The sequence below is a fragment of the Salmo salar genome, chromosome 09 (assembly GCF_965601325.2).
Source record: "Salmo salar chromosome 09, fSalSal1, whole genome shotgun sequence".
In the NCBI taxonomy this organism is placed as follows: Eukaryota; Metazoa; Chordata; class Actinopteri; order Salmoniformes; family Salmonidae; genus Salmo; species Salmo salar.
Genome location: NC_138299.1, coordinates 129,176,061 through 129,248,149, shown reverse-complemented (window position 1 = coordinate 129,248,149; position 72,089 = coordinate 129,176,061). Strand labels below are relative to the sequence as shown.

At 41.9% G+C, this 72,089-nt stretch overlaps 1 protein-coding gene across 2 annotated transcripts; it reads right to left on the bottom strand.

Moving 5' to 3' along the window:
- Positions 1 to 33,290: 33,290 nt before the first annotated feature.
- Positions 33,291 to 67,208, bottom strand: snx19b (sorting nexin 19b). 2 transcript variants are annotated; one of them, XM_014213767.3, is made up of 12 exons: positions 66,871 to 67,206; positions 64,623 to 66,338; positions 64,209 to 64,347; positions 63,988 to 64,088; positions 61,773 to 61,892; positions 61,044 to 61,150; positions 56,874 to 56,967; positions 56,583 to 56,754; positions 54,587 to 54,716; positions 37,955 to 38,139; positions 36,972 to 37,059; positions 33,291 to 36,206 (listed from the first exon to the last, which is right to left on the bottom strand). In XM_014213767.3, the coding sequence occupies exons 2-12, from the start codon at positions 66,306 to 66,308 to the stop codon at positions 36,083 to 36,085; spliced, it is 2,946 nt and encodes a 981-aa protein (XP_014069242.1). In that variant the 5' UTR covers positions 66,309 to 66,338; positions 66,871 to 67,206; the 3' UTR covers positions 33,291 to 36,082. The 2 variants fall into 2 exon arrangements, with proteins under 2 accessions (XP_014069242.1, XP_014069243.1); XM_014213768.3 differs by lacking the exons at positions 33,291 to 36,206; positions 36,972 to 37,059; positions 37,955 to 38,139; positions 54,587 to 54,716 and adding an exon at positions 54,997 to 55,612 and having other exon boundaries at positions 66,871 to 67,208.
- Positions 67,209 to 72,089: the final 4,881 nt, after the last annotated feature.

Below are 72,089 nucleotides of genomic sequence, written 5' to 3'. Positions count from 1 at the left end.
GGGTCCAGATTGTCTAGCCCGGCTGATTTGTAGGGGTCCAGATTTTGCAGCTCTTTCAGAACATCAGCTGACTGGATTTGGGAGAAGGAGAAATGGGGAAGGGTTGGGCGAGTAGCTGTGGGGGGTGCAGTGCTGTTGACCACGGTAGGGGTAGCCAGGTGGAAAGCATGGCCAGCCGTAGAAAAATGCTTATTGAAATTCTCAATTATAGTGGATTTATCGGAGGTGACAGAGTTTCCTATCCTCAGTGCAGCGGGCAGCTGGGAGGAGGTGTTCTTATTCTCCATGGACTTTACAGTGTCCCAGAACTTTTTTGTGTTTGTGTTGCAAGAAGCAAATTTCTGCTTGAAAAAGCTAGCCTTGGCTTTTCTAACTGCCTGTGTATATTGGTTTCTAACTTCCCTGAAAAGTTGCATATCAAGGGGGCTGTTCGATGCCAATGCAAAACGCCACAGGATGTTTTTGTGTTGGTTAAGGGCAGTCAGGTCTCTAGAGAACCATGGGTTATATCTGTTCCTGGTTCTAAATTTCTTGAATGGGGCATGCTTATTTAAGATGGCGAGGAAGGCATTTAAAAAAAATAACCAGGCATCTTCTACTGACGGGATGAGGTCAATATCCTTCCAGGATACCCGGGCCAGGTCGATTAGAAAGGCTTGCTTGCTGAAATGTTTCAGGGAGCGTTTGACAGTGATGAGTAGAGGTCGTTTGACCGCTGACCCATTATGGATGCAGGCAATGTGGCAGTAATCGCTGAGATCTTGGTTGAAAACAGCAGAGGTGTATTTAGAGGGCAAGTTGGTTAGGATGATATCTATGAGGGTGCCCATGTTTACGGATTTTGGGGTGGTACCTGGTAGGTTCATTGATAATTTGTGTGAGAATGAGAGCATCAAGCTTAGATTGTAGGATGGCTGGGGTGTTAAGCATGTTCCAGTTTAGGTGACCTAGCAGCACGAGCTCTGAAGATAGATGGGGGGCAATCAGTTCACATATGGTGTCCAGAGCACAGCTGGGGGCAGAGGGTGGTCTATAGCAGGCGGCAACAGTGAGAGCATGTTTTTAGAGAGATGGATTTTTAAAAGTAGAAGTTCAAATTGTTTGGGTACAGACCTGGATAGTAGGACAGAACTCTGCAGGCTGCAGTAGATTGCAACACCGCCCCCTTTGGCCTTTCTATCTTGTCTGAAAATGTTGTAGTTCGGGATGAAGATTTCAGAGTTTTTGGTGGACTTCCTAAGCCAGGATTCAGACACGGCTAGGACATCCGGGTTGGCAGAGTGTGCTAAAGCAGTGAATAAAACAAACTTGGGGAGAAGGCTTCTAATGTTAACATGCATGAAACCAAGGCTATTACGGTTACAGAAGTCATCAAAAGAGAGCGCCTGGGGAATAGGAGTGGAGCTAGGCACTGCAGGGCCTGGATTGACCTCTACATTGCCAGAGGAACAGAGGAGGAGCAGGATAAGGGTACGGCTAAAAGCTATGAGAATTGGTCGTCTATTACGTCCAGAATAGAGAGTAAAAGGAGCAGGTTTCTGGGGGCGATAAAATAGCTTCAAGGTATAATGTACAGACAAAGGTATGGTAGGATGTGAATACAGTGGAGGTAAACCTAGGCATTGAGTGATGATGATTACACATCACTCTCTTGTTTAATAACATGTGCCACTCATTCTGACAACCCATTAATCCGTAAAGCAGCACACTGTCGTAAACCATAACAACGTACAGTACGACAAACAGCACGTCGTACCATACATAACAGTATGGTAGTAGGTGCCAGGCGCACTGGTTTGAGTGTGTCAAGAACTGAAACGTTGCTGTGTTTTTCACACTCAACAGTTTCCCATGTGTATCAAGAATGGTCCATCACCCAAAGGACATCCAGCCAACTTGACACAACTGTGGGAAGCATTGGAGTCAACATGGGCCAGCATCCCTGTAGAATGCTTTCAATACCTTGTAGAGTCCATCCCCCAACGAATTGAGGCTGTTCTGAGGGCAAAAAGGGGTGCAACTCAATATTAGGAAGGTGTTCCGAATGTTTTGTACACTCAGTGTATGTGGGCCTTTTTTACGAGGTAAAACTGTATGGTTACCATTCCAAAAGTCCCCAAAATAATCTCCTGCCAGCACTATGAGTCAATGGAACACTCATTGCATAACGGGGTTGTGAAAGTGAATCCCATATGATGGCATGTGTAAATCGAATTATGATTTCAATGTCATCACCGCTAAGAGTATGTAAAGATGTGCTCACCTCTAACCCTGACAAGCACATGGGCTAAGTTATGAGAGAGTAGGATACATTGAAGCTATTGTGACGGAGGTGTTTAAAGGTAACTTAAATCTTTTCAATGTTAACAAAGGGTGTCCTTTTGAATAGCATTAAGACAGTGTCTTTCAGTTTTACTCCAAGGGTTAATTGGGGTGATAGGGCGCACAAATCAAAGTATTTATGATTTGTAAAAATTTTACTAAATGTATTGTATCATTCAAAACAAGTTTGTAAGGTTTCATGTGCTGAAGTCACAGAAATGTCTATACAGTAATATACCGCAGTTCCTTGCTCATGGACTACATGCAGAGTTATTCAGATGGTCCACTTCTTTTCCCATAATAGATGTTTGTTCCACATCTCCCCTCAGGTTCGCCCCTCCTATAGTATGTCTCCTGGGTGGACCTGGAGGTGCCTGAGTGTCTGTCTGCCAGACGCACTGAAGAGGAATTTCAGACATCTTTTCTAGAACAGCTTAAAGTGAACTATTCGTCAAGAAGGGGGTGGATTTTGGCAAAATGAGTGTTAACCACCAGATAGATATCAGGATCTGTGATGCAGCCTAATATGGATGCTGTTTACATGTAGGTCCTCAAGCCGTCATTGTGTAATTGAGCACAGTGGGTGATATTCTGGGAAAAACCACAACTGTTTCCTCTCGTAAGTAGGAGCTCATTGTTCATTTATTGCCGCATATTGTTTAGATGGATGTCAACATATTACATAATTTGCGTTTTCTGAGGACTTTTTTTTGGATTATTGAAACAATTGAACATGTTGCATCCATCAGATTTGTACGTTCACTGCTGAAATTAGGAATTTAAAGAAAAAAACACTCAGACCGTCAAACTTCACTAAATAATATGACAATGTTTTGGTCCTCTCAAGGATTGAAAGAGAGTGTCACACCCTTATCTGTTTCACCTGTCTTTCTGATTGTCTCCACCCCCCTCCAGGTGTCGCCCATATTCCCCATTATCCCCTGTGTATTTATACCTGTGTTCTATGTCTGTCTGTTGCCAGTTTGTATTTTTGTCAAGTCAACCAGCAGTTTTGTCTCAGCTCCTGCTTTTCCCAGTCTTTCTTTTTCTCACCCTCCTGGGTTTGATCCTTGCCTGCCCTGACTCTGAGCCCGCCTGCCTGAGCCTGCCTGCCGACCTGTACCTTTGCCCCACCTCTGGATTATTGACCTCTGCCTACCCTGAGCCTGCCTGCCGTCTGGTACCGTTGCCCCACCTCTGGTTTACTGACCCCTGCTTTGACCTGTCTATTGCCTGCCCCTGTTAGATTATTAAACCATTGCTAATATGACGTTGTCTGCATCTGGGTCTTACTGTCATACCTGATAGAGAGCCACAGTAGATTAGCTACTTACTTAGATTGGCCCCCAAAAAATCCAGAGGCACCATTATCAGGCCTCAGAAATTGCAACAATAAGAGTTGTGGGAATCTTTTTTCATCAGATGTTGCCTCTGGTTCTATGTTGATAGCTTACTGTTTTGTTCAAGTGTTCATGCACCAAGTCAAAGTCATATCCCGCTTGTGTGAAGACACACCAGCAAACCCCAAAGCTGAAACAGACATCCTTCATAGCTGAAGTGTCCACTTTATTATATTTTCATGTCTGATATTAATGGACAACAGAACCATACCAGGAATGTGTCCCGGTGGCCCCTGATTTCTTTATGGTAAATGATGTCACGTCATGTGATAAACCTAGCAGATGCTGCTGCCTTTTCAAACCATTAAAACCCTCCGCTTTGCAGCTGTTCAAAGTATCAAATCTCAGAAAATATTGCCATTTTCTCACCATTTCTCAAACACATTGAAGACAAGTATAATTAAATAATGTGTTTATATGCACTTGAGACTAAGTAAATAATTGAGTGCATTAAAAAATAACAAGTTGTTCAACTTTGAGTTATCAAATCAAAGTTTATTTGTCACGTGCGCCGAATACAACAGTGAAATGCTTACTTACAGGCCCTAACGAACAGTGTGATTTTTAAGTAACAAATAGGTATTAGGTGAATAATGCATAAGTAAAGAAATAAAAACAACAGTAAAAAAAGACAGTGAATAATAACAGTATCGAGGCTATATACAGTAGCGAGGCTATATACAGCCACCGGTTAGTCGGGATAATTGAGGTAGTATGTACAGTTGAAGTCGGAAGTTTACATTCACTTAGGTTGGAGTCATTAAAACTAGTTTTTCAACCACTCCACAAATTTCTAGTTAACAAACTATAGTTTTGGCAAGTCGGTTAGGACATCTACTTTGTGCATGACACAAGTAATTTTTCCACCAATTGTTTACGGACAGATTATTTCACTTATAATTCACTGTATCACAATTTCAGTTAGTCAGAAGTTTGCATACACTAAGTTGACTGTGCCTTTAAACAGCTTGGGAAATTCCAGAAAATTATGTCATGGCTTTAGAAGCTTGTGATAGGCTAATTGACATAATTTGAGTCCATTGGAGGTGTACCTGTGGATGTATTTCAAGGCCTACCTTCAAACTCACTGCCTCTTTGCTTGACATCATGGGAAAATCAAAAGAAATCAGCCAAGACCTCAGAAAAAAATTGTAGACCTCCACAAGTCTGGTTCATCCTTGGGAGCAATTTCCAAACGCCTGAAGGTATCACGTTCATCTGTGCAAACAATAGTATGCAAGTATAAACACCATGGGACCACGCAGCCGTCATACCGCTCAGGAAGGAGACGCGTTCTGTCTCCTAGAGGTGAATGTACTTTGGTGCGAAAAGTGCAAATCAATCCCAGAAGCACAGCAAAGGACCTTGTGAAGATGCTGGAAGAAACAGGTACAAAAGTATCTATATCCACAGTAAAACGAGTCCTATATCGATATAACCTGAAAGGCCACTCGGCAAGGAAGAAGCCAGTGCTCCAAAACCGGCATAACAAAGCCAGACTACGGTTTGCAGCTGCACATGGGGACAAAGATTGTACTTTTTGGAGAAATGTCCTCTGGTCTGATGAAACAAAAACAGAACTGTTTGGCCATAATGACCATCATTATGTTTGGAGGAAAAAGGGGGAGGCTTGCAAGCTGAAGAACACCATCCCAACCGTGAAGCACAGGGGTGACAGCATCATGTTGTGGGGGTGCTTTGCTGCAGGAGGGACTAGCGCACTAAACAAAATAGATGGTATCATGAGGATGGAAGATTTTGTGGATATATTGAAGCAACATCTCAAGACATCAGTCAGGAAGTTAAAGCTTGGTCTCAAATGGGTCTTCCGAATGGACAATGACCCCAAGCATACTTCCAAGTTGTGGCAAAATAGCTTAAGGACCACAAAGTCAAGGTATTGGAGTGGCATCACAAAGCCCTGACCTCAATCCCATAGAAAATGAGTGGGCAGAACTGAAAAAGTGTGTGCGAGCAAGGAGGCCTACAAACCTGACTCAGTTACACCAGCTCTCTCAGGAAGAATCGGCCAAAATTCACCCAATTTATTGTGGGAAGCTTGTGGAAGGCTACCTGAAACGTTTGACCCAAGTTAAACAATTTAAAGGCAATGCTACCAAATACTAATTGTGTGTATGTAAACTTCCCACTGGGAAAGTGATGAAAGAAATAAAAGCTGAAATAAATCTCTATTATTATTCTTACATTTCACATTCTTAAAACAAAGTGGTGATCCTAACTGACCTAAAACAGGGAATTGTTACTAGGATTAAGTGTCAGGAATGATGAAAAACTGAGTTTAAATGTATTTGACTAAGGTGTATGTAAACTTCCAACTTCAACTGTAGGTATGGTTAAAGTGACTATGCATATGTGATCAACAGAGAGTAGCAGCAGTGTAAAAGAGGGGTTGGGGGGGTTGGGGGGGGGACAATGCAAATCGTCCGGGTAGCCATTTGATTACTTGTTCAGGAGTCTTATGGCTTGGGGGTAAAAGCTGTTGAGAAGCCTTTTGGTCTGAGATTTGGCATTCCGGTACCGCTTGCCATGCGATAGTATAGAGAACATTCTATGACTGGGGTGGCTGATGTACAGTATGCAGTGGATCCTAATGTGTGGTTGAATTGTGTTTTTTTAATTGTCAAATCAATCAAATCAATACAAATTTGATGGTATCAAACAATGTTTCAGTGTGTATCACATAAATGAAATGTGCCAACCATTGTGTAAGTGATTATTCAACATATGCCATCATTTATTTTACTGCTTATATGCAAAAGTGTTCTCGTTTTGACTTTTCAAAATACAAAAATGTTCACTTTGTCAGTCTTAAACTATTCGAGAGTGCAAAAAAAATATATACGATCTTGGTACCTAGACCCAATACGTCAAGACTAAAGCATTGCTATTGACGTATGGAATAGGCTCCTTCAAAATACAGCATGTGTTGAAACATGACCAAGCATCGTGCAGTGAGTTGTTTGTCCGTGTCTGTAAAATTATGTGTTGGCGTCAGTCAAACTGCCGAAAATTGTCAAGCCATTTGTCTTAGAGCATAACATGTCATTTCACGTGCATCCTGTATAGCTACATATCTCAGTCTAAGAATTTGAGATTGATTACATTTACCCAACCCCATCCCGCACCACTCACATTAAGCATCTCCAATCCAAAATGAAATATAGAATTGGCTTCCTATTTAGCAAACAAAGCATCCTTCACTCATGCTGCCAAACATACCCTCGTAAAACTGACTTTCCCACCGATCCTTGACTTCGGCAATGTCATTTACAAAATAGCCTCCAAAACTCTACTCAGCAAATTGGATGCAGTCTATCACAGTGCCCCATATACTACCCACCACTGCGACCTGTATGCTCTCGTTGGCTGGCCCTCGCTTCATATTCGTAGCCAAACCCACTGGATCCAGGTCATCTACAAGTCTTTGCTAGGTAAAGCCCCCCCTTATCTCAGCTCACTGGTCCCCATAGCAGCACCCACCCGTAGCACACGCTCCAGCAGGTATATTTCACTGGTCACCCCCAAAGCCAATTCCTCCTTTGGCCGCCTTTCCTTCCAGTTCTCTGCTGCCAATGACTGGAACGAATTGCAAAAATCACTGAAGCTGGAGACTCATATCTCCCTCTCTAACTTTAAGTATACGCTGTCAGAGCAGCTTACAGATCATTGCACCTGTACATAGCCCATCTGTAAATAGCCCACCCAACTACCTCATCCCCATATCCCCAATTCTTTGGCTCCTTTGCACCACAGTATCTCTACTTGCACATTTATCTTCTGCACATCTATCACTCCAGTGTTTAATTGCTAAATTGTAATTATTTTGCCACTATGGCCTATTTATTGCCTTACCTCCCTAATCTTACCTCATTTGCACACACTGTATATAGACTTTTTTATTGTTATTGACTGTACGTTTGTTTATTCCATGTGTAACTCTGTGTTGTTGTTTGGGTCGCACTGCTTTGCTTTATCTTGGCCAGGTCGCAGTTGTAAATGAGAACTTGTTCTCAACTGGCCTACCTGGTTAAATAAAGGTGAAATATAGATATATATTTTTTAAGTTGTTATTCAAATCCCAGATTGCCCCTCAAACAGCCGACATAAATTATCAAAATATTCTGATATCTATGTTTATTAAGTGGCTTTTGATGAAGTCAGTATAGTATGTGGATTTATCCATGCATATTATCAAGGTAAGGATGAAAATCTGTTCCACTTTATTTGTAAAACATATGAGAGTCACATTTATCAGTTCATTCATTATTAATAGCTTAAAGCTGTATTTTTTTGAATGTTACATGCATTTTAAATAGCCACTCTAATTTAATAAAGTATCAAATCAAATTTCAAAATGTATTTTTATATAGCCCTTCGTACATCAGCTGATATTCTCAAAGTGCTGTACAGAAACCCAGCCTAAAACCCCAAACAGCAAGCAAAGCATGTGAAAGAAGCACGGTGGCTAGGAAAAACTCCCTAGGAAAAACTCCCTAGAAAGGCCAAAAACCTAGGAAGAAACCTAGAGAGGAACCAGGCTATGAGGGGTGGCCAGTCCTCTTCTGGCTGTGCAGGGTGGATATTATAACAGAACATGGTCAAAATGTTAAAATGTTAAAATGTTCATAAATGACCAGCATGGTCAAATAATAATAATCATAGTAGTTGTCGAGGGTGCAACAAGCACGTCCGGTGAACAGGTCAGGGTTCCATAGCCGCAGGCAGAACAGTTGAAACTGGAGCAGCGGCACGGCCAGGTGGACTGGGGACAGCAAGGAGTCATCATATCAGGTAGTCCTGAGGCATGGTCCTAGGGCTCAGGTCCTCCGAGAGAAAGACAGAAAGAGAGAAAGAGAGAATTAGAGAGAGCATATTTAAATACACACAGGACACCGGATAAGACAAGAGAAATACTCCAGATGTAACAGACTGACCCTAGCCCACCGACACATAAACTACTGCAGCATAAATACTGGAGGCTGAGACAGGAGGGATCAGAAGACACTGTGGCCCCATCCGATGATACCCCCGGACAGGGCCAAACAGGCAGGATATAACCCCACCCACTTTGCCAAAGCACAGCCCCCACACCACTAGAGGGATGTCTCCAACCACCAACTTACCGTCCTAAGACAAGGCCGAGTATAGCCCACAACGATCTCCGCCATGGCACAACCCAAGGGGGGGGGGGGGGCGCCAACCCAGACAGGAAGTCCACGTCAGTGACTCAACCCACTCAAGTGACGCACCCCTCCCATGGACGGCATGGAAGAACACCAGTAGGCCAGTGACTCAGCCTCTGTAAAAGGGTTAGAGGCAGAGAATCCCAGTGGAAAGAGGGGAACCGGCAAGGCAGAGACAGCAAGGGCGGTTCGTTGCTCCAGCCTTTCCGTTCACCTTCACACTCCTGGGCCAGACTATACTTAATCATAGGACCTACTGAAGAGATAAGTCTTCAGTAAAGACTTAAAGGTTGAGACTGAGTCTGCGTCTCTCACATTGGTAGGCAGACCATTCCATAAAAATGGAGCTCTATAGGAGAAAGCCCTACCTCCAGCCGTTTGCTTAGAAATTCTAGGGACAATTAGGAGGCCTGCGTCTTGTGACCGTAGCGTACGTGTAGGTATGTACGGCAGGACCAAATCGGAAAGATAGGTAGGAGCAAGCCCATGTAATGCTTTGTAGGTTAGCAGTAAAACCTTGAAATCAGCCCTTGCCTTAACAGGAAGCCAGTGTAGGGAGGCTAACACTGGAGTAATATGATCAAATTTTTTGGTTCTAGTCAGGATTCTAGCAGCCGTATTTAGCACTAACTGAAGTTTATTTAGTGCTTTATCCGGGTAGCCGGAAAGTAGAGCCGGAAAGTACCAATGAGACATTATACCCTTGGGTAACTTTTAGAATTAACTAAATAGTCTTATTTGACAGTAAAGCTAATGTCCATGACAAAGTTTTGTCTGTAAATACCATGCTATTTTAGACCCTGTCAAGATCATATTGTCAGATTTATAGACGGAATGTTTGGATTTCGACCAAAGGCCTTTTTCCAACTACTCACGCCCTTGCTCATATGAAGAACAAGGCTTCAAAATGTTATTGGCCATTTGCACTCTCTTGAATAACAACTATGTTATTCACAAATGTATTCATTGCTGAACAAATCCACAGATAAGTCAATGAGAAAATATATTCTCATGTAAGGTTCAATAATCGGTAGTCTTTTAGTTACTCCACAAGTTATTCTTAGAAATAAATTGCGTTGAACATCCAAAAGAAAGAGCCACAATAGCCCGTATTTACAAAAAAATGCTCAAACCCAACATGGCTACATTTCTTTGAACTGAAAGAAATACATTCTCCTGAAAACAGATGACCATGTATGTTAAGAATTCATGCCCAAAGTTTTTTTTTTTCACTCTTCACATTTTTGGAGAGGTCTCTCAGACCTGAGCACCCTCTTGTTTTGTCAACTGATAAGGATCAGTCAAAAGCAGCGGACCTGCCTCCCTCTCTCCAACATAATAGGCTCTATGGAATGAGAGGTCAGAGAGCCACTGGGTGACTTTAAAACAGTGGGAAAATCAGCTGATATCAGCAAATATCACATTGGTTCCACTCAAGGTTTTGTTAGTGTATGGAGAAGGAATTTGGAGCTTGGGGTCTCACAATAACTTCATGAGCTACAACTTATTTGTTAAAGTTGTCATAAGCATGTCTGCTTCACAAATCAGCTACACAAAGCAAAGTCCTGCTACATACAGGATGATATGTAATGTCATTACATATGGTAGTTTGCCAAATCTGGCATAGCCCCATTGCCACCCATTGCATTTGCTTGTGAATGATTTCTCAAGCATCTAAATAGGTCTTATAAAGGGATTAGGAAGGCTTCCCTAAGCCTCAAAAGTTGTAATTTGTGTTTTTTTTAAAACATTTACAGTAGATAGCTAGTTTTTCAAAAAAGTAAACCGCTGACCTATGTTATCAGACTATATTCAGTGCCTGTCATTGGTGATTCCACGTTAGTATAAAACTTTCATTCAGTTTCTCCAACCTTCAACCTCCTGAAGAAATTGGATGAAATTCCAGGGTCTGTGAAAACAATTTCGGAGTGTCATGGCCCTCAATGACCCCAATGAACATGTGTTTTCACAAGAGAGAGAAAAAGTATCTCCATTTACATGATTGGGGTGTGGTATTTCTGGGTAACTGTCCAGAAACCATATCGTAAGCGTGCAAAAACATCATTAAGACAAGACATCCATCTTCATCTAAATTATAGTGTGTACCACTAGCAGACATTCATTGACCGTCCCTGGAGGCTCCCTTGACTTTTCCTCCTGATACTCACTGCACCATCTGCTACTCCTGAAGGAACATATTTTAAGGGTTTGTGATCATTTCCCCAGGAGCCTCAAAGCCTACCAATTATCAAGAAAATAGTGTTCTCATTGTCTCACCTTCATCAGAGCTAAGCACCACACACCCGAGTAACAAACATGAAACAACTGGCTTGAACAATGCCGAGAAAATGAATTTGAATAAGCTTATCTTCTCTATAAGCTTAAAGGCTGGAGCTATGGGATGCCTGTTTAGGGCGGACCTATTTCCCCTACAGTGTGTTGTCAATGTCATGGCTAATTACCATTCTAGAGGTTGGGGTTGGACACTTCTGCTGACAGTGGATGTCTTCAGTGGAAACTGTGGAGAATTCAGTTAGTGTCTTCAGAGGGGAAACTGTAGAGAATTCAGTTAGTGTCTTCAGAGGGAAACTGTAGAGAATTCAGTTAGTGTCTTCAGAGGGAAAGCTGGTGGGAGAATTCAGTTAGTGTCTTCAGAGGGGAAACTGTGGAGAATTCAGTTAGTAGGATCAGCTGCCTTGCACACACAGGCTTTTTTACTCACAGCTTTCAGGGTAGAAGCTTGACATGTTACTACTGGACATTTATAAATGGAAATTTAACGTAGTTTGCACTCTTGAGCAAATTGTTTTCGGTTTTGGCCATTTTCGCAGTTGTTGCTGAGGTGACGAAATGGAAGTAAAAGATGTTGTTGTTTATACTTTTAACAATAATGAAAATATATTACAGAGTAGATGAAATGACCTCACATATCTCTCCCTCTTTTCATTTTGAAAAATAAACAGCCACCCACCAACCTTGTCTGAATCTTTTGGAAATGATCTCACCCTTGTGGCAATTTTTTTGTAAGTCACTAAAACCAAAACCTCTGTCACTTGATACTTTATGAAATAACTTAGAATGTTTTTCATAGATGTTCATAGTGGGGTTAATACGCATCTGGGTGTGGTAATGCAACAGTCATATCATGATGTCATCCGGGACAAATTTACTGGAGAAAAAAATATATATTCAGAATTGTATTCCGATGTCTAATGTGCCAACAGCCTATTAATGTCTATAATGCGTTGCCAATTTAACAACAGCGTGCAGTTGAGTAAGAAGAGCACTGTTGAAGAATTGTTGCAAGAAGTGTAAGCTGAGCTGGTATGCTCTGTTGAGAAAATACCAATTGTACTGTTTGTTGTCATTTCTGCCATTCTAAGTGTCCCCACTGGGCACAGACGTCAACTCAACGTCTATTCCACGTTGGTTCAACGTCATTTCTTTGAAATGATGTGGAAACAGCATTGATTTCAACCAGTGTGTGCTCAGTGGGTCTCCTCAAGGGTCATGTAAAAGCATGGTAAGTAAGAGCAATTTCAGGATGTTTGCTGAAGCGGTTTTCTTTGGAGAGCTGTTTGTGGCTGACGTGATAAATGAAGGTAATGCAGAAACATATTGTCATGGGGTGATTGACAAATGAGGACATGGTCACTAGCTGTGCACTAACCCCTTGTAACTGCCAACACATAATATTTATTAATAGTTCAACGGGGGGGGGGGGATCTTTCATCGGGGGAACCCCTCCTCTGTGAACGTGATGGATGGAGAGGAACATGTACAACACATCAAGAATAAACATGGACATTAATCACTTGATGTCAAGGGAACGTATGGCTGAACCAAACTCACTCTTCCAGTTCTGTCTGGGACAACAAATTAATGCATGTGAGCATTTGTTTATTGAAACCAGTCATGGCTGGTAAGTTAATGGGAGGACATGTGGGAAACAAGGACAATTTTTGACAATGTTTTTGATGGTTTTTAATGTTTGAAAAATGCAGTGGTGTAAAGTACTTAAGTAAAAATACTTTAAAGTACTACTTAAGTAGTTTTTAGGGTGTCTGTACTTTACTATTTATATTTTTACCAACTTTTACTTTTACTTCACTACATTCCTTCGTCTACATTCCTAAATAATGAACGTTTTACTCCATACATTTTCCCTGACACACAAAAGTACTCGTTACATTTTGACAATTCACACACTTATCAAGAGAACATCCCTGGTCATCCCCTGCCTCTGATCTGGCGGACTCACTAAACACAAATGCTTTGTTTGTAAATTATGTCTGAGTGTTGGCGTGTCCCCCTGGCTATCCAACAATAAAAAATAAACCAAAAATGGTGCCGTCTGGTTTATACTTTTAATACTTAATTACATTTTAGAAATTTCATTTACTTTTGATACTTAAGTATATTTAAAACCAAATACTGTTAGACTTTTACTGAAGTAGGATTTTACTGGGTGACTTTTACTTGAATCATTTTCTATTAAGGTATATTTACTTTTACTCAAGTATGACAATTGAATACTTTTCCACCACTGGAAAAATATTTGAGGAGGACCGTCTCCCTATTTTTCCCAGGCGGAGCCTTCACTAAATGAAACACATAAAATGTGTGCTTTGTTTCCTAATCAGTTAAGTGAAAAATCTAATTAAGAGAAAGTTAAACAAATAAAACCTAGCTAAATAAATATATTTTGCACATGGCATCCACGCTTTGTCCACACGTAAAATATCGGCACAGAGGGAGAAGGCGTGGAAGACTGTAGAGAAATACAAGCCTTTCTCTGTATATCAACACCCACAATTAAAAAGTCATATCAAATCCGGGAGAACACAGTACATAGCTTCATCATGCTGTGATGCATATTTGAGAGGAAATGTCACTCAATCAAAAAATTGCACCAGACACATCATTGTGATGTCTTTAGAATTAGCCAAGGAAAATGACTCACACATGAACTGATCAAACATACAAAAGAACGATGCCAAGCACTTTGCAGTGTTTGCATCAACAACAGAGACATCAGATCCACTGGAGACGAGGTCCCTGCAGTATTAAGGAATCTGAGTTGAGCTGTGGACTGTGGTGTAAACGTGATGGGCTGGTGTAAACAGTCCCCATGTGGTTCTGCAGCTGTGCAAACCAATCGCGCTACCATCTGTCCGACACAGACAATCCCATGATGTCATCGCAAGTGAGGTCACTGCTGTCACTGAGCAGAGTGACCGGGAGTAGCGTGCTGTCAGTCAGGAGTGGACACAGGTGCGGGGACATGCTCAATGCTCCAGCCCAGCCGCCTCACTGCAGTCTTTACCGACCGGCCAAAAGCAACAGCTCACGGCTGGTTGGGTTTTACTCTCCGTCAGACGTCCCCCCACCCACCGCTTTCCACAAAAAAAGCCAACATTTCCCCTTTCTGTGTCCCAGGTGAACAAATATCTGCACACAGGATTTAGTGGAAATTCGATTACCCTGAAACAGTGGAGGAAAGAGAATGTCTCGTAGGGTCATGAGGTCAAAGGCTCTTGTTCGCCCAATCATCACAAAGCGGTGTCATTATTATCATTCCATTAGTTATTCTCAGATGTTCCCAGTGGAACGTGACATCAAAAATACATAATTGTGTTTGTAAACTGGTAAATAAGACATTACAGCTAGATCACTTCTTTTTTCATGACGACATCAAGTCTTGTTTTGGTTGTTACAGTTGAAGTCGGAAGTTTACATGCCATCCAGGACCTCAATATCAGGCAGCGTCAGAGGAAGGCCTGAAAAATTGCCAAAGAATCCAGCCACCCAAGTCATAGACTGTTCACTTTGTTACCGACTGTCAAACGGCATCGGAGCATCGGCTCTCGGACCAACAGCTTCTACCTCCAAGCCATAAGTGTAAATAGCCAGACTGCTAAATAGTAAATTTATCGTCCCCAAACTATCTGCACTGACTCTACACACACTCACTAGACTATATATACACACCATATACACACTCACTAGACTATATATACACACCATATACACACACTCCGTAGACTATATACACACACCATATACACACACTCACTAGACTACATAGGTGGTCAGACCGGATATAAAGACGTATTTTTCTGGTCGCTAAAAAGATGTTAACAAAACTTCCTTTCACAACTAATATACAACGTGGCCTGGACTTCTTATTAATGAAGTCATTGCAACCAGTTTAGCCCGCTAGGGTTAAAGTATTTATATTTTCTAAATGTGGAGGGCAATATTCCTGTAACGGGTGTCGTAATGATCAGACCAAAACGCAATGGGAACGTGTATACTCATCTTCTTTAATTGGTTAAAAGAAGGAAAAACAAACACGTATACAAACACAACGACCGCCCCTAACAGTCCTGTCAGGTGCACAGACACTAAACAAGGAAGTAACTACCCACAAATCCCATAGAAAAAAACACCCCTCTTAAATAAGACCTTCAATTAGAAGCAACGAGGAGCAGCTGCTTCCAATTGAAGGTCAACCCCATTAACTAAACATAGACATAGAAAGACTAGAACTAACATAGAAATAAACTAACAAGAACATAGCCCAAAAACCCCGGAACACTCTAAACACCCCTCTTACATAATAACATAACCCAACAAACCCAAAACCACATAAAACAAACACCCCCTGCCACGTCCTGACCAAACTACAATAACAAATAACCCCTTTACTGGTCAGAACGTGACAATTCCTCAGCGGCTTTGCATTCCAGTATGTCTCTCCCATACAAAATAAGTTGCTTCTCCTACGTAGTGATCACATCTTGTGTCGTTTCCAATAAGCCAAGGGCTAAAGGAGACCTTGAGCAATCCGCCCCAGGCATCAGTGACTTACAAAGAAACTGGCAGCTTAAGACCTTTGCACACTTCCCGCTGCATGCTCCCACAGCAAAGCATGCAGAGCCACAGCCAGAGTCTGATCAGTCAGGGAGGAAACGTGACTGACTACTGAATAATCTCACTAACTGTACATGCATCTGAAAAGCTGCTTTCTGAAGCCCAACAGGTACAGCAGATATTAATAGTCAAATCAGTGATCTGGTTGGAGGTTGGTTTGGAAGGCAGTTAGCAGAGAATGACCAAAAAGGCTGATGTCAACATTTAAGGTATATATTTTATTAAGATAACCTGATTACTACTACCAATATTCAATGTTATGTGATGTACTGTAGCTACATTTCTATGAGCTGGGAGATTATTTACATTTACCCTCCTATATAAGAGTGTTGATAAGCAGCTATGAAGCCACATAAAGTACTATCAAGCAGCAGAGAGAGAGAGAGAGAGAGAGAGAGAGAGAATTATTGAACTACAGTATACTGAACTAGTACTATAGAAAACCGTACAATGAAAACATGTATGAGACACACACATTGCTTAGACGTGTCCACTGTGATATTCCCTCATACATTGAAATGATCCATGCTTTACTACATGTCCTGCTTTGTGTACCTCTCTTCTGATTGGAAATCAATATCATAATAACTGACCTGACCTTAAGTCCTTAACCCTTAAGTCCTCTGGGGACACTGACCAAATATACCAGCATTTTCCCACCATGCAGCTGAGGGCCCTGAGCAGGCGCAGCTGATTAACAAATCCTACTCTCTTAAGAAACGTTATGAGAGGGAAAAACTCTTTTCCCACTGAGAACATTTGCCTTTGGTCCATTTGGCTTGAATCCAGGAGGAATAGAGAGCTCGGCTCAGCTGGGTTGGACCCGATCAGTCGTCTAACCTCCTGGCTCAACCAAAGAGGAAACTATACTTTCCATCACAAGCTGAAGAGCTAGCAGTAAAAGTGAATTAGACAAGCTTTACCTAAGGACTTTATTATACCATGACAAGTGTAACGTAAATGAGAAATGTTGAGCACACCACATATTTCAATTGAAATAGAGCTATGGAGTGTAATTCTAGTGTTAAAGCTTATGTCATGTGTCATGTAGCATGGTCAGATCTAGAACCCCATTTCAGAAGTATACTGTATGTGCTAAGATGTTGTTGAAAATGATTTAGCATTTCATTATAAACAAACGTGTATGCGGAATTGGTTGAATTCTGAGGTACTCAACAAATCCTCAACGAAAGAACGGTATAAATACTGTTCGTGGACCCTAAATGTCTTGGTTAAGAGGGTGGTCTAGACTGCTTATCTCTGTGGTCTGTTTTTAAAACCCTCTGTGGTTTAAAAGATATCTCTAGATCTCTGGAGAAGGCCATGGCCACTCAAATAAAATGCTGATAGTTGCTGTAAGAAAAGACTGATAAAAGGGGAAACCTTTTAGCTCAGCGCCATGCACCAGAGTCTGCGTAAGAGAGCATTGCTAACTATCGAGAACATGTATTACACTCTCATGAACACAAAATGGCATGGCACATACAATGATTAGAGGCAATCTGAAATTGATACATCATTTTTTTTTTACTTAAATGAATGACATGTACCCACTGATTCTTGAAGAGTATAACTTATAAATGCCTCACGAGCTTAGATCAACTGTCGTACCCATCAGAACCCAAAATATAAACTTGTATAACTCCGATGTTTGTAAACAAAGTAAATGTAAACAAACATTATATACTGTAGCCTCAAAACATGGTTAAAACTATCATTTTTATATCATGGATGGTCACTGCTTACATCCATAGCTCTGTTTGTGGTTACACTTCTCCAGCCCCATCCCTCTGCTTTTTACCGAAACGGGGCGGAGACGCTTTGTTATTGTTTCAACTGCTGATTGAGGCTTTAAGGTGAGCAATTTGGCATGAGTATCAATATGGCAGTATAATGTTATTTGACCCGTTTATGGCAAATGGAATTAAGATAATGTACTTTTTGTCTATGTTGAGCATTGCCATATCTACAATCTATTGCCCAGCTGTCACAGCTGCATTTTAGCTGATGCCTATGGTCTCTGACTCCTGTCAGACCATAGTTTAGTTATGAATGCGTATACATGTTGTAAGTAGCATCTTCATTTCCTATTCCATCCACCAATGGTAATACAGCAGCAGTCATCCTGATACAGGAAAAGTCCATGATATGACTTTTGACTCAATATCCTCTCCTTATTATGTAGGAAAGAGTTTGGGAGGAAGAGCATGCTTCCTAAAGCTACGGCAGCTACAGTATGTGATGTTGATGGTGAAGTAGCTTGTGGGAGCCTTGTAGCATTAGGTCAACTGACTTGGTGGAGAAGTTAGAGCATCACCTCATCAGATTGGGCAGCCAAAGGATCCAGTTTGTCTTGGCCCTGTATAGTCACAATTCAGCTGCCAAGGAAAAACACTGCAAATATGGGCTGGATGACACAACAGAGTTACATGTCATGAATATTGGAGTAAATCAGCACACAATGGACAGATGCAGGCCAAAATGCTGGAAACATGCTAGAAATACAGGATTCAAGCTTTTTGAAGAATCTTTATTAGCTCCCCCAAGCTAATAACTAGGCGTTTGGCTTTGAGGGCTAAAAAAGACCATGGTTCGAACCCCAGTCAGTCATATAAGGACACACTAATTGACCTATTGAGTGAATATTCCAATAATATTTCATTCCTTTTCATATTGACATTTCTTTGTGATTACTAAGACTACAAAAAAAGCTTTAGCCATATTGTCTGATGAATATAGAGGATTTTGAATGGTTCTTTGAATGTTTTATTCTACGGGAGTGACAAGAAAAACAGCATCTGTGACCTTACAAACAACTGTCTAATCAGTCTGCTACCCTGTCATTCATCAAGTGTAACAAGAGTTGAACTCTTTCTCTAAATACTTACCTCATTCCCTGCGTTGCTGGCCCCATTATGAAGGACAGCAAGATCATTTCGAGTTTTTTTATCTAACCTTTATTTAACTAGGCAAGTCAGTTAAGAAAAAAATCGTATTTACAATGACGGCCAAACCCGGACGACGCTGGGCCAATTGTGCGCCGCCCTATGGGACTCCCAATCACGGCCGGATGTGGTACAGCCTGGATATATTGGCCATATACCACACCCCCTCGGGCCTTATTGCTTAAATATATATTTTTTTCTCCATCTTATTGAAGCCTTGTTTGATTTATATCCTCACCTGATAAATGACATGCTACTGTATAGTGTCAGGCAATACAGTGTGTGATGATGGTGACCCACTCCATGTGTATGTGTTGTGTAGGTGTCTAACCCTGATGGGGACCTACGTCACACTCTGCTCAACTCCTCAGTGCTGGAGCATCCCAGAGCTCTGGTCCTCATGCCAGGAGAGAGGTAGCACAGTCTAGTAACCTTGAATAACCACCATACATTTTTCAATAAAATACATTTCGAACGCTTTTGGCTTACCAAAAAGGCAAAAGGCCTCCTGCGGGGACGGGGCCTGGGATTAAAAAAATAAATACAATATAAATACAGGACAAAACATACATCACAACAAGAGAGAGACACAACACTACATAAAGAGAGACCTAAGACAACAACATAACAGCAAAACATGACAACACTGTTAACACAGTAAATGGATCAGCTGTACTGTCTATGACACGAGCTGTCACCATTACAATCGCTCAAGCACACGTACTTTATCTACTGTAAACTGTACATGATTAGTGGTCATTCAACAGCTTTTCAGCTCTCCTCCAACTCAAACAAGCACCTCAAATCAGACCATCAATGATATTGATTCATTTTGCTATCGTTTTCTTTTTTGCTCCTTTTTCCCCCTCACACTGTGACGGTCCTCCCACTCTGTCTGCCGTATTTTCTCTCTTTGCTCGTTTCCTTATTAGGATGCCGGTGGGCGGAGTTGGGAGGGTCGGGTGTGTCCCAGGATAAATGGACGTCTTCCACCGTCATTGGGGAGACTCTCTCCATGCAGACACCTTGTTGTTTTTGGTTGTTTGCTTTGGCACCCTTCAACACCCTGCATTATTACATTTATGCATGCAAGCACTCACTTACACTACTGATTACACACACCATTGTTAATTCATTTATTTAATAAATATATATTTTGATACTCCTTGTCTCCCTTTTGTTGCGAACTCTGAGCCGGTTCGTAACAAGTGGGGGCTCATCCGGGATCTTGAACTTGTGTTTGGGAGAAAACGTGGAGTTATGTTCAATTCTGTAGGTGCTTTGTTTGTATATTTTGTTAGTTTGAGTTTGGTGCCCAGTACTGGTTGCCTTGGTTTGTTTTGGTTTGTGTGCTGTGTTGGAGAGAGTACATTGGTTAGTTTCCAGGCCCCTGCCCAGCCTGGAAACTCTTGTTCTACTCGCTGTTGGGACATCGGTCTGAGGAGGTGAGTACAATCAGCTGTGTACCTCAGTGGGAGATTTGGATAGGGTAGTGAACCTTACTACCCGGAGCTATAGTGTTTTTCCCCTGATAGGCTTAGCGACGTGTCTCATTTTTGGAATATGTTGAGCATGGTTAATGTTTGTTATTTTTGTGTGGTGTCTGTGGACTGAGCAGTTGTCTCGGGGGCACATCCGTGGCTTGGTGGAATCTACCAGCGTGCTGGGGGGTTACTTCCTTGCCAGTGGGCTACAGTGAATAATTACCCACCGCTAATCCGCATGAAGACTAGGGTTGAGTTATTGTAGGTTTTGGGGAAGCTCCATTTCTCATCTATTTTCTGTGGTGCCCGGTGTGATTGTATTTTCTCTTGTTGTGGTCTGGTGTGCTCAGCAGAGGGTTTGAGTGAGATTATTTTTTACTAATTACTTGTGACTATGCACCGTTGGAGTGACTATGAACCGTTGGAGTGACTATGAACCGTTGGAGTGACTATGAACCGTTGGAGGGACAATGAACCGTTGGAGTGACTATGAACCGTTGGAGTGACTATGAACCGTTGGAGTGACTATGAACCGTTGGAGTGACTATGAACCGTTGGAGGGACTATGAACCGTTGGAGGGACTATGAACCATTGGGAGATGTTCTTTTCGTTGGAGCTGGTAGTTGACGGTCTCTCGTGTGCCCTGTTCCTGAGTGTTATGTGACTGACCATTGTTTGGTTTTGTCATGTTCTAACTTTCCTGTCTGTTCCCTCCTGGTTTTACACTACTGATTACACACACCACTGGTAATTACTTTATTTAATAAATATATATTTTGATACTCCTTGTCTCCACGTTGTCTCCCTTTTGTTGCAAACTCTGAGCCAGTTCGTAACAACACGTCTCAAAATTAGCAGAACTGTTCACATGACTGCCACTGTTGATGTGTCTAATGTGCCTGTGAAGGGATCGGTTCACTTTCCCACCGAAAACTGTCTCTGTGTCTCATTGCCTCACTGGCCAACAATGTGATATGCAGGAGCTGATGGAGCTGCATCTGTTTAGGCCACTCAGGAATAGGAGGGTAGAGATCAAATTGTCCTTGTCACATGCGCCGAATACAACAGGTGTAGACTTTACCGTGAAATGCTTGCTTAAGAGCCCTTCCCAACAATGCAGAGTTTTAAAAAATCAGACAAAATAAAATAGTAGCACAAAAGGAATAAAATACACAAGAAGGAAACTATATACAGGGAGTACCAGATCAATGTGGAGCTATATACAGGGAGTACCAGATCAATGTGGAGCTATATACAGGGAGTACCAAATCAAATCAAATGTATTTATATAGCCCTTCGTACATCAGCTGATATCTCAGAGTGCTGTACAGAAACCCAGCCTAAAACACCAAACAGCAAGCAATGCATGTGAAAGAAGCACGGTGGCTAGGAAAAACTCCCTAGGAAAAACTCCCTAGAAAGGCCAAAAACCTAGGAAGAAACCTAGAGAGGAACCAGGCTATGAGGGGTGGCCAGTCCTCTTCTGGCTGTGCCGGGTGGATATGATAACAGAACATGGTCAAGATGTTAAAATGTTCATAAATGACCAGCATGGTCAAATAATAATAATCATAGTAGTTGTCGAGGGTGCAACAAGCACCTCCGGTGAACAGGTCAGGGTTCCATAGCCGCAGGCAGAACAGTTGAAACTGGAGCAGCATCACGGCCAGGTGGACTGGGGACAGCAAGGAGTCATCATGCCAGGTAGTCCTGAGGCATGGTCCTAGGGCTCAGGTCCTCCGAGAGAAAGAAAGAAAGAGAGAAAGAGAGAATTAGAGAGAGCATATTTAAATTCACACAGGACACCGGATAAGACAAGAGAAATACTCCAGATGTAACAGACTGACCCTAGCCCCCCGACACATAAACTACTGCAGCATAAATACTGGAGGCTGAGACAGGAGGGATCAGAAGACACTGTGGCCCCATCCGATGATACCCCCGGACAGGGCCAAACAGGCAGGATATAACACCACCCACTTTGCCAAAGCACAGCCCCCAGCCCCCAGTACCAGTACCAGATCAATGTGCAGAGGTACAAAGTATTTGAGGTAGATATGTACATGAAGGCAGGGTAAAGTGACTAGGCATCAGGATATATAATAAGAGTAAAATAAAGAACAGAGTAGCAGCAGCATATGATGAGTGTGTATGCGTGTGCTTATGTAGTGACTGTGAGTTTTGAGTGAGAGTGTAAGTGTGTGAGTGGATTAATGTGTATATAGTGTGTACATATAGTTGTGTGAGTGTGCATCGAGTCAGTGCAAGACAGGGCCAATGAAAATAGTCTGGGTAACCATTTAATGAACTATTTAGCACTTATATGCCTATTTAGCAGTCTTATGGCTTGGGGGTAGAATCTGTCTCTGAGCTTGTTGGTCCAGGAGACGATGCTCTGGTACCATTTGCAGGACTGAAGCAGAGTGAACATTCTATGGCTTGGGTGGCTGAAGCCTTTGGCAATTTTTCGGGCCTTCCTCTGACACAGCCTAATATCGAGGTCCTGGATGGCAGGAAGCTCGTACCCAGTGATGTACTGAGCTCTCACCACCTGCTGTAGAGCTTGGCATTTGAGGGCAGTGCGTTTGCCACACCGTTTGCCACACTGCTCCACAACACCCCCCTCAATGTGGATGGGGTGTGCTCTCCTATAGCCCACGATCAGCTCCTTGGTCTTTCTGACGTTGAGGGAGAGGTTGTTGACCTGGCACCACACTGCCAAGTCTCTGACCTCCTCCCTGTAGGCTGACTCATCGCCGTCGGCCTGCCACATCATGCCATCAGCAAACTTGATGATGGTGTTGGAGTCGTTAGTGGCCACGCAGTTGTGGGTGAACAGGGAGTACAGGAGGGTACTAAGCACACACCCATGAGGGGCCCCCTTGTTGAGGGTCAGCGTGGCGGAGGTGTTTTTGCCTACCCTCACCACCTGGGGCCGGCCCATCAGAAAGTCCAGGATCCAGTTGCAGAGGGAGGGTTTCAGTCCCAGGCTCCCTAGCTTGGTGATGAACTTGGAGGGGACTATGGTGTTGAATGCTGAGCTGTAGTCTATGAACAGCATTCTCACATAGTTATTTCCCCTCTCGTCCGGGTGGGAGAGGTCAGTGTGAAGTGCAATTGAGATTGTGTCATCTGTGGATCTGTTGGGGCAGTATGCGAATTGGAGTGGGTCTATGATGATGTCTGGGATGATGGTGTTGATGTCTGTCATGACCAGCCTCTCAAAGCACTTCATAATTACAGATGTGAGTGCTACAGGACGATAGTCATTTAGGGAGGTTACCTTGGAGCTCTTGGGAACAGGGACAATGGCTTGAAAGATTTGGGGATTATAGACTGGGGCAAGGAGAGATTGAAAATGTCAGTGAAGACACTTGCCAGCTGGTCTAAGCATGTTCAGAGAACCTTCTCTGGTATTCTCTCTCCTGGTGTTCCGAGAGAAGGAGAGAGAAAGAGAGAGGAGAGAGGAGAGAGAAGGGAGGAAGAGGACACACACCAACACCCACAGTAGATGGAGAGACTCCCATCTGGATAGACAACTGGACAAGAAACACAGACATCAGACATCCATCAGAACAGGGAGACAACTACACTTTATGACATCAGAGGGCTAGTATGGCTTGTTGAGCAAACTTCCCCATGTAGGTGTGCCAGAGAAGATAAGACATTATTCAGTTATCACTGAAACCTTTGCCCCGCCTCTTACTGTATATTCCCCCATAGAGAATATCACTGGCTTTTGACTGCTGAAACACAAGCTGGTATTAATGATGTATGGTACAACTTCCAAGCTGTTCAATATTGTGTTATTCCTGAAGTCTGTATTCCTATGTTTATCTATGATCATGATGATAGTACAACTACAAGTATCGTCAGGAGTGCAGTGAGTGTAATAACACTGTCAAGGTATGCAGTTCGTAACGGCTTTGCTCATATTGTCTGCAGTACTGCTTTGGGTAACTGTCAGCTACGTATTTCTCCAGCAAATAAAAGAGGGAAAGAAGGACAGATGAGGTTTCTGTTCAGGTTTTGTTTTCAGTTATTGGATGGGAAACAATCCAAGGGGAAGAGAAAAACAAAAAAATGTATTATGCATAGTCACATACTTGGAAAACGTTATGTGGAGAATCAGATTTAAACTGAAATATGAATCCCTCCCCGTTATGGATCCAGAGACATATAACAGATATTACGTTAGACAACTGTCTTCATTCAACCTGAGGTCCAAACTGTTGGGGGAGAGAATGGAGTACTGCCCAGAATGGGTGGTCGGTCCATAGAAATAGATTACCCATTGGTCGAGACACAGTCTGAGGGGCTTTGTCCCTTCTAGTAATTATTTTCTAAGGGTCTGTTGCTCAACTGTCTCGACCAATGATGTATATAAACCCTAGATTGCTGATCCTATGTATTGGCCACTGAGACGCTTTGAAGCAGTTGTCCATAGGAATGAATGGAATTCTAAAGTATTTCAATTAAATGTTTCAAGGACAAAATTACATGTATTCATTATTATGTTTAGCTCACATAATATAATTTAAAGTATGCATTAAGGTGTCTGTAATAGAATAAATGTGGTGAAATGAATATAGACATTAATAAATGCATTTCTATAGACTCCAAAATGTTTTTTAACAACAGTGGGGTGTGCCAAGATGGAGGCTTCAACACAGCACCCCAAACAGTCATCTAGTATATACATAAACCATTGGTCTCAACTCAATCTAACTTTAACATTTTAAATAAGGACCCAATACTTCCAATTATTTTCTGTGATTGAAACTCCAAGGCCAGCTGAGCCTGTCCTGACCTGTCTGTTAGAGAAGGATGATTGAAAAAGACAGCTGCTGCCACTGAGAGACAAGAGAGTGTTATTAATCGGGAATTCAACAAACACATAGCAGACTCCTGAGAAGCAGCAACTCCACTCTTGCAGATGGTCTTGTCAGTGGTACAACTATATCCATACAGTGATGTACCCTTTTGACAGTGATGTACCCTTTCGAAGTGGAGATCATTTAGCCTGGTCCCAGATATGTTTCTGCTGTCTTGCCAGCTCCTGGCATGATCAATGGCAAGACAGCACAAACAGATCTGGGACCAGTCTAGGTATCATTTTGGGGGTAAATGATGAACGATGCTTCGGGTGAATGGATAAGGGTTAGTTTGTATGATGATATGGGAATTAGAGTGGATTTCAATGCAGCAGGTCAGGTTTGATCAGACCATCTGTCACCAGAAGAGAGGCAGATGCAATACATGACTGTGCCTCGCTAGAGCTTTTGAACTGCCAGAACCAAATATTTCCCATTTTATTTCATCAATTCATCACTGCTGCCAAAAAGTGGCAGCATGCAATTTAATTTAATGTATTTTTTTACTCCATCTGAGGGGGAAGATTTCTACCTTCTACAGAGTAAAATGTATGAACTTCTATATGAAGTGTTTTTCCCCCTTATCATGCAACTCAGAACCAAGTAGCAATTGTACAAAATGCCACTGACTTATAAAGCAAATCTTTGCTATTCTTCCATAACAACTCTGAACCAAGCACAGAAACATAGGATATAGCGTCTGCCTGAAGACATGCCAATAGGATTTCACTTGTGCAATAAACTCTTAACATGACAGCACTGTGCAGTATCTGCTCTTTGTCGTCAATTGGCAGTTCCCAGTTAACGCTCTGCTCAATCTCCCTTTAAATGGCCCTATGTAAATCTTTCCTGAGATCAAGCTGCAGCCTGATAGGATCAAACAAGGTTCAGGCTTTGATCATTGACCAATCAGGAGCACCATAAAGTCAGTTGCCATCTAAGAAGTCTGATAACCATCAGACTATAAAAGAGAACAACCTATATCCAAATAAATCCTGTTTTCTTTCGTTTGGCTCTGGAGTCACAGTCATTTGGGGTCACGGTAATGGCACCAGTCATTCATGAGTTAACCCCTTCTTTGCCATCTATTACCCATGCACTGGTAGCTTTTCTTGGGGAGGAGCTGCACAGTGGAGCAGAGGTAACTCCATTTTGTGAAATGGATGTCAATTTTGAATCAGTGTGTGATCATTAATGTCTCCATTTTTTTTATCCTAAAAGGTCCCTTACGAGCAATAAAGAGATGGACCAGAGATGAAATGTATGAGTCTTCTCTAAGACAAATGAACTTGAATTGAGATGGTCATTTGAGGAGTATGATAAACAGAGGAAATCTTATCATTATCTGCCCAACATTCCTATCATGGCTGATGCATTTCTCTTTAATTGACCAAAGAGCAACAACTGAGACATCATGAGGAGTTAAATTAACCTGGTATCATAAATCAACAATTCACTTACCTTGATTTAAGTGTTAGTACAAAGGCACAATAGTATAGGCAGGTACAATTGGATAATACCCTGAATGGAAGTTGTCACCCAAATATGCAAACATCAGGCAATACTGTGTCAGTTCTGTATTCAATTTGATCTATGAAATTGTATCACATGTAAAGTTATGTTGTGTTATATCTCCAGTTAGCAATAGTGAACACTAAACTTGTAAGTTAGAGGACACATTCTTCCAACACAAGGAAACTACCTCCGATGATGACAGCCAAAAACAAATAACAGCAATAATGAAGACCCACAGATACCTACCTGCACGAGCAGTCACGGAATCCTGACACTGTAGTCTTCCACTGTTGTGCTGCACATGAAGTTAGCACTGATTGTGGGTTTCTGAAATGTCTTGACTATTGCATAATTATTTGAATTTTTATTGGCTGCCATGTTAGATTTCCTATTTACTTGAGCAAACAACCCATTGGGCACACACCGGTTGAATCAACTTTGTTTCCATGTCATTTCAATTAAATTACTTTGAACCAAGGTGGAATAGACATTGAATTTATGTCTGTGCCCAGTGGGAAGCAACTTTATCAAAGAGTAAACTGTTGATTTCATGTGAAAGAAAGCAAAGTCTTACAATCTGAGTATAGCTGCACACTGCCCCAAAAAGGCTCTCATGTGTAAAGTGCAACCACAAATACAAAGATGGATGAAATGAGTCAGATACTTAGCTTTTCAGGAGAGCAGTAGGTTTGTGTTTCAGCATAGTATGATCATCAGCAAATACCAAGTTCTGTGATCTGTTTGGGCTTTTCTCAAACATTCATTGCATTCTATGCACCTGTTAGATTTGGCAGCAATAGTGATGGGTTCCATACCAGACCACCACTGTTCAGCCAAACCTAATGACTGAAACTAAATTACCATCTAATGATCTGTTATGAAGGAATACTGAAATTGCTACGGGCATTTTCAATATCGCAGGCATTAGCCCTCTCATTTTTTTTTGCCGCGATCAAAACAAATATTGTCCATTCGAAAAGACAGGTGCAGTCAATTATGGGAAGAGAAGAGATTTTGGTCGCAGCTGTGAGTGAGAGCATTTTCTCAGTCTGTGATTTCCGGCCGCATTGCGACACAGTCAAACTGATATTTACATCTGAATCCTCTGAATGAAACGACTGTATTCCTCCCATCTCTCGGCGTCAAATAAAGTACAACATACAGAGTACAGTGATGCTTAGCTGACTGCACATGCAGGAACTAGAAAGTACTCAATTATTTGTAGGCCCAAGGAGGGTAACACTGCTTTCTGAATGGATTATGAGTAAAACATTCTAAAAGGAGGTAACTGACTGACTGATAGAAGAGATGAGAAGATACGTTAACAGGTGGATCCTAATGTTTTATCTTTTATGATACTGCCTCCCTGTTGTTGATACATAAGTCATGTGGATTTGCACTAAAACTCAACTATTTGACCAAAGCTCCCCCTGGGGGCAAATGTGCTCACTTACAACCAAGAAAAATGATATGAACATAAAGATGGGCCTAAGTCATTTATTTTTGAGTAAAATATTGTGCAGGTGTGCATAAAGGATGTTTCATGTTTTTAAACTCTTGTGATATCAGGGGAGAAGTAGTGTTTCATTAATTACCAAGATAACTAACAAACCAGCACAGTGCAAAGAATCACACCCTTCTGTATTCTCTAGTTGCAATGCAAACTATTTGCCAAGCTTAATCTGAAGATCTACACTGATACTGGAAAAGATACACTGGATACTATCTGTGTAGCTACTACAACTACAATATAGAGCAGGGAGTTTGTCAATCGACATGCTGTACCTTGGCCATGTGACAGGAAGATAATAACCACCAGAGGGCACTGTTGTACAGCAAAGTCACCATCTCCTACTGTCACATACCGTAATGAACACACACCCCGCCAGGGATCATATAAGTCAGAGTGTGTGGCTCAATAAAGACACAGTCATGGTCTCATGGATGACTGAAGTCAGGGATCTTTAAACTAATGGTATAGTGTGTTTCATTGACATTTTAATAACATTTAGTAGGATAGGTGTGGTATGTATGCAGCAGATATGACTCTGGTATGCAGTGGTGTCATGCGTTAACCATTTTATGTAAAAAGGAAATCCTTTTTGAATATTTCACCAAGAATAAGAGGTAGGATTAAAGGTAATATATATGCCAAACTATGTATACACGTTTATATTATAGCATATATCATGCTCATAGATTCGATGTATAAAGTCACTATTACAATGAACAGGAGAGAGGTTAAAATAATAGCCGCAATGTGAGACACATTATACAGAAAAACAAATAGGTTACAAATAAGTCCACCAATGTGGTATTACTAGTAAGCTAAGCGAGCTTAAAAGAGTACCTCAAACTTCCTTATTCTTCCATCCCAGTGAAATTTCTGCCTGGCACGTGTGTCTACATAAGATCGAAAAGAAAACTAAAGAAAACAGCCACAGTGTGCCTTTCAACACTGCCAAAAAGCCAAAGCGTGTCAAATAATGTTGGAGATTCAAGCTCTAGGGATTTCGTAACTTTCAGTGAGAACATATGTTTTCGATGTAAATGAGGACATGAAGACTGGTGGGGTTCCTGCTGATCTTAAACAAGTCTTTCTTTTATTTACTCTATTAAAACTCTATGCCGTGTGCCAAAAACAAATACCTGTGGGCACCATCCATCTGGAGAGCCCCATCCATGCATGCCTTGCATCAATGCTATGGCCTAGTTGTGCCCAAAACTTGAGCAACTAACTATATGGATGATCAAAGTTATTTCTTTTTCAACTTACTGCTTGCTCACTTGGGGAAATAGCTGTCAGGGGTGAAATTACATAAAAGTCACCTTTGGAAATGACTGAATTAACCTTACAATTTTTATATATATATATTTAAATGTAAAAATGGAGACATACTATTCTATATCCTGTCCTCTCTAAATTGTTGACTTATTCTCTCCTCTCTCCTTTGTTTTTTCCCTCTCTCAAGGAAGTTATTCCATGCTGGGGCACAGACATGCATTTTCTCCCCCAAATGTTCCAGCTTTCTGCATAGCGAAAAGTGTAAAATTTTCAATACCCTTGCTTTCCTACTCAATGTCCCGCCACAGTAAAGGAGCTTCATCGATTCACTTGTTCTACTCTCCGGTGAAGAAGAAGCTTCTGTATGGTGGTGGGGGATGGGGGAGTTCACCCCAGCAACCACAGGCCTCGCTCTGGATATGTGAGAGAAGATAGATTGGTCTGAAAGCCTGCTTCCTGGGGCCTACATTTTACTGACATAGAAGTCTCTGACAGCTAAAAGCTGGAACCTTCTCAGTTGCCCCAGCGACCGGGCCTGACAGTCTGTAAATGTCAGGTTATGGTGGATCCATAAGCATCTCCTTTCACCCCAACACTGAGTCTGTGTCCTAATGGGCCATGGTCAAAAGTACTGCATTAAATAGGGAATAGGGTGTCATTTGGGACGCACAACTGGTTTTCTGCAACCAGTGCACATAAGACAATACAAAATCAATCTCCTCTGTTGTACTCGGTTTCTGATTAAACAAGGCACAATTTTACAAATTCCTTCTAAAGAGAGGGAGGCGTGGAAAAGTGCAGTCACTGTGACGTGTGGCCTGCAGAGGCATGTACTCTATGTACTGTAGATAGTCCAACTGTTCCCTGGCTCACCGCCACATTACAGAGACCCCCCCCACAGTTTGACAAAAGAAGACACTCAGGGACTGCGTCCCAAATGGCACCCTATTCCCTATACAATGCTCTACTTTTGACCAGGGCCCGTAGAGCGAACTATGTAGGGAATAGGGTGCCATTGGGGACACAACAAGCATATCTCTCCAGGAATAGCTGGCCAATTCAATAGGACAGGGCCTCTTAAGGAACAATCCAATTCAAATAACTGCCACCTCGCATAAGATAGAGAGAATACCGAGATTTTAAGCCTACTCATTCATCATACCGTAGCAAACGTTTACAGAGTGTAAATGTTAATATGACATCTTTATAACTACATGTAAACCTTAACATAGCTCACATTGTTTGTTTGATGGACTGACACACACCCACACACACACACGTTGATTATGTTTGAATGAGGGACAACTTCTTTTCCGGTCCTTTCTGTCAGTTGGACAATCAGAACCCATTGGCTTGCATAATGCACAGTTATTTGCCTTTCTGCGAAAGTTAAACACGGGTTCTGCTTCAGTGAAGCCATGGTCAAGGTTAGCTAGGCTACACTAACCAGCTTTGTCTGTCCATGACTATTGTGTAGGGGCTTGTCCACCCATTTGCGTCGGATCTTTGCATGGGAGCTTTGAGTTTTATGATGTACGTACCCATATAGAAAAATAATTAAGCATCACAATACCATGCCAGTCATATTGTGTGTACCCATTACTGTTCCGGTCAAATTGCTGTGGTCTAAGGGTCATTGTCCCTTCTGGTAATCCTATTTCTATGCATACCACTTCCCCTGGTGTGTATAATATGTATAGTGTGATATACCACTAGTAGCCTCTGTGTATGTTTAAGGGGGCAAGCCAAGCCTTAATGGTTCAGAAAACCGCCCTCTTAACCACAGTTCCAGACCAGAACTACTGTGTATAGCCTTGTCAGACAAAATGATTCCCCTTTTATCATCTCCACTTCACCCAGCTGTTACGTAAGCATTCAATCTAATCAAAGCTGTCACTGAAATGTTCACGAGAGTAGAGGGAGAGGGGAAAACTGTGGAAACACGATATAGATCAGTTGATGTGGATCCCAGGCACTTCATGGAAACATTGACAGAGAAAATCTATCTAAACATTTGACAATTGTGTTTAGTATGTGTACTTTGAGAAAAGATCATTCATGAATGAAATAATCGTCTGACTTGTCATATTGGGCACTTCAAAGGAGGTACCTAAAATACCATGTGACAATGACCCTGTTCGTTATCAGGTTTGACTATAGATTTTAAGAGCAAATCCTTCTTTTATCACAATTGGATTATACTTCATGGTCATTTAATGCCATTCTGTAAAAAACTGTTTGGTATTATACAAGCAAGCAAAGAACAATCGGTTCCAAGGGTCAGTTCTGATTTTAATTATGGTAGGTCTACAGGTTTCATCCATTTTTCTTATTGCCATTGGAAGTGAACCATTTGTCTTCAGGGCACAGTGGGGAACTTGGCAAGGCGCTTGGGCAGATTTCTTTTTCTACACTGAACCAGAAGAATAGAATTTTGAATAGTTGGATTTTTGGTTTCAAATGAATATGCAAACTTAAACTCTCCTTCTCACAGTGGGCCAGAAAGCTGTGTGTGTGTGTGTGTGTGTGTGTGTGTGTGTGAGTGACTGTGTTTGTTTGCGTTTGTGTGACTGTATGCATGCACGTGTTTGTTACAGCTATCGTTTTATAAGAGATCACTTGAGAACATGAGTGATGAGGCTGCGAGACTCATACCCTAGGGTGAGTTTCTTTGGATTATTCAGTAAATATATTGGTCTAGTCAGTGTTCGTGCAACGCTCACCCAATGTAGTATAATATTAGATTGGTCTTTTAGACTCCAGAGTAGGCCATAAACATCAGAATGTACCACTCCTTTGGAGACAGCAAATCTGGACCAAAATATTTGGCTCTCATTGGTTGGTGGTTGTATGCATTTGATTTTGTAACTTCAACAAGGCACCAATGCTAAGACCAGGGTCATGTTAAGTAGGCTGAAACTGGGAGGGACGACCTGGACTGAAGAGGGTCTGCTAAATAAATGACCTGTAAGCCACCAAATTTCTATTTTCGTTGCAAAACTTTTTTAAACTGTTTCAGATGCATGTCCTAATGAACACAGGCTAAATTTGCATGTTCTAATTCAAATATTCCTTGATAACACTACTATTTTACGTTTACGTGTTTTGGCAAAGCAGGCCCTGCACAGAATACCATTGTTCTCCGGTCAACAGGTGCTCCCCTCCTTGACTCACCATATGGCTTTGGTTAAAGATGGCGTCATCAGGATCAGGGCATGGACACCTGCAGACAGTGTTTTCTCTCTTCACACCTGTGTTAATTTATCGTGTAGCCTCTCGTTTGATCAACACAGAGAGACAAAGGCCAAACAAAGCTCTCACGTACAGAGGCGATGACTGTGTTTGATGTTGCAGCTCTGGGCGATTGTTTAAAGAAGATGGATTACCTATGTTCCACTCATGAACACATTCTGTCCCTTCTTAAAATGGGGACATGCTGGCTATATGGCTCTGAGTTATAAACGATTTAGCCAATGAAACGCTCAAATCAAAAGAAACTTCTGGGCCTTAGCCTCAATGTTACGGTCTGGAGAAAATGTGTTTGCATTCATGTTAAATTTTGATGACACCTGAGCTAACGCTGAGAAATAGAATGCATTGTTATGTAGTTGTAGTGTATTGTACAGTTGTCATGAACATGCGTGAGCACCTTATAAAGTCTTATCTCACAACGATTCAAACTATTAACAACCATTTTGTGTCATTGAGGCAATCTGCTACAAAGAGAAACATAACGGATAATTAGGCTTATAAGATATAAAAGCACGTACATCAAAGTATTTATTTTTTTGCCTAGTTTGATAATAATTGAACAACAAATGGTGTACACTAATCCATTTTTGGTCATTTTATTGGTTTTGGAAATTATCAACACCAGCAAATGTAAAATCTTGTGATGGAGTCCAGTTATAACACACAGACAGAGTTACAAAGAGTGACATTCAAAGCATTAATATTTACAATTCCACACTCAAAAAGCCTTCACTGGTGTAAACTGAATTGGGATTGTAATGTCAAATCAGACATGTAATTAAGTGATAAATTGTATTTTCTCAATTCCCAAATCCCTCCCCTCTGACCTTCTCCTCCAATGTGTTTTGAGAAGAAGGCAAGGAGATAGGACAAGAGGAATTGAGGAAAGACAATTGAGAAAGAGCTGAGGTGTTGACAAAAGGGAAGTTAGGGAGACATGGCGAGACTTCAACGGAATAGCAGCTAGCAGCCATTGTGTGCAGAACCCTTCTGACGAGAAACCAAACAAATGCCAAACAATACCACTTCTGTAAGTTAATTAATCACTGATAACTTATTTTTATCATCGGATAAACAAATTGTGTCTATAATGGCACCATACAGAGTACATAAGATAATTTGACAAACTCTTTTTTTCAGTACTCAAACAACTTGCAGCAAAAACCACGTAACAAACTTTCACAGATTTGCAATGTGTTCCATGTGAAAACGGCACTCACAATTTTGTCAAATGACTTACGTGTCAAACATGAACATTTCATGTGACGTGATACATTTGAGGACAGGACAACGGTCTTGCAAAACGCAAGCTACCCCTAATGTTCATCACAAAGGATTCAACAGGGATAGAGGTAACAGCTAGGAATGTGTACAGGAGGGAATCAACATTACAGTACACAACATTCAGCACAACATCAGAACACACCTTGTCACTGGGGTTTGCTACTACTTTGTGACACGATGTACAAAAGGCATGTCCAGAGACTACATAGTAAAGACGGACGAGACCTCTTCCAGCCATGTTTAAGGCAATTTAAAAGCATTTCCTACAGGTATTAATTCTCTTCGGTACCACTGGTATCCCTGTCATTCTTTTTGAGCAATACACATTTTCACAGAAAGCATCATTACAATCGAACAAACAAGTTAGACACAATCAAATAAATCAATCACGTTAACAAGAATACAGAAATAAAGAATGACTGCGATATTATGTTCTTTTAAGACAAAGATGAGAGTGCAACAAATTTGTGTAGGACACTTTGGACCTCTGACAGACGTACGCTACTATGCTGCCTGCATGAGCTTTAGCTGACGTCAGACCTACTTTACACATATAAAGGCAATAATAAGCATCAGTAAGAGTGAGGAATGTCAAACACGGTGAACATCTTGTGTCACGGAATGCCAATGTTGAGAAGTCTTTGTGCCCGTTTCACAGACATAAGTTACGCATCGTTAGGCGATTGCACACCAGCATGACCCAAAAATATTTGGGTCATCTCAGATTGTCCTGCCAATTCTCACATAAAAACTTAAATCGGGAGGAAGGATGTTTCACATGCTTTTTTGAGAAAATCATGATGAAAGTGGCCATTTTAGGCCCGTTTAAGTCCTACCTATACATGCCTCCTGTAAGACCCTATGATCTGTGAACAGTACGTGGTACAGACATCTTGGTGTCATCCTCCTTATAGTGTGCTCTGAAATATGGAGTATGTCTAGATTTAAAAAAAAATAATAATAATCACATTAATTGATTCAACATTAACAACATTATAAATATCTCAAAAGTACAATTTTTGATTTAGCTTAGACATATTGTTTGGAACAACATGCTCTTGAAACACATCACATTTCCAGAGAGGGCTCTCTGCTACTTTCAAAGAAATTATAAATGATATACATCGAAATGTACATTATAGGTCATTAACCAAATCACACCCTCCTGTAGGATTGCACATTCAGAAAATGTTTTCCCCATTCACTGCGTTGGTGATGCTCTTAAAATGTATCATAACTTTAAAAAGTAGCAGAGAGACCACTGAAAATTGGATGTACTTGTATAGTATATTACTTAAAACCACCATTTCAGGCCCGTGGGAAAGTGGCTATCAAGAGCTTCAAAGTGCAGTGGCCTTCATCATACAAGTTCAAAACGTGTGAGTGACCACTTTAACAGAAATGTATCAGTGGACTATATCAGTACGAGCCAGGCCTCAGGAGGGCCCCAGGAGTAAGGGAGTACAGTATTAATGCAACACAGCACATGTGCTGCTTGGTGTAGAGCCAAGGGGATCAAAAGAAATAGGGGCATATAACAAAGAACACAAAGGCAAGTCATCCCAAAAGGGCAAAGCACGACACAGTAAGCCTAAAGTGGGGAAAGATCTAATTGGACTTCTCTAAACCACTAGCGATTCTAGTAAACTTCTAGCTCCAACAGGATACAGAAAGACCACGAGGGATAACAATGGTGTGAAGTCCATCTGAAATGAGTTTGGTACAAAGCTGGAGGTTTTAGGAAGCAGGAAAAGGGTGGATTTGGGAAGTTTGGTGTGTTGGGCTTTTGGAGATCAGAGAGGTATTCTGATCAAACAGAAAACAGGTGATGGGTAATCAAAGCTGCTCCGGATGTGTGGCCGATGTTTGAGACCCACAGACGTCATGGACTAAATCGGAGACAGACCCGGATGACCTCGGGTCCAAAGTTTCAGCGGTGAAGGTGGCGACACATGAATAATGGAATTTATCCAGACGTGCTAGGCTGGACTTTCATCGGGGGCTATTCACTGACACAGTTGATTAAACGTGTGTGTGTGTGTGCGTGCGTGTGTGTACCCGAGTATCTATCCCACAGCTTTTATGGTGGTAGTTTCTCTGCGTTTTTGGACAGACTTTGCAGCAGGGTTTTCTGAAAGTCCTCCTCAGATGTTTCAGGGACGAGGAACTCGAGGAGAAGGTCCCAGATACAGTAGACCAGGTGTCTGTACAGGGTAAGAGTCACAGGTTAAAGGTCAGGGGTCTTCCAGAAATCTGCTGTCCAACATTTCCTCTCTCCAAAAGTATACATCATTTAATTCTGGCAAGTTACAGGTGGACATTATAAGTTTGTTTAAAATTTTGAAAACTTCATTTGTGGCTAGCGAATTTTACAATGGTTCAAATCACAACCTCATATTTCTGCAATTGTGTTGCAATTTCCCCCCATTTACATCAAGGCATGATTTAGGCAAAAGCATACAGGCCAAGAGGACCAAAACCTCCTACAAGGTTCAACGAGCCAAATTACAACAACAAAATCCTTACAATTGAGACAACTTTCTTGATTCTAACAGCATATTCCAAACACTACAGGGACTTAGTTGAGTCGTAAATATATTATACTGTACCTTACGCACACCCACCTTATTTGAACATTTCAATAAGAAGATGAATTGTAACACATGCCACTATAATCAAAACTAACGCATCTTAAGAACAAAGGACTGGCAATGTATAAATCATCAGCTTTACCCACTGGAAACGTGTCTGGAAAGAGGTATATATCAAACGCGGTATAAAACTTGGCTGATGCCCACTGATTCACAACCAGCTCATCACTTAGCTTTAGAACCCTTTATCAATACCTCGTGTCATGTTCCTTCATAATCTATTGCAAGACCATGATGTCAGGCTCTTTAAATCATGGCCAGACAGACAGGCAAGTGATGTAGTGTACGTTACTTTGTTGTGTGTTTGTGTGTGGTCACCTGTTTATGTAAGGGTCCTGCAGAGATTCCAGTGCAGTCTGCCAGCTTAGTTGGTATTTGTCTGAGCCCAGCATATCTGAGAGCAGATCTGTAAACACAGAAGAGTACAAATATAGGACCGTGAGGCCGCACAGGACTCCACAGGGAAAAACTAAAAATATAGCTAGTTGGATATAGTTAAGACCGGTAGTCCCTGAAATGGCTTCTTAGAAAGATCAATAGTTAGTTGAAATGACTGAATTTACATTAAATGCCATTGTATTGCACATAAGCAATATCTACGACTGTAATACTGAGGAATTGTATGTTTGCAGAGCTCGATAGGAATGAGTGTGTATGGGCCAGGAGTTTTTCCTGATATGTGCTGTACTGGACTCCAGACCAAAGTTAGAACCCAGTTCCTTTTTCATGGTCAGGTCACAATGTCAGAAGGTGGGTGTAGCTGGTGCATGAAGTCAGGCGCAGGAGAGCAGAATGAGTGAGCAACATACTTTACTCAAAATAAAGGCACAAGGTAACAATACACTTGAAGAACAATAAACGGTAATCAATTACGCAAGGGTGAAAACAGCACCCGTCGAAAACCAGCCATAACGAACCGAATGAACATAGAAACAATCACGCACAAAAACATGGGCAAAACAGAGGGTTAAATACATGAACATGGAATTGGGGAATGAAACCAGGTGTGTAGAAAACAAAGACAAAACAAATGGAAAATGAAAGGTGGATCGGCGATGGCTAGAAGACCGAACAAGCAAAGGGACCGACTTCGGCGGAAGTAGTGACACACAAGGTCACGACTGGGTCATGTTTATTAGTAAAGTTAATGAAAAAATGCATACAAATAATAATTGGAACAGAAAAACAAAAATGAGCGTTTCTTATTGAACAAGTCCATAATTCCCCGGTTTCAGTCCATTTCCTTCCATTTGGTGCCTAATGAACACGAGCCTGCCTCTTCATTATTAATGATCCCTTACCTGGCAGTAGACTCATGAGGCAGTGCAGGGACTGCTGCTTGGTGTCCTCCTTCTGTTGGTGGCTGCGCTCTGGGCGGGGCTGGGCTGGTAGGCTGCCCCCCGGCCACACGGCCTCCTGCAGCACCCGCAGGTAGATCACCCAGTACTGGGTACAGGTCAGGTTAGCCACGCTCACGTCAAGCCACCTGCAAGTGACAGACAACACACACATCAGAGATGTGATCAGGACAACATATTGTAGATAGAAAATCAGTAAAGCTACAGTGCATTCGGAAAGTATTCAGACCCGTTGACTTTTTCCACATCTTGTTATTTTACAGCCTTATTCTAAAATGTATTCAATCGTTTTTTTTCCTCTCCATCAATCTACATACAGTACCCCATAATTACATTTTTGCAAATGAGTAGGGCTTAAGCAAACAGTGAACACAAAAAGTGGTTGTATCCAGACTGTATTCAATTGGATGAGAGACTTGATCAAAATCATGTAATAACACTCTGCAGATGTTACATAATACTGTAAAATGCCACTAAAATATGTTCAACAGAATATGTCCTTCAAGGCCAAATGTCATGCTTCGCTCATGGCACATTTCATGTTCCTTTAATTTAGTTATTTCATGACAGGATCTTTCGTCCTGTGTTGCCACACACTGTTGAGGGACATGGACGGCTCTGGGAAAACGTGGATCTCGTTTATCTTTTCTTTTCACTATCTTACACCTTCTCATTGTTAATATGTTTCATAACAACGAGGCTGGCCTCCCAAACCAATGCATGATGACATCCTGACATCTGTGTGGAACCATGATGTGGGACTGTGAGATAATGTTACTATAAAGCCTATGAAGGATTGCCTGCTAAGAACCTCTGGCAAGATTGATGTGAGCAATTATTATCGTTGCACATATGTTGTATGCCTTGGAGGGAGAGAGAAGATAAGTTAATAGGAAAAATACATTCCAATGAGAGAACTGAGTTCAACTAACAAATAACAATGACTAGGAGTTCTGAGAAAATACAACTTACGTAACACAAGTAATATGGATTCCGTACAAAATTGTGTTGCACATTGAGCTCAATACTTCCTTGACTGAAGAAACTGTCATGTCTCACAGAGCAGCTATGAATTCTGGGAAGTGGACCTTGGCATTTGTTTGCCACGGATCTCCTACTCTTCATGCTTCTGAAGTTTACTGCCGTTTTATTTTAGCTCCCTCATTAAAAACTCGGAAGGTGGACAATGAGTGTCTGTTCAACGCCACATACAGTACCGACCGGAGACAAGCGCATTAGCCTAAATCATGGTCGCTTACGACGACAAAACAGCGGAGACGAGTCGAAAACACAAAAACGTGGGCACGAGCTGCCAAGGCCAAACATACTTTCTTTCAGCCAAACATAATTTTTCCCCCTCATTTGGGAAAATCTTTGGACATTGCGGCAGATCCTGCTGAAAGCATTGGGAACCTCCCAAGTCTCCCCCGTCTATAATGTCATGGGAGGGCTGGTCTGGTCTGGTCTGGTCTGACATGCACGTGGTCGTGGTTTATGTCTTAGGGAAGGAGCAGTCACTCCAGCTCCTCCTACCAAGTCACTGGGGAGGTTTATAGCAGCCCGACTGCACTATTTCATCAGGAAACCTGGAGGCCCTGTAAAGACTCCCAGCAGTGATGTCTTTCACAGTCGGCATCAGAGTAAGTCATGTTCACGTTAAAATAACCTCGCCCTGACTCGGTGCACCTGGTGAAGGTCTCCTGCCATGAGTAACGATGCAGGGAAACCAACCTAATAAGTAAGCCTTCACAGTGGGCGATGTTGTCTCTGGAAAAGATCATGCATCTTGCTATATCGATGAATGGCACCCAATTCCCACCACCACATACCTTCTAAATATGTAATACAATACAGTACATATTACAGTATCATTGATGAAAATGATGCAACACAAAGTGCAATAGCTAACCAGCCACTCAATGTTAACTTCGGTGGATGGAATGCAGGCCCCTCTGGGATAACAAGACAAAAGCTGCACTGGTCCAGACAAACCATTTAAGGGCTGACGTTGGACCACAGCTAATGTAAGGAGATGGAACTAAAAAGCGAGTTGTTCGGAATCAACAGTAGTACATTTTATTCCTACTACTGACCCGTCGGGCAGTTTATGAAGTGCAGTCCATTTTGACTGGCAGCGGCTTTGACAGGGACACGCAGCATTAGCAGAGAATACATTTCTCCACCTCAGGAAGAATGGAGAAAAAAAGGGTTACTAAGCTCTCCCGTAGCCAGCCATGTTTAAACAATCCCGTTTCAAATTCTAATAGGTGCCTTGATTTCTTCTGACACTGCAAAAACATCAACGTGATAACTATGTTTATTTTTGGAAAAGTGCCTAATTGACATGTGAAATTCGCTAGGGGAAAAAGTGACACAGCCCACGACGTGGTGTTGTTCGGGTGGCAATGGAAAGGGGAGTGAGAAAGACAGTTAATTCATTGTCTGTGACAGACAGAGACCGACCCTGATGCACATGCTGGGAGGAACTCTTTAATATCAACAGATTTGGAGCATATTGGCTCTGCTAGTTGATTGTAATTTCTTCTCACTGGAAGCCTTGGTGGAACTCCCTAGCTGCTTCGAAGTGAGATGACAGTTGAAATAGAAGTAGTGGACCACTCGCTCACCTTCATTTAATACCTTGATACACACAGGGTTAATGAAAAAAATGAATGGAAAAGCAACTTCTTGTTGTTTTTTTTACGTAGACCAGGGGTGTCAAACTCATTCCATGGAGGGCCTAGTGTCTGTGTTTTTGGTTTTTCCTTTCAATTAAGACCTAGACAACCAGATGAGAGGATTTCTTTACTAATTGCTGACCTTAATTCATCAATCGAGTACATGGGAGGAGCGAAAACCTGCAGACACTGAGCCCTCCGTGGAATGAGTTTGACACATGACGTAGACGATTATCAAAATGAGGACTTTAGGATTCAGAAGTCCATTATGAAGAAGGCACTATAGCACTTGAGAATGAAGAACCTGTGCTTTATTGTAAGGGTTATGCTGCTATGGCAGTGGGCTGCGAGCCTGTCAAACCAGTTTAAAATGCGAGGCCTGTCTGGGTTCAGACTTTAACACTCATTCCATGTGATCTGTGTAAAACCATCCGGTGCCAATCACATAAACTGTAGTTATTATTCTAAAGCCTTGGGTGAAAATAACACAAGGACTTGGGACTCGGCAGCCAATAGTAAAAAACACTTTTTCAAACAATAAATGTGGAGGAAGACATGAAAGTGTTTTTATGGAGCTCAAACAAATGGGGAAAATAAAATGACTACTTTCTCTAACGTCGGACTCCAGCACAGCTGAACTAGCAGACATTGCGTACTAATTTAGAAATAGCCGTTGGATTAAAAACCCCATCCAAATCCTGCATCACACTTCAGTTTCAATTATGACAACGCTTAAAATCGGCTCGATGACCTAAGAAATATCTGATACATTTCCACTTCACTCAAGACTCAAAATTGCATTGAGTTAATTACCAGAATCAAAACATCGAACAAAAGTCAGAATGATGGATTTTAAGCATGGCCTGAGTGCAGGTGTTAGTGAATGCAGGTGTACTGTGTGTGCACAGGGTAATTTAGCAAAAAAAAAGGCCATCGTCCATCCATCCATCCAACTGCTAGTTGAATTCCCACAATGCTGTTGCCAAACAGAGCAAGATGCCAAGGCAGCCAAAGAGCTGAATTCCATCAATCTATTTAGCTAGCAAAATAATCAAACTGGGAATGGAGGTCTGCAGCCAGCCTTTAAACAACTCATTACATGTTAACAGACTGTTACACAAACCCAGAGGCACACTGGACTGAGACAAAGTGTTCCTCCTCAGTGCAACGTGCCTGCTTTAGCTCAGTTATCATTTGCATCAGCAATAGTAAAGCCTATGTCATACACAACAAGAGCATATTTCTCCTCAAACACCTAAACCAAGGTCCAGGGAAAGATTCCAAGGGTCTTAAAGGGATACTTCAAGATTTTGGCAACAAGGCCCTTTATCTACTTCCCCAGAGTCAGAAGAACTCGTGGATACCATTTTCATGTCTCTGCATGCTGTTTGAAGGAAGTTGTTAACTAGCTTTAGCACAATGACTGGAAGTCCATGGGTATCTGCTAGCATGTTAGTAGATACCCTTAGACTTCCAGTCATTGTGCTAATGTTAGTTAGCATTGGCTCACAAAACTACCGCTAACTTCCTTTGTACTGGACACAGACATAAAAATAGTATCCACGAGTTCATCTGACTCTGGGGAAGTGCCAAAATCCCGAAGTAGCCCTTTAATGGAGGACTCGTTTGTTTGTAAAAAACTAAACAACACAACCACACGTACGTAATAAAGAGTGAAAGATAAACAAATAAACAAGTATTTACAGTACAGCCGGTTATACGAGAGAGCCGTCTTTATCCAAAGTGGCTCCAGATGGGCTGTGCTGCAAAAACTCTCAGATGACAGCTAGCCTTATAATGAACGAACATGGCCTTTAGCTACAGACCAACAACACTGGCTGGAGAGGGGGACAGCTGGGGATGATTTCTGACCAAAGACACCACCATATCGTAAAACAACAAAATGAATGCTACTCCTCAGTCCAAAGACAATAGAAAATGGTATGGCTAGGCCACCGCTAACTGCCAATCACCTGAAACACAATGCCATTCTCCATGTATCAGAGCGCTAATGACACATCCACTAAACATCTATTTGGAACCTTAACCATAAGCAAAAAGAAACAATTTAGGAGCTTGAGATAGGATAAAAGGGAACAGAAATGTCTTCCGACAGACGGATGTCATCTCATCTGCGTGACGCCTTTCTTCCTCAACACTGGTAAAAGCACCTCTACTTCAGTCAGAGGCGCTGCGGCTGCATCTGAACCCTGATAACATCTCTGCACATCGATGTGAAGCCAAGAAATTGTGTACTCTGGGTCTCAATTAGTCTCAGCCCTCAAGGCCAAGTGCTACATCAGAGGTTTGTGTAAAGTACGAGAGGAGAGATCTCAGGCTTAAATCAAAGCCAAGCCAGAGTTTACATCTCCGAAGAGGAGAACATTGGGCAGATGGCCTGAGCAATAAGGCGCATCATCGAGGGGCTCTTGAGAGGTCTGTCTCTGTCTGACGAGTCCTGTTGGATGTCTGCTAGAGGAAACTCAACTGTCTATATGTCCAGAAGAAGGGGGGGGGGGGGGGGGTTAAGGCTGATAGTTCTGCGTGATGAGGGGTGTGTGGGACAGGGGCATAATTTTCAACTTATAAACAGTCAGGATGTTGCCCCCCCCCCCCCACCATAAAAAAAGCTGTGTCCTCTTCCCTTGAGAGTTCACAGGGAAGAGCACATGTTTTTTTCTTATGACCCAACATCTTGACTGTCCATAAATTGGAAAGGACTTACGGGAAGTCTGCCGCTGTATGACTCATGTTAATTACAGGCCCAGCAGAACCTCATAAGGAATAGAGGTTGGGGGGCTGACAAATAATGACACAGCAGAGTGGGGGCTATTCAGTGGCAGTGCTGGGGCATCATTATGAAGAGCTTTAGCACTGCAGGCATACTATAGACACACACTACTTGGCTCACTGCAGCTCCCACTAAAAGGGGCTTAGGGGGCAATGTTATAATTCTCCTCTGGATCTGACAATGCCTTGGAGGGAGACTCATGAGACTGTTAAAAACCAGGGGTGGATATTGTGTGTGAAGTCCTGTGAACACGTGTGGTTGCACATAGGCCTGCCAGCACAGTGTGATCACCAGAGGGAGACTGATAGCTTGGTGAACACCTCAAATAACCCCTATTGACCTCAACAGAACACACTATGCTGTGCTTCTACATAGGCCTATTAGGCAAGCTTAACAAATTGCTTTCAATCCGAATCTGTAGTAGAGACATGGAGAGCATTTCATTAAAACTCACAATGCAATCCAAAATCCCTTAACAATCTCTCTCTGTTCTTTGCACACAAGTGGTCAAGAGGTTAAAATACTAAATGAATAAGAAAAAGATGGTAGAACAACATGTTAACAAAAAGGCAGAAGCCTTTGCAAAATATTTTCATTACAGAACCATAGATTATCACGGGTTAACTATAGGTCGAGCTATTAAAATGCCATAGTTATCTTGTTGCCAGAGAGTTCTTTAAGTTTCTTAAATTCATTATAATGTCAGTCTCCTCTGTGTTTGTTCATGGAATGCATTCAATACACTTCCAGTGTTGATATTACAGCACAAAGTGCATGGTAGAAATAACCACGTGGCAGACTTGAGCTGTGCTTACCGTAACCACCTCCAAGAGTGGGAAGTCGTTTGGATGGGACAAAATAAGCACTCGGCCAAATTGGCCAATGTTGTTGTAATGAAGTGTTAGTAAAAGCCCCACTCTATACAGCCGACTTCCTGGTAAGAACGGAGGAGTGTGATCATCTGGGGTGCATTTCTCTTCAAATAGATCCATTTCCACTGTGGTCTTTATTCTGAAAACCTGGTGTCTGGTGTCCTAATCATTCTGGCATGCCTGGGTAAGTGAGAAGAACACTGCATCAGAGAACTAGTGCTTACCAGACCTGGGTTCAAATAGTATTTGAAATATTTGAAATACTTGTGTTTGCGTGAGCCTGCCTGGAATGTGCCAGATGGGTGGGGTTTGCACTCTTAGGACTATTTCAGTGGTCCCATTCCACCAGGCGAGCTCAATCAAGCACGGCTTAAGTATTGGAAAGATTTCAAATACTATTTTTTAAACCCAGGTCTTGTGCTAACATGTTCCGTTGAAACCTCTGTTGAGCCAATTAGCATCCAAAAGGTGTCTGGCAGACTGAGGCCTCCAGGCAGCCTTCAGACTCCAGGCGGATCGTGAGCCAGAAAGGCCAGCAGTAGCAGGAGCAGCACAGTACAGTATTACCTAGTTCTCCTCTGGCCTCCACAGGCATTTGATGTGTCTGTTTCCACTGAGGTGCAGGCTGGTCTAGCCTAACCAGGTTTGGTCTGGCGTCATCAGATCACCGTCTCCATCCACCATCTACCCCATGTCGGTGTATGTGTGTGTGTACACGTTTTACTATACTTGTGAGTACCAGAAGACCTCACAAGAATAGTAAACCAACTAAAATTCAGAGAAGTGAGGAAATTTTGCTGTCCTCACTTGTAAAAATAAAATGTTGGGGTTCGGTTATGGTTAGAATTAGGATTAGGGGTTTGTGGTTAGGTTCAGAATTTCTGTTAGGTAAATAGGATTTTGAATGGGGATCAATTGTTGGTCCTCACAAATATAGTAAGACATATCTCTGTGTGTGCATCTGCGTGTGTCTTGTGTGTGTCAGGGGCTGTTTTTATTGGGAGTGTCGTGGCACCGCATTTCATCGGTTGGTCAACACACTGACATCTAACGTTACCGACCGTGTGTGGCTGGGGCAGGTTTTCAGAAAGGCTGATTTCACAGTCTAGTGCATCGCGCCAGGGACAGTTAGAGGCTGTGTCTCTCCAACATCCATCTCAAAGTGCCCTTTTCCTGCTAACAGTCTCTCAGACTGAAGATCATATCCCCCTTTGATTCACTTGCGCATGGGGCATACTTCCTTGAACCAATTTCTGGTAACAAATGGCATGTAAGTCTATACCAACGATTGTGGTCTGGAGGACTACGGCATTTTAGCTACCATGAAAACCACCAGAATAATTTTCTCATTACAGACTATCTAAAAGATACTCAATTACAGGAAATGGGATAAAGTTGAGAAAGATTGGATACTGCAATGGTGTGGAAACCAAAGAAAGTATAAGGAAAATGTTATACACCTAACATTCCAATAGGATTTAGGTACTGGCTTGGCACCGAACAGTTAACACAGCTCATATAAGTCAGAAACAGTATGTGCATGCCTGTGCCCCTGTACGTTTTACCAATTACCATACATACATCGGATGAGTTACTTTGCCAATAGCTTGTTTCAATTCATCGTTGTCATTCACAAACCCTGCACTTCCATACATATTAGTAAAGGAGAGTGATTGAGACAGTTATAGAAGACGCAGTAGCAGACCAGTCAGTCTGGGTGAAACCTGCCAGACAGTATTCCTCTCTGTTAGTAATTACTTGTGGGTTGGGGCTTGCCAGGACTAAGCAATTTACGGCAGCAGGTGACATGTCATCCTGAAAAGAAAATCACCCAGCAGAATTTCCTTGTGGTCAGAGCGGCACACGACGAGAAGAATACCAGGAGCCATAAGCAACCGCCAGCCCAAGATAAGCACGGACCGAGAGAGGGTGATGGAGAGGACCTGTACTCGCCAAAATCCCATCCTTACGAAAAAAAAGATTGCTGTCAGAGTGGATTACAGTCAGAGTGCAGTATCACTGCAGTACGCGTCAGTATAACTGCAGTTAAAAGTCCAGTATAAATGCAGTATGCTGCGTCTAAAATACCACAGTCAACTGCACTTTTACTGCAGTTTCAAAATGGCAATCTTTTTTTTGTAAAGGCAGCCTGGTCATAAATAAATAGTACCTCAAAACTCAGCAGACCGCTCCAATCAAATCCAAGATGTCAATCAACCCAAGTGACAGTTTCAGAAACAAAGCCTAATCAAACTGTCAGGCTGTAAACACTTTACGGCAGGACAACTCTAAATATAGTGGGAAGGATAGTTATAGGTTATTTGGGGGGGGAGGGGGGGGGGGGGGGCGCCCAGGACCAACTTTGGGAAACCCTGGTATAACCTACTAGGGTAATCCAACATTTCAATAGGTATGGCTCTCTTTTACTGAGCTTTAACTAACACATGGTTGTACCTTGCTCGTACTAACTAGCCTACAGTCTAATTTGACTTTAGAACTCAGATGCTACACATAATAAATGATTCAATACAAAGAACTACCAGTGAAGGCAATTACAATCAGAGCCCAATCAATATAACTTTCACTGTTGAATTAATTTGTTTAAATTCCTTAGTTTAAGAGAATATAGATTGAATGCTTGGCCAGGAATCAGTAATAAAGAAAACTGATGGCCAGTCAGGCTAGTATATCCATAAAAGACTGTCAAGTTGTGCCTGCAACTATTCATGTTGTTGACACTGGGCTGCATTGCTTTAGCTGAAGACTACCATTTTTGGTCAAAGGAGCATTGATTGATCCGTTTTAACTAAAATTACCCAATAACTTTTTTTTGAGCCCGAGTCGCTGCAGAACTATGCCTTTGGTTTGTCGTAACAGAGCACGTCGTCCCCATGCAACTCAGGTGGAAGAAAAAGGATAGCTGAAGTGTGAACAGAAGCATTAGCCTACCGCTGACTTCACGTCACTGACAATGACAAGTGCGTTTATCGCTTATCAGGGCTAATTTTACCCAGCCTCAGATCGTGTTGCTGGTTGTGCACTTTTCAGGAATCAAACAATATCTCCCCTGGACACTTTTGGGCTGACCAGAGTGGACTCCATCATGTCCTTGATGTCCACTGTCAGGAGCACAGGGGTGAATGCCACTAAATGGTCCGGCTTAAAGGGTTACTTTACTCAAATTAGAATTTTGGATATGTTTACCTAGCCACTGTCCCAAACCGCTAACTTTCGCACTTTTAAACCAAAAACCAACAGGGAGTCAATATGTCTGATATAAGCATGTTTAAATTGCAAGTATCCTCCAGACACAGCTAGCTGACTGAACTAGGGGGAATACAGCGTAGAACAATGGATTTCATAACGTTTGCGTCGGCAGGAAAAGAAGACTTGATCCTTGCCTGGCAGATCACTAGAACCCATACAGGGTGTCCGGACACTTTCCGCCAGCCAAGCTGTTAAGTAGTGGTGGGTAACGATGGAACCAATGCAGCCTGGTCCAAACCTGATTTGGTCACGAGGAACCTTCTCTCCATCAATGTCCTTTCCATTGGGTACAAGTTCAACACTGATATTACTCATTATCTGTGTCTCGGACAGCATGATCACACTGTTGAAGAGGGTGCCGTGTCAGAACAGACTGTTGGGGATGTCACACCTCAACGGAACAGCGAGTGATAAGGTTACATAACAGGGCTCTTTTCCATCCCTGCTATGCCAAATCTGCTGGATACCAATGGCCTGACCACCAGTGCAGTGGACTCAAACAAAAGCTGGGCGCCTGCAATGGGGTCTTTCTCCACCCCTCCTTCACTGCTGGGTGAGAGACTCATAACTCACAGAGTATGAAGCACAGGAAGACCCTCTGTGCAATGAAAATAACCAGCACCACTGTTAGAAACCACCATCTCTGAAGGATGCTTATTTTGGGGCCAATCATTTAGGCTGAACAGCTGAACTCGCCCTGGCTGTCAATGAAAAGCATTCACCATTAAAGAACAACAAGGCCTCACACTTAACTCTGGATTAAAAATTCAGCTTTGACACCTCCCCAAAAATACAGCTAATGAAAAATGTAAGTTGAGAGAAATAAAAAGTCTACACTGGGACAAGGCGGAATCCATAACAGGACACCAACAGAAAAACATTGCCTTGAAACAGCTGGTGTTTTTTCAGGTTCTAAATAAAAAATAATTCAAGCAAACTATTGGGTAACAGTAATACACATCTGTAACATTTCGGGCCTCTCCACCAGTATACTGGCAGGACCCATCATTCCATCTTTCCCCTCTGAAAATGGATGTCGGCTGTGGACTTGGCGGGAAGCCCTGCTGTACACTACAGTGCAAATTACCCATTTGACATGGCAAAACATGTCACCGCATGGATCTGCTCCACACATGACAGCAGAGCTGGAGAGGCGGGCTGTACAAGCTGTGGTCAGACTGGTCCTCAACTGGGTTAAAGATGTAAAACGTACAGTAGAGTTGTTTGCCGCCTCACCTCCACCACGAACAAGTGCTCCATTCAACGTCCTGAGAAAGAAGGCAGTGTGCTGATGGAGTCGTAGGGTATTTCAGGTGCCACTCCAGCAGGGAACATCTGTACTTTGTCTACTCTGTCAAGGGTCATACTTGGCTTGCTGTCGATTCATTACCCAAATATGAAGTCTTTTCTGGACTTGGGGAGCAAAATGTTCCACACTGGAATATGTTATCAACTATGCTCAGCTGAGGCAAAAGGCTGCACCGAAGTTAAGCTACTTCATTCAACTTGACTACTGGGAGGTTTCAATCATCACTTCATGCATCACTGCTATGTCATGCCAGTAAGATTGTGACATTGGATGCTAGAACAACAGTCCAGTACTATATAGGCATGGCCCTGTCTCAAACTAAAACTACAGGTGTCAGAAGTTGGATCCAAAATGACCAAAAATAGGAAACTATCATTCTATTGAACTGATAATAGACAGGGGCTAAAGGGTGAAAATGAAATAGAATGGGAAAAAGGTACAGGCGATATTATACAAAACAGTGGAGAAGGACACAGACACCCATTTCTCAACACCTCTTCTCACCTTGGGAATGCATCTGGACACATTTGAGAGCCATTTCATGCAAAACAGATCTCAGATGGTCCCTTAAGAACACTGATGACTGAAGGATACTGCCCATAACAAAACAAGCATATCATCACCCTGTGGGACCACCTTATGGGGAAATGTGGTTTAATTAACGCTTATGACGTTACTCACTGTTCAGAAACCAGACGGAGTGAGAGGACTGTTTGTGTGAAGTTCATATCTGTGTATATGAAATTGCTGTCATTCACAAAGCCTAAATATAATTTTGCTGCTGTACCCTGTGAGGCTACAGTATATATAATATGTCACTAAGAAGATGATTTTATCCAAAGAGAGTTACAAAACAATGAGTGCATAAATTGAGTATGTGATCCCTGCAGGAATTTAACCATGACCTTGGTGTTGCTAGCACCACACTCCTACCAACTGTACCGGACAGTATATTAGGCATATTGTTCAATGCGATAAGATTGTCAGTCATTCCTTCGATGCCGTTCCTCTGAAGATTGTGCTTGCTTCATGTACAGACAAAAAGACACAAATCTGGCCTCGAGTGGATTTTCCAGACTTCTGTCTAAGGGTGAATATTTTCATCTTAGATTGTCCCAGTTTCCAGTCTATAAAATTATCCATCTCCTTAACCAATGCCTTGGACCCCATTTACGAGAGCAAGTCTCCAGCCAAATTCTTCACACAGACGTTGTGTGTTGGAGGCCGGGCTCCATCCACTCGCGGTTCTTGATTAAAGCAGAGCAGACATGCAAGCGGTGCCGGTGACAGTCATGGACCGGGTTTCCATGGCCCGCATCTCCTTTGCATTTTACTAAACGCTTATGTCATATTAAATAGGTTTAGTGCTGGTTTCTTGGCGTTTCAATTTTGTAACTGTAAGTAAACAACTCAAAAACTCTGAAGTCATCGATGCACTGCACTGAGAAGTACTAAGAACCTTCAATCAAATTCGGTAGTGTCTTGAAAACCTGAACAGATAGACAGTACAGTCAACAGTAGCCAAAGCTATATGCCTAGTAACTGTTTAGCCTAGCTAACCTTTCCCTTGTTAGAGAATTCAAAGAGTGAGAGAATTTAAACGTGTTTTCCTCTACTGCCATCTCCAGAGGCATGGGGGGCCTTAGGGCCTGTCTGTTAGGGTATAGCAAGCATAGCTGAGCAACATGTAAAAAGATGAGAGGACTAGTTGCCACAGTGAGAACGGTCTCTGCTGACAGACTGATGCTTTAAATAAATAGCGCAGACCAACAACACAGGGGCCACTAATACAGGGCCCTCTGTCTTTAGGGAGGGTTAGGTGACTTAGGTCACACAAACCCGAGAACATTGTATGCATGTTGATTTTACTGCTACAGGGTCAGTTATACCTGTCTATGACCGATCTTCTGTGAAGCTGTTGCTGAAGCCATTCTCAGAGAAGGGAAGCCAACCAAACATATCAAATTCAAGATTCAGAGGTACCTTTACGACACCAGAAGTACCTTTCTTTCCATTCAAGAAAATAAGCTTAATGAGCCTAAATTCAAAATGTCAACCTCAAAACTACCTTCTCAAAAAAGCAACAGTCATTACATTAATCAAAATCCTTCTATTAATCTTAAAGAGAAACACAGCTTTTCCTCATAGAATTAGAATGAAGACTAGGAAGCTTCTACTTCATAAACAGGATTGGTCTTACACATGGCCAATCACATCCCAGTCTGGCTGAGGCTCAGCTCACACATCAAGGCCCAGGGGCCCCTGTGATACGATACTTTCCGATGCTCCTGTCGAAACGGAAACCCTCGTAAAAGTCTTCCGAGCGGCAAGAGTCAGAGGAGAAAATCTCATTAGGAAAACAAGTTAGCCTAAGCATTATCACAGCATCACCGATATTTATTATTCTCAGAGTAGGAGTGTTAGTGCTGATATAGGATCAGTTTTGCCTTTTTGATCAGAATGAATACGATTATATGGATGGGGGGGACCTGATCCTAGATCAGCTCTCCTACTCTGAGACACTTTGTGAATACAGTCAGAGTTCTCCAAATTGCTTCTAATATACAAGGACGCCAGAAATAAATGTTGTCAATTAAGATTAAATGCATTATCAAGATACTATCATTAGGGTCTATCCAGCTTTAGGATACCTTGGTAGGCCTACTGATCATAGCAGAGAAGAACCTACTGTTTCAAAATCAGTTTTCCCACAGAAAAATGGAAACAGAAGCAACTAATTGCATAACATAGGCCTACTGTAGGTACAGAGGCACTGTGGAAAGTTATAGAACAGCAGGTAGAGGAAACTTGGAAATAATTGATTTTCAAAGTGATTCATATATCTTCCAAATCACTGTAAACTTGCAATGTGAAATAAATAACGGGACTCTGTGAAATGTGAAGAAAACATCTGTCTCGGAGCAAAAGGAAAAACATTCCTTAAAAATACGAGCTCCTGACAGATGGTATTATTGTGAAGCCATTTGAAGGGACCATGACAGACACGTTCATAACTGCGTGCGTGTGTGTATGTGTGTGTATCAAATCAAATTTATTTATATAGCCCTTCTTACATCAGCTGATATCTCAAAGTGCTGTACAGAAACCCAGCCTAAAACCCCAAACAGCAAGCAATGCAGGTGTAGAAGCACCTGCATTGCGGGTGCTTCTACACCTTGTGGGTACCGGAAATGTGTGTGTGTGTGTGTGTGTGTGTGTGTGTGTGTGTGTGTGTGTGTGTGTGTGTGTGTGTGTGTGTGTGTGTGTGTGTGTGTGTGTGTGTGTGTGTGTGTATCTAGCCCTGAGTGAGAGCATGTCGGACTCGGACAGTGGGGAGAGGCGAAAGGTCATTGGAGAATTAGAGAAAAACTTCCCCTTGCTTGAGACTACCCTTTCAAATAAATGACCGTGACACAGAGGCATGCAAAGTAACAGGCTACTTGACCGCCAAAATAACGATTACCCTCCGAAGAGCCAACATAGCTGTCCCATATGTGCGAGGAGAGGAGCGTGCCCAATTTGACTGGAGCGAGTTCCCCAAAAGCTGGAACAGCGAGCTTCTCTCCCACTCCAATTTCGCTCACTTCACAAGCTCAGGGCATGCATTTGTAGTCTACTCGTGTGCTGCTATAGCCCCTTGCTTTAGCTACTGTCATTAAGTTCGCTAAATATTTTCATAAAGAAACTGATGAAACACTCAGGTGCAAAATCAAGGTGACTTCCAAAGATCGGGAGGACCAAGAGCAAGAGAGGGAGTGCGGTGATGTAGTGTCCACAACTAAAGAACCATTATGGAATCTGAAAAGACACGTATCTCGAAAGCATGATGGTGTACTTACTACGTGCACTTGCTAACGGAAAGGAATGAGGTGGGTAGCTAGCAAAGTGTGTCATTATAGCAAAGTTTTTATCATCCAAAAATGTTCATCTCGTATAAGGTTGTGTGATTGTGGTTATATTATCTATAGAATATGCTATCATTGATTTTGGCCCAATAGTCCTGACATATAACCTCTTTCAAGGAGCTTTCTGTTTTGATTGGGTTATTTTGCCTAAAAACCTTTAGACCTACCTATATATTTTATTATTTGTTTTACTCTGCATCCCTGCCCAGCCTGGCAAGTGGCCCAAATGGTGTTTAGCATCCCTAGTGGCTCTGCAAGCACGGAGAAGTTATGCTCCGCTGCTGGCCTGCTCTCCAGGCACCATCTCATCAGCCACAGACTCTGGACAAATGTGTTTCTAAAAGTGAATAGGCCTAATAAGACATTTTTCATTTTATTTAATTGTAAGTAAGTCATATCCTATATGCACAATTTATAGACTATAATAATTGAATACGAAGAAATGTTGTTTAAATGCTGAGCGCTTAATGTTCATGCCAGCCTCGCGTCTCACTCACAAATGCTTCACCATTTATTTATTTGGAGGCTATAAACTTGAAATAATAGGCTAATAATAATAATAATAATAATAAAGCCTAAATAATTCATTTTCGTTTCTTCTGAATTATGCTTCTTAGGCTAACATGTCTGGCTCCTGACCTGTTTAGAGTGTTTATATGCTGTTTAATATGACATGTAGCCTGTTTAGAGTGTTTATATGCTGTTTAATATGACATGTAGCCTGTTTAGAGTGTTTATATGCTGTTTAATATGACATGTAGCCTATTTAGAGTGTTTATATGCTGTTTAATATGACATGTAGCCTGTTTAGAGTGTTTATATGCTGTTTAATATGACATGTAGCCTGTTTAGAGTGTTTATATGCTGTTTAATATGACATGTAGCCTGTTAGAGTGTTTATATGCTGTTTAATATGACATGTAGCCTTTTAGAGTGTTTATATGCTGTTTAATATGACATGTAGCCTATTTGAAATGATGAGTGTTTCTTACTGTCACCTCTTCATGTTGTTTATTAAAATACTTTTCATTCAAATCATATGGTTTGGTTTCAATACTTCAAATCCAAATGATAGGTCCAGGTAATCACAAAATTGGTTAAATTGTGATTTTAATGAATGGAGCGAATTTGGAGCAGCAGTTTTTTTCCCTGTTTGCATGGAGCATATTTTAGCGGGGAGGTTGTAAAGGACGTGGAGCGCCGGAGGGGAGCATAAGCATCGTTCAGTGAACGATGAGCGGGATTTCTGACCACACAACTCCGCACACATGCTCTGGTCCAAGTACACAACATCGCTGAGGTGCAAATTCTTTACGAGCTCAGAGATTGTGCTCTTGCGCATAAGAGGAACAGTTATTCAGCAGAAACCACAATAACCATGTTGGTCCCTTTTATAAACTCCTTGAGATATGGAAGAGACCTTACTTGTTTAACAAAATAATACTGGAACAATACTGTATCCACATAAGCCTTTTGCTAAATGCTTAATTCTAATAAGAGTTAGGGTGCACAGTAAGTCAAAATTAAATCCACTCACACAGTCAATCTTCTGAAAAGGTCAATTTCGAAATGATAGGTTCCTGATTTCCATATGTTCTGATATGCAGTACTAGATATGAGAGGTCAGTGGCTGACTGGTAAGTGGTGGCAGATATCAACTAGTTTTGGTGGACTTGTGCTCTATGGCTGTCCATGCCATAGAATGGAGTAGAGTAATAATTATATTTCTATGGTCCATGCATCAGTACAGTACCTGTCAATGAGGGTTCCAAACAGCAGCCGGATAGTCTTCCGGATGTTGTCGGTGCACAGCCAGCTCCACTGGTCCTTCATCAGCAGACACATGATGTCTAGGGCCACGTCAGCCAGAGCCGTCTCCGCCACTGTGGACAGTACCACAAAACACACTTCAAATACACACACACATAAATGACACGCATGCACACACATGCACACTTTACAAAGTAGCCCACATTCTTGAAACAAGCACATTAAACACCATAGGTTTGAAGTCTTGTGTATGTATCACTATTTACCATGCATTAGCAGTGGTCCAAAGTAAAAATATTTAGAGAAAGCAACTGCATCTCAGTTTTCAACCAAAAATACTAAATAACATTCTGGCTATGAAATATGAAAATCTCAAAACACTAAAGCCTCATGTAAGTGTTGGATTTTTTATTTTATTTATTTATTTCACCTTTATTTAACCAGGTAAGCTAGTTGAGAACAAGTTCTCATTTACAGCTGCGACCTGGCCAAGATAAAGCAAAGCGACAGAAACAACACAGAGTTACACATGGAATAAACAACCGTACAGTTAATAACACAATAGAAAAAAAAGAAAGTCTATATACAGTGTGTGCAAATGACATGAGGTGGTAAGGCAATAAATAGGCCATAGTAGCAAAGTAATTACAATTTATCAGATTAACACTGGAGTGATAGATGAGCAGACGATGATGAGCAGATGATGGTGTGTAAGTAGTGATACTGGTGTGCAAAAGAGCAGCAAAGTAAATAAAAACAATATGGGGATGAGGTAGGTAGATTGGGTGGGCTATTTACAGATGGACTATGTAAAGCTGCAGCGATCGGTTAGCTGCTCAGATCGCTGATGTTTAAAGTTAGTGAGGGAAATGTAAGTCTCCAGCTTCAGCGATTTTTGCAATTCGTTCCAGTCACTGGCAGCAGAGAACTGGAAGGAAAGGCGGCCAAAGTAGGTGTTGGCGAGGACCACAGTATGTCAACATTATTGGCAAAATTTGTCAGATGAAATCTGTAAAAAGGAAAAAAAACTATGATACACACAATGTCAAACATTGACACAGGCAGTAACCTCTTGCTCCTGGACAGATTTCTCAGCATAGACCAAAAAATACCCCCAACAAATGTTTGCCAATACTTCCCTCTAGTGGTGTCATTATAGTACTGCATGGGTATGCTGGTCACATCATTCAGGTTAACTTTTCAACCTTGAAATGTTCAGGAGTGATCTGGATGTTTCAGACCTGTCTGGTCAGTGAGAGTGAGCCAGACGGCTCACCATGAAAGTCTGGCCCACATCTGAAACACATCTCCTTCAGACAATACAATGAGCAGACTTTAAACATGGAAGCCCTAGCAATTTGGATTCAATTAAAAAGGGACATGCTCATTCCAATGTCAAGTCGTGGGAGATAGTTTCCATATGAAGTCAATGAAATCACCATTTTTTTCTAAGGCCATTCACTGGATCGGAGACACTGCTGGTCTTCCATGTGTGGAGATAGAAGTAATAGGCAAGATCAGTTAGAGGACCTAAACCTTCTGTCCACATTCTAAAACACTGAATATTCATAGACCGGGCCAGAAACTGAACTTAAACCAAGTAAGAAAAGTAGCAAATCCTGTTTTTATGTACAGTAAAAAACAGCATTTCACAATGAATGAGCCATCCAAGCTCAGTCTGGAGTGGAAGATGTGGGCGGAATTGTACTTCCCCCCCGACTTCACAGTCACGCCACTCTGTCCGTCTGTCTGTCTACACAGTAAGAAGCATGCATTCACGCACGTACAAACAGACACTGCCGGGATGAACAGAAAGCGGTCATGACGTAAAGATCCATTATCACAAGCCAAGATTTTTGTATGAACGTAGTTCCTGTATTGAACTAACGGGGCAATGAACAATATTGTGAGAGGCGTCATTGTGTAAGTTTACGCACCCACCACTAGTAAAATATCCACATTCTTTGCACAGTCCTTACCAGAGTCTTGAACGGATGCACATGGTAAATTATTCCGTGTGCACCCACAGCCTTCAACTTCTCCTCTGAGGCCTGGACAGCCTTCCCTCTCAGCCTCTGCGTCACACATCACCGCAAGTTCCTGCTCCTTAATAAAGGCCTCTAGGCCAGCAACCGACAGGCCGTTAAACCCCTGCAAAAAGACAAGCATGATAAACATTCATGTGTTTAAGGATTAAAAACTCTTATGACAAGATTTCATGCAACAATCGTCACTGTAGACGAGAGACCACAGCACAGTGAAGTACTTACTGTGCTCCCCTCATCTAAGCAGTATAGCACTTTAGGCCTCATGTCAGACACATTAAGGACTGGGGTGATTTTGCTGGAGAACCTTAGCCGGGACCTGTAAACAGACACACATATCAAACTTTATTTATAGAACAATTCATTTCACAAAATGTCATGCGCATTTCATAATGAAATAATGTATACATACTATATATATATATATATATATATATATATATATATATATATATATATATATATATATATATATATATATATACACACACACACACACACACACACACACACACACACACACACATACATACATACACACACACACACACACACACACACACACATACATACATACATACATACATACATACATACATACATACATACATACATACATACATACATACATACATACATACATACATATATATAGATACTACTATATATATATATATATATATATATATATATATATAGTATGTATATATATATATATATATATATATATATACTGCTCCAAAAAATAAAGGGAACACTTAAACAACACAATGTAACTCCAAGTCAATCACACTTCTGTGAAATCAAACTGTCCACTTAGGAAGCAACACTGATTGACAATAAATTTCACATGCTGTTGTGCAAATGGAATAGACAACAGGTGGAAATGATAGGCAATTAGCAAGACACCCCCAATAAAGGAGTGGTTCTGCAGGTGGGGACCACAGACCACTTCTCAGTTCCTATGCTTCCTGGCTGATGTTTGGTCACTTTTGAATGCTGGCGGTGCTTCCACTCTAGTGGTAGCATGAGACGGAGTCTACAACCCACACAAGTGGCTCAGGTAGTGCAGCTCATCCAGGATGGCACATCAATGCGAGCTGTGGCAAGAAGGTTTGCTGTGTCTGTCAGCGTAGTGTCCAGAGCATGGAGGCGCTACCAGGAGACAGGCCAGTACATCAGGAGACGTGGAGGAGGTCGTAGGAGGGCAACAACCCAGCAGCAGGACCGTTACCTCCGCCTTTGTGCAAGGAGGAGCAGGAGGAGCACTGCCAGAGCCCTGCAAAATGACCTCCAGCAGGCCACAAATGTGCATGTGTCTGCTCAAACGGTCAGAAACAGACTCCATGAGGGTGGTATGAGGGCCCGACGTCCACAGGTGGGGGTTGTGCTTACAGCCCAACACCGTGCAAGACGTTTGGCATTTGCCAGAGAACACCAAGATTGGCAAATTCGCCACTGGCGCCCTGTGCTCTTCTCAGATGAAAGCAGGTTCACACTGAGCACGTGACAGACGTGACAGAGTCTTTGAGATGCCGTGGAGAACGTTCTGCTGCCTGGAACATCCTCCAGCATGACCGGTTTGGCAGTGGGTCAGTCATGGTGTGGGGTGGCATTTCTTTGGGGGGCCGCACAGCCCTCCATGTGCTCACCAGAGGTAGCCTGACTGCCATTAGGTACCGAGATGAGATCCTCAGACCCCTTGTGAGACCATATGCTGGTGCGGTTGGCCCTGGGTTCCTCCTAATGCAAGACAATGCTAGACCTCATGTGGCTGGAGTGTGTCAGCAGTTCCTGCAAGAGGAAGGCATTGATGCTATGGACTTGCCCGCCCGTTCCCCAGACCTGAATCCAATTGAACGCATCTGGGACATCATGTCTCGCTCCATCCACCAACGCCACGTTGCACCACAGACTGTCCAGGAGTTGGTGGATGCTTTAGTCCAGGTCTGGGAGGAGATCCCTCAGGAGACCATCCGCCACCTCATCAGGAGCATGCCCAGGCATTGTAGGGAGGTCATACAGGCACGTGGAGGCCACACACACTACTGAGCCTCATTTTGACTTGTTTTAAGGACATTACATCAAAGTTGGATCAGCCTGTAGTGTGGTTTTCCACTTTAATTTTGAGTGTGACTCCAAATCCAGACCTCCATGGGTTGATAAATTGGATTTCCATTGATTATTTTTGTGTGATTTTGTTGTCAGCACATTCAACTATGTAAAGAAAAAAGTATTTAATAAGATTATTTCTTTCATTCAGATCTAGGATGTGTTGTTTAAGTGTTCCCTTTATTTTTTTGAGCAGTATATATATATATATATATATATATATCACACACACACACACACATATACATACATACATACCGAGTGTACAAAACATTAAGAACAACATCCTCATATTGAGTTGCACCCCCTTTTGCCCTCAGAACAGCCTCAATTCCTCAGGGCATGGTCTCTACAAGGTGTTGAAAGCGTTCCACAGGAATGCTGGCCCATGTTGACTCCAATGCTTCCCACAGTTGTGTCAAGTTGGCTGGATGTCCTTTGGGTGGTAGATCATTCTTGATACACACGGGAAACTGTTGAGCGTGACAAACCCAGCAGCGTTGCAGTTCTTGACACACTCAAACCGATGTGCCTGGCACCTACTACCATACCCTGTTCAAAGGCACTTCCCCCTCTGAACGGCACTTTACCCTCTGAATGGCATACAGACACAATCCTTGTCACAATTGTCTCAGAGCTTAAAAATCCTTCATAAACCTGTCTCCTCCCCTTCATCTACACTCATTGAAGTGGATTTAACAGGTGACATCAATAAGGGATCATAGCTTTCACCTGGATTCTCCTGGTCAGTCTGTCATGGAAAGAGCAGGTGTTCATAATGTTTTGTACACTCAGTGTAAATATTCAGGGTTGGACGGATTACTTGAAAAATGTAATTACAGATTACATGACAATAAATGTAATTTGTAAAACAATCCATTGGATTAATCAAATTGAGTAATGTAATCTGATTACTTTTGGATTAACGCCTTGGTAAATCAGCATCTGCCTCGTCAGTTTATCTTGCAGAACAATCAGTTCTCTCTAAAGCTTAGTGTAAGCTTCCTAGTCGAAACAGTTCAAGCATATATTATGACAACATTTTGGGACGTTTTGGTGTTCGGCAGAAGTTTTTTGGGCTGTTTGAGCACACAAAATGTTGTCTTGAAGCTTGTCGAAGTTCGGTAGCCGAAGTCTTCACCCCTTTGTCAGCGATTGGTCAACACTTGGGATTCTTCAATGATGTGTTGTCATTCAACGAAAGACTAGTTTTCATGCAAATCTTTTCACCTGAGAAATACTGCATTAAACATCTTAGCTAGATTTACAATTATTTGACTAAGACCTCCAAGGAAAAAACATCAAAATGAATTACAAATTTATTGAGTTATCTTAGATTAATTATATTTTGAGGAAGTGTACTGGCTATGTTGTTGATACAGCATCTCAAGAGGGACAAAAGCAAAGGAATTTTAACGGAGTATGCGAGCAGACGTTCACGTCGCCTACCCGAGCTCTGCTAGGAGCAAACTGTCCTTATATATGCAGACACCTTTACTCTGCCCACTCAACCCAAGAATCAACTTTTTAATGCATCTTCTTGATGAAATGGCTACACTAAAACGTCAGCGTTACTGTCAAGTTCCAGGAAAAGCTTTTCCAACACTCATTCTTTTGATTGTGAAATGATGGGCCTACATCCTCCCACCAAATTGTGGCAAGCAAATTAGGAAATGGTCATGTCTGGCCATCCCTTCATGTAACAGTCTGGTATGACTTCAAAGACAGACAGATAGTGAAAATGAGTACACTGAAATCTACCTGAAACTTGAGATTTAGCAGAGTAAGTAGTGGTTTGTCATATTTTTAATGCCAGTTATTTGGAAGTGAACAGGGTGTTGACTAATCAAAAAGAAATTTGAGACAAACTTTTTTGTGACTATTTTTGGGTGAAAAACATTTATGTGAAACGAAACCAAGCAGATTTCAAAATAGATTAGAACAGGAAGGAAAAGCTTCCATTCCCACTGAAAGGTGACTTCTAAGCAGTGTGGCTCAAAACAGCTTTCAAAGATCTGCCATTTCTGTGTGTTTGAGGCAAACACTTACAGCCCATATCTTGGTATTAGAAGAAGTAATGCAATATGAAATCATGCTGTTTTTAAGAATGTCATTGTAATCCAATTATACATTTAAAAAATGTAATCAGGCCTGATTACAGTTACATTAGAAAATGTATGTGATTACCTAATACATGTAATCCGTTACTTTCCAACCCTGATTCTATTATTGAGACACCATTTATTGTATTGTTCTACAGAAGGAGGAGTTCATTTGACTTACTTGTTTTTCTTATCTGAGGAAGGCTTTCCCTCAGAGTCTCCGTCCATGTCTTCTGTAGGGCTCTGTAGCTCTGAGCGAGGAAACGCCGTCTTCAAGGTATCCACAATCTACAGAGCCATTTGTTCACACAGTTACATTCCCCTATGTATTTACTGTATTTGCACAGTGAAACAAAAACGTTTAATTTGGCTCTATATTGCAGCATTTTGGATTTGAGATCCAATGTATTATATGAAGCGACAGTGTATAATGTCACCTTTTATTTAAGAGTATTTTCATTCATATCTGTTTAACCGTTTAGAAATGAACGCACTTTATGTATCTTGTCCCCCTATTATAATGTATTAAATGTAGTAAAAAGTGTAGTATTTTGTCCCATATTCTTACCTCGCAATGACTATATTAAGCTTGTGACTCCACAAACTTGTTGGATGCATCTGCAGTTTGTTTTGGTTATGTTTCAGATAATTTTGTGCCTAATAGAAATGAATGGTAAATCATGTAGTGTCATTTTGGAGTCACCTTTACTGTAAATAAAAATATATGATGTTTCTGAACACTTCTACATTGATGTGTATGCTACCATGATTACGGAAAATCAGGAATGGAACGTGAATATTGAAAAAATATTCTAACTTCTCACCATTATCAATTACAGGATGTACAGCATCTCCTTGTTTCTAATGCATACAGGCCTAGTTAATTAAAGTGATTATCAATAACACATACCTTGTCTATGTGTGATACGATGAACGGCTTCTTGACAAAGGCAATTCTTGCATCTGTATTAAGAGCAAGGAACTCCTGCATTTCTTCACTGTTGGCAGTTTCGGGTATAGCACAAAGTTGCTGAAAAATATGGGAAATGAGTGTTAGTTTTCAAGTAAGAATAAAATAACATTTTATTTGTCACATGCTTCGTAAACAACAGGTGTAGACTAACAGCGAAATGCTTGCTTTCTGTTAGTCTACACCTGTTGTTTATGAAGCACGTGACGAATAAAATAGTATTTGACTGTGTAATGTCATGAACGCTGATATGTTAATTCATCCAAATAAATTCCACTCAGATCTACAGTTGAAGTCGGAAGTTTACATACACTTAGGTTGGAGTCATTAAAACTTGTTCTTTAACCACTCCACAAATTTCTTGTTAACAAACTATAATTTTGACAGGTCGGTTAGGACATCTACTTTGTGCATGACACAAGTCCTTTTTCCACCAATTGTTTACAGACAGATTATTTCACTTATAATTCAAATCACAATTCCAGTGGGTCAGAAGTTTACATACACTAAGTCAACTGTGCCTTTAAACAGCTTGGAAAATTCCAGAAAATTATGTCAAGGCTTTAGAAGCTTCTGATAGGCTAATTGACAACATTTGAGTCAATTGGAGGTGTACCTGTGGATGTATTTCAAGGCCTACCTTAAAACTCAGTGCCTCTTTGCTTGACATCATGGGAAAATCTAAAGAAATCAGCCAAGACCTCAGAAAATAAATTGTAGACCTCCACAAGTCTGGTTCATCCTTGGGAGCAATTTCCAAATGCCTGAAGGTACCACGTTCATCTGTACAAACAATAGTATGCAAGTATAAACACCATGGGACCACGCAGTCGTCACACCGCTCAGGAAGGAGACGCGTTCTGTCTCCTAGAGATGAACGTACTTTGGTGCGAAAAGTGAAAATCAATCCCAGAACAACAGCAAAGGACCTTGTGAAGATGCTGGAGGAAACGGGTACAAGATTATCTATATCCACAGTAAAACGAGTCCTATATCGACATAACCTGAAAGGCCACTCAGCAAGGAAGAAGACACTGCTCCAAAACCGGCATAAAAAAGCCAGACTACGGTTTGCAACTGCACATGAGGACAAAGATCGTACTTTTTGGAGAAATGTCCTCTGGTCTGATGAAACAAAAATAGAACTGTTTGGTCAAAATGACCACCGTTATGTTTGAAGGAAATAGGGGGAGGCTTGCAAGCCGAAGAACACCATCACAACCATGAAGCACGGGGGTGGCAGCATCATGTTGTGGAGGTGCTTTGCTGCAGGAGAGACTGGTGCACTTCACAAAATAGATGGCATTATGAGGATGGAAAATTACGTGGATATATTGAAGCAACATCTCAAGACATCAGTCAGGAAGTTAAAGCTTGGTGGCAAATGGGTCTTCCAAATGGACAATGACCCCAAACATAGTTCCAAAGTTGTGGCAAAATGGCTTAAGGACAACAAAGTCAAGGTATTGGAGTGGCCATCACAAAGCCCTCACCTCAATCCTATAGAACATTTGTGGGCAGAACTGAAAAAGCGTGTGCGAGCAAGGAGGCCTACAAACCTGACTCAGTTACACCAGCTCTGTCAGGAGGAATGGGCCAAAATTCACCCAACTTATTGTGGGAAGCTTGTGGAAGGCTACCCGAAACACTTGACCCAAGTTAAACAATTTAAAGGCAGTGCTACCTAATATCAAATCAAATTTATTTATATAGCCCTTCTTACATCAGCTGATATCACAAAGTGATGTACAGAAACCCAGCCTAAAACCCCAAACAGCAAGCAATGCAGGTGTAGAATTAATTAATACTAATTGAGTGTATGTAAACTTCTGACCCACTGGGAATGTGATGAAAGAAGTAAAAGCTGAAATAAATCACTCGCTCTACTATTATTCTGACATTTCACATTCTTAAAATAAAGTGGTGATCCTAACTGACCTAAAACAGGGGATTTTTACTAGGATTAAATGTCAGGAATTGTGAAAAACTGAGTTTAAATGTATTTGGCTAAGGTGTATGTAAACTTCCGACTTCAACTGTATATGGCAATAAGAAATATTACATTAAAGTGTATAATACATGCAGTTTACAAAGTATAAAACTAACAAAAAAATATTGTTTTAATTCCCAAGGCTTGAGTTAATATGTTACCAACCTTGAGGAAAGTCTCGAGCAGCCCTTTCCTGGCCTCAACTTTGTCACTGTCCATGTTACCGAACGGCAAGTCTGGAAATATTTTCTTTGGTCCTTTCACATCTAAACCATGTTAGTGAGATCAGTTAGAAGCTGTAAGAAAGACACCCAGTCTAGTTCCACATGACACATGGAACTAAAACGCCTGTAAACGCCTGCCATTGTTCAGATAACAATACTTACTTTTGATGAGTTTTCGCAAGTCTGATTTCTCCTCCAAGCGGGTCTGTAGGTTGAGAAACTCACTATATCGCCGGTTGACCGTGTGATAGGCAACTGGCTGGATGGACCCTGGGATATTAGAGTCCATTGCTGTTTCATACTGAAAGACATATGTTTTAGCAAAAAACAAACTAGATTAATATAGACAAAAATAATCTCGAAACTTCCATTTCCACTACTTACCTTTTCTTTCCTCTACTCTGTGTTCTCGCCTTAAGACCATAACACCTCATCAATGATCAGAATAAGTTGTTTTTGCAGCGTATATGAAGGCATATGTAACCTAGCCTATTCAAACCACCAACATGTAATGTTCTCCATACTGTTCTCCATACATTAAACAACAAACAGATTCACCTTGCAATAAGAACTCACCTTGACCGTGTAGAGAGTGTACGGGTGCGAGCCGGTGCCACGGTGCTCCTTGGCCGTGATGGTCCCGGGGATTCGAAGGTTCTGGATAATGATTGGGCCTTCGGGGCTGCTGAGGGGCTCGAAGCTGAAGGAGGGCAGGGGCGCCATGGGGGAGGAGGTCTGCAGAGGGCCGCTCACCGACGCCGTCAGCCCGTTGGAGTGGCAGCCCACCGCCAGGTCCATGCTCAGCAGCTCTCTCTCTGGGCTAGTGCCGCTGTCCCTCATCTCCAGGTCCTGGAGGCTGCTGAAACTCGAGGGAACGTCCTCCATCGTGGTGCACAACACGTTAGCGAAGGCTTCGGGGTGATCCTGTTGTTCAGAGACCAGGACTTTGGGGGAGGAAGTGACCTCGGCTAGGCCAGGGTAAACCCGGAGGTCATCCTCCAGATCCATGACGCTGCTGATGTCAGTGGGCGTGGCACACTCTCGAAACCGGTCCGGCAGCGCTTCCTCTGCACCAATCAGAACCAGGGACTCCATTGAGCTCCTCTTGAAATCTGTCAGAGGAGAGTCCAGGTCTGAGTCGGTCTCTTGGTAGAACGGGTTGGATTTGACTGGTCTAAGGTAGTCCATTGGGCAGATACCAATGTACTGTCTAGCTTGTCGAGGCTCTTCTTCCTCTATATTATTCTGAGGGCAGTACAATTCTGCCGAGTCGATAATATCGTAAGCAGCCAACTCAGGTGTGGCAGCCTCTGTGTCGTTAGGTGTTTCTGATAGGATCCTTAAGGGTAAAGAGCAAGGGACCTGAACGTCTTGCTGGGGCTGATCCTGTTCTAAGACAGTGAGATGTGGCAGTGATGGTGTTTTTGGTGGTTCTGAGGCTTTGGGGGCTTGCATACTTGACTTGGTGAAAACGGAAACGATTAACAGGTTCAGCCAGTCTGGATCCGATAGTTTCGTAATGAAGGGGAGAAGGACATTGCATGTGATGAGCTCTCCGACCACAAACCTTCCCGTTCGGGTTTCCAGGTGAGGGGGTGGGACAAGGACATGCAGCAGCAGGTCAACAATAGCCCTGGCGTAGTTCACCTCCATGGCCGAACTCTTCACAGCAGGGTGAGTTGTGCAGACCCGGGAGTATGCTTTCCAGAGGCTGTTCTCTCCATCCGGTTGCTTCTTCAGCTCGGCCATGACTTCTTTGGCTCTCAAGTAGCTCTGAAGGTGGCCGCCACACAGGTCCAAAACCCTCTGGGTCAGGACCTTCCTGTCCACTCTTCTTGACCGATTCTTCAGCTCCATCGCCATGGAGTACATGGCACTTTGCACCTCGACCTCAAAGTGCCGCTCCGAGGACACTATGCAGTACCAGGAGGACACAAAGTCTCTGATTATCTTGCGCACGGTGGTCTGTATCTCGTGGTCTAGCTGCCGCTCACTCTCAGGCGAAGGAGGGACCCTTTCCAATGTGATGAACCTCTCTAGGTGAACAACGCTGTTGGAGTCCAGGACAGCCTGAGATCCCAGCCAGCCTCCCATGACCACCAGGAGGCTGGTGAAGACACACAGCAGCCATACATTCACCAGTAAATGGAAAAGAATCAGCCATGTCAGAAGAGCTCCAAAGCCCAGTAGGCTCCTCTGACCCAGTAGCTCCGCCATGGTCCACTGAATTGGGCCAACAGTCTCGGACTGAGTGTGAGACATGGCTCTTCATATGACTTTTATATTCAGTGTCTACGAAAATAAATAACATAAGTAACGTTAAATTCATTTCACATTATTTACCTGGCAACACAGACATAGCTAGTGAATTTATTATCTGTGATAAACTAGATTTCTTCTCTGCAACCTACAGGAAGAATTGGTATTATTGCCTGGTTAGCTAGCTAGCTACCGGTGCTAGGTTAGCTGAGTAGCTCTGGCTAGTAGCAGCCAGTGGAGTGGACCTAGCTAGCTAGTTAACGTTATACTAGCTAACGTTAGCTACTGTACTAAACTAACTAGCTTGTTGCCATGTAAAAGTGACAATCCACATAGCTAGCTTCATCTAACGATTTTGTAATGACACATTGACTTTACAATTAACTGATGACATGTTCTATTATATTATTGATATGATGAGATGTCTGGTTATTCGTGGTGGGGGTGGGAAGCTACTGTTAGTTTGCTAGCCGGGTCGTCTTTCCTTTCGTTAGCTTGCTACAGTAACGTTAGCTAGCTAGCCAAGCTAAATTACCCTTGCTAAATTTACCTTAGTCAAACTTACCCCTAGCTTGATGTTCCGGAAAGTACGACAAGTAAAATGATACAAGCAGTCATGGCAACTGTATCACTTGCAAGAAGCTGGCAACGTCTTGTTTTCTTTTTTTGACAGCTCCATCAGTTTGTTTACTTCCCGTATCTCTTGACCAGGGTTGCCAGGTCCACAAAAATTATAGTCAATGACGTCTCAAAACCGATACAAATGTTTCTGTCCACAGCGAGAGTTGCCACATTAATCCAATAAATCATTCTCCATAACGCTATGGAACGAATTTAGGAATGTCGACGTAATTTGTAACTACGTAGGCTAAAATGCAAAGTTCGTTTTTCCATCCAAATAAGAATTATTCCGAGCTTAAATATACAGTACCAGTCAAAAGTTTGAACACGCCTTCTCATTCAAGGGTTTTTCTTTATTTGTACTATTTTCTACATTGTAGAATAATAGTGAAAACATCAGAACTATGAAATAACACATATGGAATCATGTAGTAACCAAAAAATTGTTAAACAAATCCAAATATATGTTATATTTGAGATTCTTCAAATTAGCCACCCCTTTGCCTTAATGACAGCTTTGCACACTCTTGTTATTCTCTCAACCAGCTTCATGAGGAATGCTTTTCCAACTGTCTTTAAGGAGTTCCCACAAATGTCAAGCACTTGTTGGCTGCTTTTCCTTCACTCTGAGGTCCAACTCATCCCAAACCATCTCAATTGGGTTAAGGTCTCACCGTACCTTCTCCGCTATGCAATCTGGTTTCAGAGCTGGTCATGGGTGCACCTCAGCCACGCTCAAGGTCCTAAACAACATCATAACCGCCATCGATAAAAGACATTACTGTGCAGCCGTATTCATCGACCTGGCCAAGGCTTTCGACTCTGTCAATCACCACATTCTTATTGGCAGACTCGACAGCCTTGGTTTCTCAAATGATTGCCTCGCCTGGCTTACCAACTACTTCTCTGATAGAGTTCAGTGTGTCAAATCGGAGGGCCTGTTGTCCGGACATCTGGCAGTCTCTATGGGGGTGCCACAGGGTTCAATTCTCGGGCCACTCTCTTCTCTGTATACATCAATGATGTTGCTCTTGCTGCTGGTGATTCTCTGATCCACCTCTACGCAGACGACACCATTCTGTATACTTCTGGCCTCTCTTTGGACACTGTGTTAACTAACCTGCAGACGAGCTTCAATGCCAAACAACTCTCCTTCCGTGACCTCAAACTGCTAATAAACACAAGTAAAACTAAATGCATGCTATTCAATCGATCACTGCCCGCACCTGCTCGCCCGTCCAGCATCACTACTCTGGACGGCTCTGACTTAGAATACATGGACAACTACAAATACCTAGGTGTCTGGTTAGACTGTAAACTCTCCTTCCAGACTCACATTAAGCATCTCCAATCCAAAATTAAATCTAGAATTGGCTTCCTATATCGCATCAAAGCATCCTTCACTCATGCTGCCAAACATACCCTCGTAAAACTGACCATCCTACCAATCCTCGACTTCGGTGATGTCATCTATAAAACAGCCTCCAACACTCTACTCAACAAATTGGATGCAGTCTTTCACAGTGCCCTCCGTTTTGTCACCAAAGCCCCATATACTACCCACCATTGCGACCTGTACGCTCTCGTTGGTTGGCCCTCGCTTCATACTCGTCGCCAAACCCACTGGCTCCAGGTCATCTACAAGTCTCTGCTAGGTAAAGCCCCGCCTTATCTCAGCTCACTGGTCACCATAGCAGCACCCACTCGTAGCACGCGCTCCAGAAGGTATATCTCACTGGTCACCCCCAAAGCCAATTCCTCCTTTGGTCGTCTTTCCTTCCAGTTTTCTGCTGCCAATGACTGGAACGAACTGCAAAAATCTCTGAAGCTGGAGACTCATATCTCCCTCACTAGCTTTAAGCACCAGCTGTCAGAGCAGCTCACAGATCACTGCACCTGAACATAGCCCATCTGTAAACAGCCCATCTATCTACCTACCTCATCCCCATACTGTATTTATTTATTTTGCTCCTTTGCACCCCAGTATCTCTACTTCCACATTCATCTTCTGCACATCTACCATTCCAGTGTTTAATTGCTATATTGTAATTACTTCGACACCATGGCCTATTTATTGCCTTATCTCCCTGATCTTACCTCATTTGCACTCACTGTATATAGACTTATTTTTCTACTGTATTATTGACTGTATGTTTGTTTTATTCCATGTGTAACTCTGTGTTGTTACAGTGGGGCAAAAAAGTATTTAGTCAGCCACCAATTGTGCAAGTTCTCCCACTTAAAAAGATGAGTGAGGCCTGTAATTTTCATCATAGGTACATGTCAACTATGACAGACAAAATGAGAGAAAAAAAATCCAAAAAATCCCATTGTAGGATTTTTTATGAATTTATTTGCAAATTATGGTGGAAAATAAGTATTTGGTCACCTACAAACAAGCAAGATGGAAACCTTTCTACTGTCAGCTTTTCTTTTCATGTTTAGGCTACACAACACCGTCCCTGAGCACACATTCACATTCTCTCAAGATGCTGAAAGAAAGAAATCATATTTCTATACTCCTGTTCCCGAGACAAAATTAACATTTGGTGTATACTTTTATTGCAAATAACACTTAATTCTGTAGGAGTTCATATTGTAAGAGGCTACATGTGAGGCCTACAGTCAGTGTCCAGACTTCAGTTACTATTCCAACGATTGGGCCTAGCTGTTCCCATCTGAACTTCAAATGTTCGTAAACCAGGGTGTCATATATTGTGATAGGCTAGTCTTTTACTGGTACGGCGCCTGATTATTATATTTTCGACCTAGACTCCAGGATCAGCTAACCACATCGTATGCTAAAGAAATCTGACAGTCGATGACGTAGCACGCAGCCATTGGTTGATACATACAACGTCTGAACAGGGTAACGCAACCAAATTCTTTAGTCATAAAGATGATAAATTAAATGCATTTTATCTGCGACTGCCACAACTGGTCATAGCTGCATCTGATTAAACATGATTGATGTCACTGCTTGGTCAGGTCACTATATGAAAAATGTTTTTGTCTTGTCAGATATCCACAATGATTAGATAATACTTTTTTTTTTTTAAACAGTCAAAGAAACAGTCATAATTAAACTGATATTCCACGTGTTTGGGTTAGGTATAGAGAGGAAATTGAGTGTGCATAGTAGATAGCTGTTAAGGTAGCCTGGGCCCTGTAGCATTGTGATGGCATTGTTTACATGACATGATCTATTTCATTGTTATACTAATGTCCTTTTTTTCCCCTTTTTTTTTAGCAATGTTCAGTTATTTGGCGGCTGCTCAGATTACCTGAGAAAATGTGCCACACAGGAAATCAATGTGGCACAATGAAGTATGGAAAATGTCTATGAACTCAAATGCTAATCTGTCGACTATACCCACTGCCAGTAAAAAGCCATCCAGGCAAATGTCAACGTTTTAATCATGAGTCAGTCAAGGAAGTGTTTTGCTCATTGTTCAAATAACCACATGGTGCCTTATTACAATATGTGAAGAATGTGACCAATATTGTTGTGTAAATTTCAGCTACCCACAACAATGAGGTCCTTTAAAAAAATGTAAATGAAGCCATGTCATTCATTGTCAAGATTAATGGGGATTAATACCTAAACTTCCATACTGAGTAAAAGATAAAGAACAAGAAGCATGAAGACAAGGCCAGAAACAACCCCTAGCTCCTACAGTACCAGTCAAAAGTTTAGACACACATACTCATTCAAGGATTTTTCTTTATTTTTACTATTTTCTACATTGTAGAATAATAGTGAAGACATCAGTACTATGAAATAACACATATGGAATCATGTAGTAACCAAAAAAGTGTTAAACAAATCAAAATATATTTTACATTTAAGATTCTTCAAAGTATTCACCCTTTGCCTTGATGAGAGCTTTGCAAACTATTGGCATTCTCTAAACCAGCTTCATAAGGTAGTCACCTGAAACGCATTTAAATTAACAGGTGTGCCTTGTTAAAAGTAAATTTGTGGAATTTCTTTCCTTCTTAATGCATTTGAGCCAATCAGTTGTGTTGTGACAAGGTAGGGGGGGGTATAAAGAAGATAGTCCTATTTGGTAAAATACCAAGATCATATTAACAGCTTAAAATAGAAAAGCAAAACAACAGTCCATCATTACTTTAAGACATGAAGGTCAGTCAATGCGGAAAATTTCAAGAACTTTGCAAGTTTCATCAAGTACTGTGATGAAACTGGCTATCATGAGGACCACCACAGGAAGACCCAGATTTACCTTCATTGGAGTTAACTGCACCTCAGATTGCAGCTCAAATAAATGCTTCACAGAGTAACAGACACATCTCAACATCAACAGACACATATCAACATCAACTGTTCCGAGGAGACTGTGTGAATCAGGCCTTCATGGTCGAATTGCTGCAAAAGAACCACTACTAAAGGACACCAATAATAAGAAGAGACTTGCTTAGGCCAAGAAACATGAGCAATGGACATTAGACCGGTGGAAATCTGTCCTTTGGTCTGAGATTAGGTTTTTAACCTCTGTGTCATTGTAAGATGCACAGTAGGTGAACGGATGATCTCTGCATGTGTGGTTCCCACCGTGAAGCATGGAGGAGGTGTGATGGTGTGGGGTCACTTTGCTGGTGACACTGTAAGTAATTTATTTAGAATTCAAGGTACTCTTAATCAGCATGGCTACCACAGCATTCTGCAGTGATACGCCATCCCATCTGGTATGTGCTTAGTGGGATTATCATTTGTTTTTCAACAGGACAATGACCCAAGACACACCTCCAGGATATGTCAATCAATCAATCAAATGTATTTATAAAGCCCTTTTTACATCAGCCGATGTCACAAAGTGCTATGCAGAAACCCAGCCTTAAACCCCATACAGCAAGCAATGCTGATGTAGAAACACAGTGGCTAGGAAAAACTCCTTAGAAAGGCAGGAACCTATGAAGAAACCTAGAGAGAAACCAGGCTCTGAGGGGTGGCCAGTCCTCTTCTGGCTGTGCCGGGTGGAGATTATAACAGTACATGGCCAAGATGTTCAAAGGTTCATAGATGACCAGCAGGGTCAAATAATAATAATCACAGTGATTGTAGAGGGTGCAACAGGTCAGCATCTCAGGAGTAAATGTCAGTTGGCTTTTCATAGCCGATCATTCAGAGTTAGAGAAAGC

Coding starts and splice junctions, on each gene's coding strand:
- snx19b (XM_014213767.3), bottom strand. CDS start 66,308: ATGTCTCACACTCAGTCCGAGACTGTTGGCCCAATTCAGTGGACCATG. Junction 61,151..61,772: donor TCGTATCACACATAGACAAG/GTATGTGTTATT, acceptor ATGGCTCTGTAG/ATTGTGGATACCTTGAAGAC. Junction 36,207..36,971: donor CAGGACCCTTACATAAACAG/GTGACCACACAC, acceptor TACCCTGTACAG/ACACCTGGTCTACTGTATCT.